Raw genomic sequence first — 63,388 nt, 5'->3', positions numbered from 1 at the left:
TAACAAAAATGTCAGAACACGAATTTGAAATAAATCACAGAAAATAGTGCCAATGGGTATATATGAATGTGTGCGCATCTCTTACATATGTATGTGCTTAAGAGAATGGATATATATGTATATACATACATATACATATATACATACATATATACACAAGGATATGTAGGTAGCACACCTACATTTTAATACACACACATACCCACTTCATTGGGTCTAAACATGCACTAGCAAGTTATTTTAGGGCTTCAACTCTTCAGAAAATCTCATTATGTGAGGAGCGAAGTGGCTCTGCGGGGAGCATTATGGAAATATCTGGGCTTGATTTAATGAGGCTGTTCACATTGGTGGAATATCAACTTAACAGAGAAAAGTCTACCCAGGGCGTCCGAGTTACCAAAATGAAAATTGGCAATTGAGATGATAAGAACGTGGCTTTCTTCTGCGAAATCACTTCAGGTAACAGAGATAACATTAAGTAACATACATTCTATGCACCAAGAACAATGTTTTATGTACCGAGTCTCTTATCCGTCTCTCCTAATGACTTCCCTTAGCGGGTTGTTAGTACTTGACAGCAGGTCTCCGTGCGGGGAACTTTTCTCCAATTCCACATTCAAAGGAGGTCCATCAGAGAGCATGATTGGCAATTTTCGTCATAATCTGCACATTATTAGCATCAAAATTGACGTGGCAGTTAACACTGGTGGGTTTTGATGTGCCTTTCTTCAAGTTCAAGGAAACCCCTCCAGTAGCCGGGGTTGGCAGAATGGGTCTCAGCAACCCATCCGTGGCTTTGCAGAGGCGAAAGCGCAATAGACATGCGTGAGAAAGATGCCAAGAACCATTTTACCCGAGCAAAAGGAAAACGAGGAGGGGAAGGAGTGAGGGGAATCGAGTTCGAACTTAGAAAAGTGTCTAAGGAAATGCTTCAGGATAATATATATCTAGAGATTCAAGTATTTCCCAGATCGAGTGGAACCCGGTAGTTGGAAAACTGAGCTGGAAACGCTTCTTCAAACATTACAACGATCTGTCAATCTTACCCCTCCCCATTCTTTCGTTTCTCTTTCCTTTTCTGGCCAGGCTGTGGCACCCTTATTAGCCATTGCTTTTTGCTTAAAATATGCAAGACGCCTGCATCCCACACCAAAAGATCAAAAGAGAGAACAGTGGAGGGCCGAGAGGGGAGGCGAGACCACCACTCCTTCCTGCCTCGGCTTTGCCCTTCCCCGGGCAGGAAAGACCGCCAGGGCCCCCGCCGGCCTTGCTCCCGCACGCGGTAAACCATCTCACGAACATCCGCAGCCGCCCGCGCTCTCCGTCCGCCCTCCTGGCCTTCTCAGACCTCCCTTCCTCCGCTCCCCGCGGACAGGGCCCCTAACAAGCTCAGGCTGAGAGAAAAATTGCCACCTCTCCTCACCCTCGTGTAAAGAAAAGAAAGGATGGAAGAAAAAGAGCAGCCGCAGGAACCTCGGGGGCGACTTGCCCTTCCGCACAAAGCACTAGCGCACAGCATTCCCCCCTCTCTTTGTTGTGGCTCTCCGTTGCTTCTGGCCACGTGGTTCAGGAGGGCTTACAGCCAGGACCCCAAACCTCTGAGGACCAGTTTGAGGGCGAGGGGATTGTCTTCGGGAAGACCAAGAGCTCCGGACAGAGGCGGGAAACGGGGCATGGGCGGTGGGAAACACTTAGAGGAAAAGATGCTGCTGGGTAGCCAATACAAAAATAGAAATCATTTAGGGGCACACCGCCGGGTTTTTTGCGCGGCTCTTTCCCCCAATTCGGTCGGGGCAAGTTCCCTTCGGCCTCCCGCGCCGGGGCGCCCCCTGGCGGCAGCTTTGGCAGCGGGCAGCGCGCAGAGGGCACGTAGGCGCGCGGAGGGCGCGGGGGCGCTCAGGGGACCCCCGGGCACGGCCCCCTGGCGGCGGCGACGTAGTTATCTGGTGAGCGGTGCCTCGTCCCTCTGGTCCGGCGGGCTCACGGCGGTCTTGCTAAGCACGGCGGCTGAGTAGGGCAGGAAGCCGCTCTCGGAGCGAGGAGCCGCGGCGCTGCAACCGAAGTCCGAGCCGCCGGCGGCCCCCGCGCCGCCGCCGCCGCCACCCCCGCCGCCGCCGCCGCCGCCACCCCGGGAGCCCAGGGCCGCCGCGGCTGCTGCTGCGGCCGCCGCGGCGGATTGACTGCTGTGGCAACTGAGGCACGAGCAGGGCGCGGAGCCGCCGCTGGGGGGCGCCCCGGCCGCCGCGGCCGAGGAGGCCGCAGCCGCCGCAGCTGCTGCAGCCGCGGCGGCCGAGGCCGCGCTGTTGAGCCCCGCGGCGGCCGCGGGCGTCTGGTAGAGGCCCGGGTGGCGGAAGCTGCACAGCAGCTCCGGCCGGGAGTAGGGGTGCGAGAGGGCACGGAAGGTGTCCAGCGGGCGGATGGAAGTGGCGAAGGGCGACGAGGCCGCGGCCGCTGCGCCGGAGGCCGCAGCCGCCGCGGCCGCAGCCGTGACACCCACGTGCGGGTAATAGTGTAGCGGCACGTGCGAGTGGAAGGGGTAGGGCAGGCTTCCGGTGGCGGCCGCGTGCGTCATCATGTAGGTGTAGAAGCTGGGGTCGGCCGGGTGCGGCCACGACATAGCCAGGCGCTGCCGCTTGTCCTTCATGCGCCGGTTCTGGAACCACACCTGAAGGGAGAGCCGCACCGCGGCCCGAGTTAGGGAGTGCCCTGAGGCCTCAGCCCCCTCCCTGGGCCTCTGCACCCTTCTCGGACCTCCGAAAGGCCTGACCTACTCCCCTTCCACCCGACCCAGTTTGGAGACCCCCTATTCTCCCAGCTGGCAGTGAGGGAGGCAGTGGGAACAGGAGTGGGCACACCTTCCTCAGCAAAAATAATCTGCCCTGTGTCCGACTCCTGCGGCTCCTGTTCCCTTACTCTCCGCTGCGTTTTACGGTTCCCAACGCAACCTTCCCTCTCCTTCCCGCCACACACTGGTGCCCAGCCTTGCTGAGCACCGGTCTCTCAATCCCAGGATTTGCACGGATTCTAGGCCACCGTTGAAGAGGGGCTACCGCGGCAGCTTTTCTAAAAGGTCGCCGCTCGAGGTCTTGAGTCCTCTGAGCTGCAAGGGCCTGCCCCAAGGGCACGGGTACGATTTTGATACTGAAGGGATGATTTTTGTTGGAATCGTTTGCCTCAAGTGAGTGGCGGGAACAACATCCTCTTAAACTGGGAAAGGGACTGTTATACCCCTCCCAAGACAGTCTAATGAAGACATCACTCGTCACAACTCTAAATTAAAGAAAGCCCGATCAAACCAAAGGGAGACTTCCACAACCTCCCTTATCCGTTGGAGCTTCCTCTTTGCTTTTTCTAGAGTGTGAGATCCTCCGCCAAGCGTTCGCCAAATCGCCCAACCTCCCAGCTATCGCTCCCAGGTTAATAAAATTAGTCACTTAGAGATATATAAGTAAGGACAATTTCGTTGTAGTCTCCCTTCCCCAGGAGGTTGCTTTTTTCCTGCTGCCCAGGAGAAAAAATGTTTAGGAAACTACTTTCTGAACCCAATCGATTTTTAAAATACAGTATTCCTTCCTCCATGTTGTAACGATTTATGTGGAAAATAAATCTCCAAGATCAAGAGCAGATGAAAAGTTTCACCTAGGGTTCGTGCCAGAGGAACAAAGACCAGCCGGCTTTGCCGCCGAGGGGAAAGTGGGGCCATGGACATGGGCTAGGGGCACCTGGGCAGGCGGCTGGGCAAAATTGAACAGAGGCCAGTGCTTCCGGCATCAGCTCCGCCATTCCCCGGGCTTCCCAGGTCAGCCAGGCCGGCCAACCCTTCGGATGCGGCAGCTGAGAAACAAATATACCAATTCCGTTGGTGACTCTACCCCGCAGATTTTCAGGCCCTCAGCTAAATGTGGCCACCCAGGAAAGAGAAAGGAGAAACAAAAACCAACCCAGACACCCCCCCACCCCCCGGGAGTCTAGAAAAGGCGCGTGCTGGAATCGATACCTTGATGGTGGTTTCGGGCAGGTTGAGCGCAGCGGCCAGCTCACACCGGCGGGGCCGCGACACATAGTTCTCCCTGTAGAACTCTTTCTCCAGGCGGGCGATCTGTTCGCGGGTGAACGCCGTGCGGTAGCGCCGCACCTGATCCGCGCCAGAGCCGGAGCCGCCCAGCGACGCGCCCCCGCCGCCGCCGCCGCCGCCGCTGCCGCTGCCGCCGCCTCCATGCAGGCTGCCAAGGCCGGAGCCCGACGCAGACGTCGTGGTGCCCGCGGCGGAGCCGCTCTCCGAGTACCCTGGCAAACAAACGGCCGACAGCGCGAGAGTCACTGTAGGGCCGAGATCTCCGCGCTGGAGCTGAGCGCGGATGGGGGAAGCCGGGAGAGAAAGGCAAGAAGCTGCCTGAATTGATGGGGTCTGTCATGCTTACAAATTGTTGCCTTGAATGGAATCAATAAAGTTTGGGGAACCCTTCTTAACCAAATAATAGGAACTCAATTAGGAAGTTTCTTTTTTTCTTAATAATTAGAAATTTTCAACTCAGGAGGAAGAGTGGCCAAGGGAAAATGCCTACATCTAGGCGTAGTTTGGTAAACTCTAGGTTTACCTTGGTCAGGAGATGGCAGGGCAGGTTTCTGTAGGGTTTCCAACCATTCTTTGATGGTCTTTTGGGTTTGGTTAAAAATATTTTTAGAATTCAAAAGACAGCAGCAGCTCAAACCGGAACCATTAGGGGGTGGACTCTACTTTTCAACTCTTTCTCCCGCTGACCCAAGCGGGTCTCCCAGAGGCGCCCGGCGAGGCTCCCTCCGACTTACTCAGGATGCCCCCTCCACTCGGCCTTGGGGAATCAGGGGCAAGGGGGGTTCAGAGCAGCTACCCGGGGCACCCTTCCCTTAGCGCGACTCAGCGGTTTGCTAGAGGTCGGCCAGCTCGCATGGGCTTTTAGACCAGCCCGAAGGAACATTTTCACAGACTCGGGCGAAGGCGGGCGGGCGGGCCTGGAACCTCCCAGGCCTGCGCCTCGCTGGGAGGCTCAAGGAGCAGAGCAGGAGGGCAAGGTTCCCAGCATGCGTCCCGCCCCCGCTCGAGCCCGCTGGGTGCAGCTTGCCTGCGGAGGGTCGGTTAGGGGCAAAGGCAGTAGGACCGACCAGCAGGGGCCGCGGAAGAACTGGGAGGATAGGACTAGAGAGCGCGGCAAGGGCGGCGCGGTTACCTTTGCCATTGTTTTCCTTGAGCGGCGCGGCAGCAAGGCCGCCAGGGGAGCGCAGCGCCGAGCAGCCCACCTCCACGTCGCTGCTCATGTCCGCCTCGGCGGCCGCCTCTGAATAATGACCCGGCTTTTTACGGCCTTCGGCGGCGGACGAGATTTCGGAGGAGACGGTGCTTTCGCTGCCCGGGTGCTGCAGGTTGAACAAAGTGTCTATTTCGAATTTGCCCTTGGCAGGGAGGTCTCCCAGAGCGCCGTGCAGGGGGGCGGACGGCAGGCGCGGGCTGAGGCGAGCCGGGTGCTGCGAATTTTCCAGGGCCTCGAGCACAGCATTGCCAGCCGAATCGGATAAATTGGAGAACCGCTTGCCGGTCGTGGGGCTGTGCAGCCCCCTCTCCATCAGAATCATCTCTTTTCTTATTCTTTCCATCATCTCAGCTTTCTAAAAAATGTCACAGTGGCCCGGCTGTCCCGTCCTAATGATGGGCTGTGCCTAGGGCTAATTCTCATTCAGCCCCAGCGAGCGCCTCTAAATATTATTATCTCTTTTGGAGGGAGGCGGAAAAATTGTGGGATGCCAGAGCGAGGGAATGACTGGTCAAAATGACCCATACATCCTTCCGAGCCCGAGATGTCATTCATCAAAAAGTAGCGCTCGCTCGTCATTAAGGTACGAATGACGCCGTTCGAATAATCATTTATTGTAACAGGTTTATAAGCAAATAAATACACGCTCCTGTCAGTGGGTAATGAAGGCAGCTTCGGAGCAGACAAATAGATCCAGGTAGGAGGCGAGAAGAGACAAGAAGTGAGGAGGAAGGCTCCGGTCCTTTGCCCGCTCAGAGCCGGTTCTGTTCGCCCGGGGGTTTGGCCTCGGGGGTGAAATTGACAGTCTGATTAATAGAGCGCGCCGCGGCACATTTCCCCCTTCATTTAGGGGCATCATTACGCTCTCAGTTTGCTGGGTTGCCCCTTAGGTCCTAATCATGCAGCGCCTTCCTCATTTTTCCTCGGACACAGATACGTGTTAAATAATAGATAATGCTTTGATTTTCCAGAGTAGATCGTCGGGAAGGTTTTTTTTTTTTTTTTTTTTTTTTTTTTTTTTTTTTTAACATTTACAAGCGGGAGGGGGTAAGGGAGGGGACAAGAGGGAGGATGTAGAAGAGTTGCGTAAGGAGAAGACCTTGCGCTCCTGTCTGGATTACTTATCTTTCGAATTTTAGAATCAAATATGTATTTTATTTAACAAATAGGATGCCTAATTTTCTCTCTCCCCACTGCTTCGCCTCAGCGTGGCTGTTCTCCTCCCACCCAGCTGAGAGAGAGAGAGAGAGAGACTGAGAGAGAGACAGAGAAAGGGAAAGGAAATATCATAGAGTTTTGAAAGCACTTTAGTGCTACGTGGCTGGGGAGGTGCGTTGGGCCCGCGCCTCCAAACGGAAATCATTAGGTCCTCTCTGATTTTTTAACACCGTTTGCAGAGTGAGTACTGAACTTGAAGTCCTGGGTTTTTTACTTTTATAACCCTGCTGATGGATAGGCTTCTCGCCTACGCATTTTCCCTGGGGGAAATGAACTCGGCTGGACGATTTCATAGTAGAATTCGACAGCTAACTTTAAACACAGTCGCGATTTACAACGCCATATGGGCCGCCCCAGATCCACTTTTTGCGTTGCCAACTTTCCCCCTCCCTCCTCAAATCGAATTATTTGTGGCAAAGTTGCCGAATTTCTAGGTCAAAGGAGGAAAGAAGGGACTTAGCCTCCTTCCCCTACCATCCCGCTATCCTTCCTTCTCCACTGCTCTTTCTTCTCTCCTTCCTCTCCTCCCCCAACCAGGCCTCTTACCTGTGGCCCTGAGTATTCCCGGTGCTGAGCCTGGGCGCGGAGAGTCGCGGACCAGCCTTGCTGCTGCTTCTTGCGGCCTGAGCTTGGCGGCTGAGCCTCTTGGCGATAACTTTGATGGTCATAATGACGCCGGTGGCAACCATTTTAACGAAGATCAATCTTCACTCAAGGCCGTTGCACATCTCCTCCTGCGCTTGCGCCCCACCCTGTCCGGACCCCCAATGCGTGCGGGTCTGCCAGCCAGCAGCAAAAGAGGAGAATCCGCGGCCACAGGCGGGAACGAGAAGATAGGGACAGGACACAGAGGTCGCCTGCAAGCTTCCGAAGCGGCCGAGAGACCCTGGCAATCTGGGCGCCCGGCGCGGGTCTTGCATCCTCGCCTCGGCGCCAATTCAGACCCCAACCCAGCCCCCCTTCTTCCTCCGTGCCGCCACACCCAGCACATTGGGGTGTGTTAGGGGCAAACCCAGAATCTCTTTGCCCATCTCTCCGTTGGCGCTTTCCTTTTAACCTTGAACCCGTTGGGGGCGCGTCAGGAATGTAAGGGGAGACGAGGTGTTAAATATATTTATATACATTTATACACATAGTCAATGCCAAAAGTTTCTCTCCTGTTCCCCTCGGCGCCAACTTACTTCAACAACGCGAGCTTTGCTTAGAAAATCAATTCCACCTCTTTAGGTAATAAACGGAATTCTCCCCCAAGGTGAGAAATGGAAAGCTGGATAGGCATGCGGTGGCTACAGAGTTGGGGGGTGGGGGGCGCGGAGCGGGCGTTGGGAACCCAGAACATGACTTGACTTAGCGTCCGCCTCCCACCCTATCCTCGAGGCCACATGACTCCGAGCACTATGACCCCTCCTCGAGCCGGCTTTCTGGCCATTAACGCGGTCAAAGATTAGTCTTGTGGACACCCCCCACCTCTCCCTCCTTGCTCCACAGTCCAGGCCCCCAGTTCTGCCACCTCTGGTAGGGTGCTCCTGGCAAAAAGAAGTCTCTGTCCCAGGAACCTGGGAAGGGTACCCTCTCCCTAGTCCCACTTGCTTAGGGAAATGAATGGGACATTTCGGTCCAGGCTTGGGTCCTTGGGTGGCCAAGGCCCCGGTGGGGGTGGGGGGTGGGGGTGTGATCTGCGGAGGCGCGACCCGGGCGGAAGTCGCAGATGCCTTTATTGCTGTCGTTTGGCGCCCCCGTCTGTTTTATTCGCGGTTTCGGCAGCTGCGAGCTGCTTTCAATCGCAGAAGCCGCCGCTGGGGGCTGGGGTGCGGACGGCAACCCCTTCCTCCTTCGCTCAAGGCTTCTTCCCTTCCTCTGGGACCTCACGCCTCTGGTCCCAAAGCCTTCGCCAAACCGGACCTCAGGCTGTTGAAAAGGTAAAACACCGTTTCTAGGCGACACCTTCATTCATTAGTGGGTTTGAAAACTATTTTGCACCTTTTAAATAAAAGTAATATTTCATATTCTAGCACGTTTATTATAAAAGGTACACTGGAGACCATGTCAGAGAAACTATTCACAGTAAAAGACACATAATTTTCCCCTAAACCGTGTTTAGCAATGTTTCACGGGAGACAGTGAGCACTCCGTTACAATATTTAATGTTCCTTAATTTATTTAGATTCCATACCTACTAGTATAGTAATATTGGGCAATTTATTTATAGCTTTTACACTAAAATTACACGTGCTTTTTACATATATTATCTCCTCTAAAGTTCACAGCAACTCTCCAGATCCACTCTATTACCCTTTTACTGAGATGAGAAACTTTCCACACAGAGAGGTTGAAGGACTTGCTGATTTAAACTTTTCTCTGATAATATCCAAGTTATATATCCAAGTTTAAAAGCTTTGGGGCAGCATTTTTGGTTGATTTTTTTTCATTTTACATATTTCTTCTTTAAATACAGGCCCACCTCAAAAACACTGAGCGTGTATAGAGGGTAGTGAGAAGATTAACATTTGTTGATGTTTGTTAATGAAATGCCCAAACCTTGGACCTCTCTCCAGATTGCAGGGGTTGAAACTGAGAACGGGCCTCTCAAGTGTTCCTAGTTTTTAGACGTGGAGTCCGGGCTATATCAAGGCCTCCTACCTACTACCAAGGTACAGGACTCACTCAATAAAACAAGACAGGAATCCAACCCATGCCCCCGTGGTTTGGCAAGAATTTGTAAGGTGCATTGGGGGCGGGGTGGAGGGGGGAGAGGAGGGCCTGGGAAGGGCTTTCTCCAAATGGACTGGAAAAGCACTTTTTGGTGGAAAGGAGGAATTACATGAAAGAGGTCTAATTTTTGTGTGTGTGTTAGGCTTCCAGACTAAATATTTGTTTCTTGAGCAGCAGCAGGTCCTCCGAGGTGAAGTGGTAAACACTTTTGGCCTTCGACTGAAGGTAATAAAAATTTGTCCAGGCTTCCCGAAGGGAGGGCGCCGGTAAAATCGGAGTTGTAACGGGAGCCCCGCGTCCGCCCGGCCCTGGCTTCGGTCTTCCGCACGGTAGGCTCCCGGCCAAGAGGGCCCAAAACTCGCGGGCCCGCATCGGGACGCAAGCTCGTTCGGGGACTGGGACCGCCTGGGTGTGGTGGGACCTCAGAACCGCTAAAGCCTGGGCTTCGAACCACTGGTACATTTTCTTTTGGGTAAATGCAGTCCCCACGGCTTAAGGCTTGGAGGTTTCGGTTTATAAGGGAAGGAACCTCGGCTTCGGCGACTCCAGGCCAGACTCCTTACTGGCAACTTTTTGCTGCCATCCCTCGGCAGGTCGTCCTCACGTTGTCTCTTATAGGTCTCTCTGGCTGCTTCTGGTTGTCCTCTTCCCGCTACAATTGCGCACCCTACCAGGGATGACCAGGGAGTGGAGGCAGGGTACTTTCTCCCTGGACTCTGGGGCTGGCCGCCTGAAGCTTGTGCGCCCTCGGACGCGACAGGAAAACTTGCAGGGACATCTAGCGCCAGGCCTGAGGAACTGCGAGCTGCCCGGCCGGGAAACTAAGCCTGACCACTTGCCCCTCCCCCTCCCTCCCTGCGCGTCCCCCTCCCACCTTCGTAGTTAGGCATTTCCCTAACCTTCATCCCTTCTCCCTGCTGGTGACCACACGTGGATTCCTCATAGAGACCGCGGGCTCTGCGTAATGGACACACACACACACACACATACACACACACACACACACACACACACACACACACACACACAGAGACGATGGGGAGAAAGAGAGTGAAACATTTATTTTCTTTCATCTCCAAAGGCCCACAGAGTGAGCACTTACAGGACTTTAGTTAACAATGACATTGCTAGAGAAGCGTATCCTGAGAACAATCCCACACCTTGAGATACAGGACAAAGCAGCAGAAGATTGCAGTCCCAGCTTTTGTATTGTGAAAAAAAGCAGCAAGTCACCAGTATCCTCGAGCTCTGGGCCCACCCTCCAATGCCCTCTTCTCCGGGAGATTAGTGTTTCTCTAAGAGGGAAGACTCTTGCTGTGTTTAATTTTTGCCAGGGCTGAAGGTGTTCTCTTCATCCCAAACAAGGGCCCACTACCCTGTGGGAGGCAGACCTGGGTTCATCAAATAGCGCTTCAGGTTTAGAGAGCATTCTGTTGTCGCTGTTGCAGACAATTTACATTTACTATAGACTAATTGTATTGTCAAATTCAAATGGAATACATCTCAGACATAGAAAGTGCCCAAACTGAGGATTCCACTGTCTGGCTTTTGCTAGAAACCCCTTTCTTTACCCTAGATTTGTTGTTTAAAAAAAAAAAAAAAAAAAATATATATATATATATATATATATATATATATATATATATATATATCTCCAACCCAACCCAAATGAAGCTGGGTATTGCCTACAGAGAGAAAATTCACTTCAAAGTTGGCAGGGTACAGACTTGGTTGAGAGTTCTCCAGCCAGTTCCGCTGGATTTAAGACTTTATTTTGGAATTAAGACTTTATTTCTACACTGAATTGTTGGCTTCTTACGAGTTAATTAGGAAGGTGTCCTGCCTTTCCCGGTGTGACCATCAAGGAAAACACTTTCAAAGGAATTTCCAGCACCCCGCTCTGATGGGACTTGGTAATTGTTATCCTACCCTAATGGTCAGGATTATGTGGTTAATTGAGCTCACTGCTGTCTTGGCTAGCAGAGGAACTTATGTTCATCAATAAATCTAAATCGCAGCCTTCACCCACCCATTCCCCAACCCAGGACAAGGACATGATTTGAAAGATCGTTTACAAGGAGGACAAGGGAGGATGTAACTTTCAGAACATTATTAATTACCAAAAAGGGTGCCTATGGAAAGAGAGGAGAGAGAAAAGCAAGTGATGGGAAAGGAAGGCAGAGCTGACCTCTCTCTCCCTCTCTCCCTCTCCCTGCTGCTCCCTTCCCTCAGTGGGACCTTGGGCAATGAAGCGGTTCTCACTCAAATCAGGAAATGTGACAAAACTGGTTTCACTGAGTAACACATCAGTGTTTGGAGACATTTCTGTCTGGTGACAAAGGATTTTCATTTAACAAAGATTATGCCTGTTGTTAAAGCCCCAACATGATGCACCTCCACACATACACAGGGTTCAGTCTGTGCTCCTGGCCAGTAAAGAAAATTATTCCCATTAGGTTTAAACCTAAGATCAACTCGGACACAAGGGTACACAAGCTAAATGAAATGTTTCCGCAAATTCAGCCTCAAAATTCCTCTACTACCTACCACCCCTGGCTTGTAACCTATGTGTCTTATTAGTTCATAAACACAGCAGCCCTGACTTTGCTTGGTACTCAACCACAGCCCTGTGATCCAATAGTAGCAGCTGCCCTGGGGTGCTGGGTCCAGTCTGAACCTCTTTCCTAAGGGGAATCCCAGTAGGGTCCAGTCTGAACCTCTTTCCTAAGGGGAACTGGCTCCCCCAGTGCCGCGACTTCGAAGGCTGTACTGGAAACAGGTTCAGCGGCAGGGTAGCAAGAGCCAAAGCTCCTTGTTGTTCAAAACCTCCGTCATCCCTGAACATCCACTAGGATGGGCAGAGAAACCCCAAATCCTGTGAAAGTCCCCCAGGGCAATTGGAGGCAGGGCCATCATTGAGAAGCCTCTTTCAATTAGAGCATTAATGTCTTTCAAAAAGAGCATGAATTGGGACTTTACTCCCAGTCCTGCACAATTTAATTTGCTGCATGGAAAATCAAACCAAAATTGAAGGGCTGTCTCAAATCAGCAAAACTTGACAAATTCTTCCTTCCTAGCTTAATTTCATTTTCTTCATTTTTTTGGCGTATAATCGGCTAATAAAGTGTATCAGATAGAATATGGCATAGAGGTCCCGGTGTGCAAAATCACAGGGATATTTAGTTTTAAAAGACTGAAAGTTCATTGGTGCCGGTTATGTCTTAGAAATTATTTCAACAAATTTGCTTTTTGAGGTCACAGGGGAAAAAAAAAACTTTTAAAGATGCCTGTATTTTCTCTCTCTGAGAAAAAGCAAGGAAGACAAAGGAAAAATAAGTGTTTCGGGGCAGCATTCCATGACTGGTTTGGTACCAAAATTGTTGGGTAAAGACGACCCAGCCAAACTCTTTCAAAAAGTCCGCAACTCTGTCACCTGGCCCCGCTGGTGTTTTAAAAACGCCAATTCAGCTTCCGTTACTAACTTTTGCCTCCTTGTTTCGAGTAACCAAAATTGCTCTCACCAGCAAACTTCTATTCCCTATGACTTTCTAAAAAGGCTCAGCCCCCTCTGACTCAAATTTGATCATGAACACATCTAGGACTTCAAAAAGGTCAAATTCCCCTGCTTTTCCTTTCCAGCGCCCCTCTCATAACTTTCCCCTTTATTTGAGCCTTTTATGGTTACTGCGTTTTGCGTGTCAACACTCCCAACACCAGCAGCCCACCCTGCAATGCCAGGCCAGGCCCAGGAGGGCCTCTTTGGCGTTTTTACTTGCCCCATCCAGTCATGTCTTGGGTCCAGGAATGGCAGGGCTGGGTGACAAGCTGGCTTCACCAATCAAGGCTCAGGGGAACAATTTTCTTGGAGATGGGCTGACCTGGGGAGTTGATACTACAGAACCAAATGGGCTCACTCTGAGGGCTCCTGAACCCCACCCAGCACCTTCAACTCCTCAAATGAAACGTTGATCCTAAGGTGTAGCCTTAAGTCTACAGCCGGACACATACCAGCTCCCCATTAATGGCTAAGATGGGGGGGGGGGGTGCAGTGCTGGGGCTCTGTGTCTGAGAAATGGCACGAAGGGATGAATCCGGTCAGGGCTGTGATGCTTGTCACAGGAGCCCACTTTATCCCGGGAGACCAGACCCAGTCGCTCTGGCTGCTCCTATCGGGAGCCCCAACTTTGCTCGCGGGGGGAAAAAAACTCCTTCCTAATTTGCCCCTCTCAGTTCTCTGCAGTTGGCAGCTTGGAAAAGAAAGCGAAACAAAGGTCCCTGGGAAAGTGAAGTTTTCAATTAATTGGTGTGAGTAATGGGCGGGGGCGGGTGGTGGCTGCAAAATGCAAGAGGCAGTTGGGCTGCAGGGGAGGCGCAGAAGTTTCGTGGCGGGCAGCAGAGTGGCTTTCTCCAAGAGCTTTCCACAGGGTCTTGCTGCTGGCCAGGGGAATCTGAGCAAGGGCCGGGGAGCCCAGTTCGGGAGGCGACTCCCGGCAGGCCTGAGTGTAGAGGCGAATAGTGTGGACCAGGCATCCGTCCTTTTCTCCCTGGGGCAGATCGTCACGTTCGCCGCGTCAAGGCCGAGTCTTTTCGTCCGCTTGACTTACTTGTAAGTCTCTGTCCCGGCACCAAGGGCGCTTCGTGGGCATTTTCCTGGTGGACGGTGTGTGTGTGTGTGTGTGTGTGTGTGTGTGTGTGTAGGGAGGGTCTGCTCCAATTGGTCTTAATTCGGAGGATCCTTTATGAGAACATGCGTGAAATGCCTTTGCCCGGTAGCAATGCTTAACGTAGGGAAAATTAGCTCCCTCGGGTTTGGGGTCTAGGTCAGCTAATCCAAGGGATTAAGCAACAGGGTCAAAAATCAGGCTGTTTTCACATCATTCTGACCATCTCTGTCCTTCGCCTTCGTTTGGTTGTACGGCTCGGGGATCCGAGGAGAGGTGGCAAAAACAGCCGTGGCCGAAACAAGCGGCAGGCCTCGGCGCCCTTCTCAGTCGCAGACAGGGCCTAGGATGGGCGGTCGCGCAATCAGCTCGTGGGGGTTGGCTTCGGCGCAAACGCCAGGGTCCAGAGGAGGGCGGGAAGGGGCGGTGGGCTGCGCTAGGGGCTGGGAAGGGGTAGGGGCCGGGGTGGGTGGGTCCAGCGGGGCCCCGGCCTGGAGCCAGACTCTCCCGCGCCCCCACCCCCACGTGGCCCCGCGCAGCCAATGGCGCGGCCCCGAGCGGGAGCCCTCGGGGAGGGAGGAGGCCCCCCGACCGGCCCCGGCCCCCTCCCAACCTGAACTTCGTTTTTATAAACGTCCCGCGATGAGCTAACCTGTTGGAGGGCGGGCGGGCGGGAGGCGGGAGGCTCGCAGAGGGAGAGAGGGCGAGAGGAAGAGGGCGGGAGCCAGAGAACGAGAGAGAAAGGGGAGGAAGCGCGCCGCGCCATGGTGTCCTGCGCGGGGCCGGGGCCGGGGCCGGGGCCGGGCCGGGCCGGGCCATGAGCCGCGCCGGGAGCTGGGACATGGACGGGCTGCGGGCGGACGGCGGGGCCGCCGGGGCGGCCCCAGCCTCCTCCTCCTCCTCCTCCGTGGCGGCGGCGGCGGCCCCCGGCCAGTGTCGCGGCTTCCTCTCGGCGCCAGTGTTCGCCGGGACACACTCCGGGCGTGCGGCGGCGGCAGCGGCGGCGGCGGCGGCAGCGGCGGCGGCGGCCTCGGGCTTCGCATACCCGGGGACCTCGGAGCGTGCGGGCTCCGCCTCGTCGTCGTCATCTTCGGCTGTGGTCGCAGCGCGTCCAGAGGCTCCCTCCGCCAAAGAGTGTCCCGCGCCCGGCGCGGCCGCTGCAGCGCCTCCGGGCGCCCCAGCTCTGGGCTACGGCTACCACTTCGGCAACGGCTACTACAGTTGCCGCATGTCGCACGGCGTGGGCTTACAGCAAAACGCTCTCAAGTCGTCGCCGCACGCCTCGCTGGGAGGCTTCCCGGTGGAGAAGTACATGGACGTGTCGGGCCTGGCAAGCAGCAGCGTACCGGCCAACGAGGTGCCCGCAAGAGCCAAGGAGGTGTCCTTCTACCAGGGCTACACGAGTCCCTACCAGCACGTGCCTGGCTACATCGACATGGTGTCCACCTTCGGTTCCGGGGAGCCTCGGCACGAGGCGTACATCTCCATGGAGGGCTACCAGTCCTGGACGCTGGCCAACGGGTGGAACAGCCAGGTGTACTGTGCCAAGGACCAGACACAGGGCTCCCATTTTTGGAAATCCTCCTTTCCAGGTAGGGGCGACGGGGGAAAGGGGTGGCCGGGAGGGAGGGAGGGAGGGGAGGGAAGAGGGAGAGAGAGAGCGCGAGAACGAAAAGAAAGCGCTAGTAGTGTATGCCCCTACTTGGGAGCTGCGCTAGTCCTCCTGGCCGGCCAGGGTTAACCTATGGAACAGTTCGTCCAGTTTGCCTGAAATCTGTACATTTCTCCTTTGATTTCAACTTTCTCACAACCCTTTTCTTCTGCCTGCGGGTACAAGCCTGTTTTTCTCCCACAGTTGAAGGTCTTTGCGTGCCCTTTGCCCAGGCCTTGGCCCCTCCTCCCCAAAGAAGTGTCAGTGTTGGGCCCCACTTTTGAAGCACACGTCTGCCCCAGGGTGACCACTAAGCTTCTAAGAGCTCACAACCTCCAAACACAGGAACACAAGAAATCAAAGCTTGAACAACAACAACAACAAACTGGATTTTTAAAAGACTGTTTGTATGTATGCCACAGGCATTTGCAGAAACTGTCCTTGTAACTGTCCACAATAACCATGCCATAAAATTGAAGGCTTGTTAAGATGCTGGTTTGAGAAACCATGATGATCCATCAGCATCAAATGGCCTTCACTTTGAAGTGTAAATAATCTTTCTTTAATAATGTGTAAATAATATGTCTGTGTAAACAATAATAAAATGCAAACAGCCTGGTTTTCTTTATTCTCCATACCCCTTCCGAATGTACACACACAGTCCCCAGTGGTGCCCCCAGAAACCCTGGTCTAATTTTTTTCGTGCTTTTTTTTTTTTTTTTTTTTTAAATACCAGGGGATGTGGCTCTAAATCAGCCAGACATGTGTGTCTACCGTCGGGGGAGGAAGAAGAGGGTGCCCTACACCAAACTGCAGCTCAAAGAACTGGAGAACGAGTATGCCATTAACAAGTTCATTAACAAGGACAAGCGGCGGCGGATCTCAGCCGCCACGAACCTATCCGAGAGACAAGTGACCATTTGGTTTCAGAACCGAAGAGTGAAAGACAAGAAAATCGTCTCCAAGCTCAAAGACACTGTCTCCTGATGTGGACCAGATTGGTCAAAGAGAATTTAAATGCTTTCAGTTGTCTCCAAAAGACCTTCGGAAAGACTTGAATATGTATTTAATTCCTCCCACCTCCCTGCCAATCATGGCAAATTTTGTGAATTGTTTTTCTCTCTTCCCCTATCAGGCTCTAAAACCTTTTGCTACCCCAACCTGACTTTGTAGTTCTGTTTCTTACTTGCTTATTATTGATTTTGTTCTTGTCTAGGTTTATTTTTTATGATGTTTTTAATGTTCTGTTTCTCCCTCCAGGCCAGTATAAAGGACTTGAAGTACTTTTGAATAATACCCCCCCCCAAAGAATTTCAGAAGTGCCATTATGATTTTAGGGTTTTATTCTCTTAAATTACTTCAAATGCCTGTTTCCAGCACTGATTATCTTCATAATCTATTAGGGCAGAACGATTTGCAGTCATTCATATCCTGTGATTGGGCAATTTAATCATTAGCTCTCAGCAGTCACCCTGAGGCAAGTGGAAACAGCTCTGGGCAGGCAGCGCTCTAAGGTCACTGGGAAAGTCTAAAAACAGGCGGCTGGAGGTACTCTGATGGCTTTAAAAGCAGCTACCTTATTAAATAGGGTTTGTATCGATATTGAAATGAAGACAATCTTCCCTACTTCAGATCTTTCATTTGCTGTTGTACTTCTATGTGTTTAGTATATGTCGTCGATTTGTGCTTTTATAATCTTTAATTTGAAAATAATTTGTCCTCATGGATGCCTTCATTTCCCCAGCTCTGAATGCAGATATTTAAATGGCTGCAAATGTGAGAGTAATCCATGGATGGTATAAATGCACACCTTCTCCTTGACCCTGGGTCTGTGGGACTAGAACTGAAGTGATCTCCTCAGTCCCCTGAAAGAGAATGAATCAATGTGGCCAAGGGTGGGAACTTTTGTCCAGAACCCAATGAAGAACTTGACTGTCTGAACAAATGTATTGAGCCCCTCGTGGAATTTTAAAACATCTAACAAATATGAAAATGTGGAGCTCTAAAGTTCAAGGTGGAAAAAAAAATGATGTGATGATAAATAACTACTTTTTAAAGTGCTGCATATTTATACAACCAAGAGATATTTTTGTAGATGAAATGTCTGTGAGCTGGGATATGTGTGCAGTGCTTCAGGCATTTAAAAATGATTTTTTTTATTCCTAGGGAGATGCAAATAAACAGAACTCTCTTGTTTCTTCGTCTTTTATATATTTTCTTTTTCCAAGCTTGTGTTACCTCTTGTGTTCTTATTTATTATAAAATCTTGTTGTCCTCAACATTATGATGTTCGCTATAGATGAAGGAAACTCAATAACAGTTCTACTCTGAAACTCCACTCCATTTCCGCCACCCCTCTCCACCCTTTTCCCTGTGGCTTTAACATAAGTAGTGATGTCTTTAAATGAGAATATAATTTGCGGTGTCTGAAATGGTATTTTTTACCGGACAAAAAAAAAAAAATCTCCAATAAAATTTTACTTCTCTTTCAATATTATCACTTTATTCAACTAGTTTTATTTTTTTAATCAATATGTATGTTTGTGTCTGGGTGTAGGAAATTGTGCTCACTTGAAGGTGTTCTTCCTAGAAAGGCTGTTATAAATATCTACTCTTGGAAGATCCTGAAATTAGACACATCCATATTTGGCAATTGAAAAAGAAACATTTCAGGCTGATCCCTTATCGCCCTTTCCGAGCAGCCTCCAAACAGCGTTTGAGGACTGAAAACCATAATTATACGCCCTAAACCTCTAGACGCAATTTTTAGGCCCAATGAACTTGCTTTTTTGAGGCCTTTTTGCCACTCAAGGAAATGGCCGCTGAGGAGCTGCGTGCCTCGTGTTGTTAGCGCCTAGGCACAATCAGTTTAGTGGTTGCTAACTTTTTGGTATGTAAGTTAAATACGCATGTTTAAAACCTCACACAATATGTAAACTCTTATGGCGGGGGGGCTCCCTTATGGATCCGCTAGAGAAAACGCAGAGACCCAAGGTCCGGAGCTACTTTCGTTTTCTCTGGCCCGGCTTGATTTCTTTCATATCTTGCATCGATGGTTGGCTGTGGGCGGCCAACTTCGTTTTAACTGGCAGAGATAGAGAGACACAGAGGGAGACAGAGGCAAACAGAGAGAGAACGGACTACGACTCAAATTCTGGAGAAGTAACCCTGAACATAACTAACCCTGGACATAACTACCCCGACCTTCCACTTTAAGGAAGAGTTTCTAATTAGCATGTTGCTTTCCTCGCAAGATGTGCTTTCATCTGAAGCAGGCCTGTTTTCCCTTCTTTTCCAACGTCGTTTTCCCTCCTTTTTGGTAAATTCCAGACTCCAGGGCCGCACTCCATTTCTCAGGTCCATTTCTGAGGTTTCCTGTCGGATGCGGGGATTGCCTGGAGGTTTTCCTTTCATCCGTAGTTTGCTGGTCAGTTTACTCTGCCTAGGAGAAATGGGGAGGTTTGCTGAAGATTAAAACTGCTCAAATGCTCTCCGGTGGAATTTGAATTGATGGCTAAATCAATAACAGATGAAGACGTTGCTATTTATATGCATTCCTTTTATATTCCGAATTGAGGAGGGAGGAGAGGAGCCGGTAGGTGGCCCGAGCGCTGGTAGGGAGGCCCACGGGGAGCAAAGGCGAAGGGAGCTTGGGAGAGAGGCCTTTCTTCGGGCGGAGACCGAGAGGCCGCAGGGAGGACGCGTCTGAAACCTAGCAGGTTTGGAGTGCCGCTGGTGGAGACTCCAGGCCCGCGCGTCTACGCGTGATCCAGGAGGCGATGGAGGCTTTTGCAGTCGGGACGCACCGCCAGACAAAGGGGCGGCCGCGACACTTCCCCGTGTCTGGCAGCCTGCCGGGTGCCTCTGACTCCGCTGTCCCCGCCAGCCTTGCTGCCACGATCTCCGGCTTTCCGAGACGCTTGGCGGAGCCTGGCAGCGGGCCGTGACCGCACGGGCTGGCGACCCCAGGCCGGCTGTGCCGCCCTTCACTGTTGATCTTGACCGTGCGGCGGCGCCTCGCCAGGCGTGGAGCTCGCTCGCCATCTCCTGGGCGGTCGGCGGCATTGGCAGAACTCGCGGTTTAGCTCCGCGGCCAAATCCTCTCCCATTCTCCAGCTCACCAGCCAAGCCTCCTGCCCTTCCCACCAACACCTCCACCCCGCCCCCGCCCCCCGCCCCGCCCCGCCGCGCAGTCCTCAGCTCCAAGCTCTTAGCTCCCAGCGTACAACTTTGCCTGCTGGACCTCGGAAATTACAAACCCAGGAGATAAGGTGGGGCAGATGAACACCATTCTGAGCCAAAGAGAAATGGAGGGAATCTAATTGTTCTAGTCTTTCATTGCTCACTTAGTGCCTTTATGTCTTTAGTCCCCAGGGGTAAACCGCTGCTGTGCGGCTGCCTAAGGGTCCGGAGAAGACACCCTTGGACTTGGAAATACCGGAGCATCGCTGCATGCTGAGACGGGAGGAGATGAGACTCCAGGGATCCCTGGAGCTGGAGCTTTTGGGCCTGGGGAGTCTGTAGCTCCTGGAAAACAGGGAGAGTTTCCCAAAACGAGAGCCTGGATCCCTTAAGCCCCTAAGAACTGAGGTTGCAGCTTATGCCTACACCTCCCCCACGCCCCCACCCCCAAGGACGGGGAGTGGAGTTTTTTTCCCTCTGTTTCTGAGCTGGTAAGGAAACTCTGACAGAACCCTGGGGAGTCTCGGACATCCCCATCCTCACCCCATACCCCCGCCCTAGAGCGGGAGGAAGAGACCGACTGCGTTCCCCAGAGCCGCCCAATTGGTCGCCATAACTCACAATAAAGTCTCAGCGCGGTGGTCAGCCTTGCCCTCCGGCGGCGCCTGTGTGGTCTCCGTGCCGGAGCTGGCGGTCTAACCAATTCCAGCTTGGCTCGGGGACCGCGAGGCGGGCTGCAGGTTGGGGTGGCCGCCAGTCACGCGGCCGCTGGGTTTCTTGGGACCGAGGCAGGGGAGGAGGACCCATAGCCCTCTGGCCAAGCTAAACCGGAGGGCCTGCGGAGGGGGCTGCCACATTGCCCCCGACGAGGGAGCGCCGCCCCTCCTGCTCAGGCCCCTGTTCGCCAGAACTCCGAACCCGCCAGCGGCCTTGGAGGCGCTGAGCGGAGCAACGCCGCTAGCCTGCTGCCTGGGCGAGCCGTGCTGTTCCCCGCCGAGTGACTCTGGCTCTTCTGTCCTTCCACACCAAGTCCGGGGAGCTCGTTCTGCTCTGCCCGCTGCAGAGGAGTTGAACAGCTTGGAGTTCTGGTTGGCAGGACGTAGTCGCCAAGGTGACTCCTGGCAATAAAAGGAATGTAGCCTTTGGCCACGATTGGCCAATGCAGCTGCCCCTTCCTGGGCCAGCATTCTCCACGGACCGGGATGGCCGCAAATTTCCTGGGAGCAGAGGACTTGGCCATAGAGAAGCGCACCAGAATTGGTTTGAAACCACCTTCCTGGGCACCAAACTTGGGCAGAGTTTGTGATGCATTTCTCCTCCATCAGCAAACCTTTGGAGCATGCCGGGTTCAGGCCGTGTGTGGGTCCTCGATGCAACATGACCAGTGCAGAATCCTCTCCAGAGGGACAGGGGCAGGAAGGAATCGGCCTAGGAGTAACATAGCTCAGGCCTAGGGACAGAGCTCGTGGTCCCACCAGACAGTGGACTCTCTAGACAAGCCTAGCCAGAGGTGCACAACGCTAGAAAAGGCCTTAGCTGCAACTTAAAGCTTGTGGAAGCAAGCCTGGTCTAGGTAGCCAGTGGGAAGGGGGAGTGCAAAGCCAATCAAGACCAAGAAGGATCCCAAGGGACATTGGGGCAAAGGCACCCAATGTTCCCCGCTCCTGAAGCTGAGCCCGGAAACTCACAGTGGTTTCACCTTCGTTCCACGTTCCTTGGTTCTTCTGCCTAGCAGCCTCCTCCTTCTCCATCGAATATTGCGGGAGTTATCATAATACCCTGAAGGGGGGGAAAACGGGTCGGGGGATGTAGGCGGTGCTGAAATGACCGGCTTTGAAGAACCTGCAGGCAAAGTTTCGTCCAATCGTCTGAGCCTGTCCTCTTATTCCCGGTTGTAACTAAATACTGCTGCGAGCGCAGCCGAAGCCCTTTGTTGGAGATGTGTGAGCGCAGTCTCTACAGAGCGGGCTATGTGGGCTCGCTTCTGAATCTGCAGTCGCCTGACTCCTTCTACTTCTCCAACCTGCGGCCGAATGGCGGCCAGTTGGCCGCGCTCCCCCCCATCTCATACCCGCGAGGGGCGCTGCCCTGGGCCACCACGCCCGCGTCCTGCGCCCCAGCGCAGCCTGCCGGTGCCACCGCTTTCGGCAGCTTCTCGCAGCCCTACCTGGCCGGTTCCGGGCCGCTTGGTCTACAGCCCCTGGGCGCCAAGGATGGACCCGAAGAGCAGGCCAAGTTTTATACGCCCGATGTGGCCGCTGGGCCGGAGGACCGTGGCCGTGTGCGGCCGCCCTTCGTCCCCGACTCTAGCCTGGCCCCCGCGGCCGCTGCTCTCAAAGCGGCCAAGTACGACTACGCGGGTGTGGGCCGTGCGGCAGCGGGCTCTGCAGCCCTGCTCGAGGGGACCCCCTGCGCTGCCGGCTTCAAGGACGACACCAAGGGCCCGCTCAACTTGAACATGACAGTGCAGGCGGCGGGCGTCGCCTCTTGCCTGCGACCTTCGCTGCCCGACGGTAAACGGTGGCCATGCTCCCTGGGCCAGTCTGGGCTGGGCTGGGAGGTGGGGTGCAGGGGAGAGTGTGCAGAGGGAGGGAGCCGCTGGGGGCGGGCAGACAACTGGGAGCAGCCGGCAGGGCTGACTTGGGTTGGGGCTGTGTTGCAGGCCTGCCGTGGGGGGCGGCCCCAGGGAGGACCCGCAAGAAGCGGAAACCCTACACCAAGCAGCAGATTGCGGAGCTGGAGAACGAATTCCTCCTCAACGAATTCATCAACCGCCAGAAGCGCAAGGAATTGTCCAACAGGCTGAACCTCAGCGACCAGCAGGTCAAAATCTGGTTCCAGAACCGGCGTATGAAAAAGAAGCGCGTGGTCCTGCGCGAGCAGGCGCTGGCGCTATACTAGCCCCCCGCGTGGCCGCGGCTGGCCAGGCCTGCCCTTTTAAGCCGAGGCCTGGCGTGGAGGAAGAACTGGGACTAGGGGCTTTTCCTTCCGCTCCTTCTCCGCTGGTCCCAAGTACCCTCCCACTCAGTCTACAGCCCAGGAGCCCTGGCCAGTTGGGCCTCCACGCTTTCCGATCTCTGGGAGGGGCCTGCAGAAGTTGCAGCACAACCTTGGCCTTGAGGCTTCCCAAGTGGGGGCCTGGGGTCACCTGTCCTAGCTCTTGTCCGGGGCATTTACACGGGGGCTCACTCTAGCACCCTTGTACTTGGAATTCTGCTTCCACCTAGACTCCCTTTCCTCTCCTCCCCAGTTCTTTTTGAATTTAGCAGGCACCTCACTAGAGCACAGAGTGGAATTGAATTTAGGAAGGCCTCCGGGAAGGAGTAGAAAGGGCTGCAGGCCCAATTCTGTCTCTTTGCCCCCAAAGCCGCTTGTGGCAAAGCCAGAATCGTGGCTCTGGAGTGAGGAAAGGGTGCCGCCCCTCTCCTGTCTGCCCTGGCTGCTTGCAGAGGACAAAAGCTACCCTAGACCTTCAGACTTGGGGAGGAAAGGCAAGGGGAAGAAGGCTGGGGTGGCTGGACAAACTCATGGACACCTCCGACTTTGGGCTGGGCTGACCCTTACAGCTGGGCAGAATGGGGTGGATACTTCCTTCCCATGGATTCGAGCAGGGAGGCTGAGGCTCCACCACAAACTGAAATCTCTAGACTGTACTGGTAAAACTCCCCTACGTCTCCTATCTCCTCATACACGCCTAGGCCAGAGCCCTGCACTCTGTAACTGGACTGAGCTCTGGTGAGGACAGCTGCTAGTCTGCTTTGAGGCTGGAGTGCACTAAGAGGTGGGGAAAATATCCAGGGGGAGGAGAAGGGAGTGAGCAAGGATAAGGGTGTCCTACGTTCCAACTGTAAATATGGCTGTCCTGTCGAGGTGGGTAAGGGTGCGGACATGTCTTTCTTGAATTAGGATAATTAGGCAGAGGTGAGAGGCCCTCCAGTAGTCAGGGGGTGAAGGAGGAGGCCCTTCAAATCCTCAGCCCCTGGTCGCTGCTCTAGACCAAGTAGAGAGAAGTTCCCCTCTCTCACCCTCTTCACCACCAGACAACCCCACTGGGGGCCTTTCTGTGCCTCAGCGCTATGCCCTTCCTGAGCCCATGCCTGGCCTGCCTCCATGGAGCCTGTAAGGCCCTGGGCCCTGCTGGGCTTGCTTTGTTGCAGCTGGGGTTCCTGAATGCCAGGTAGAGGTGTTTTGCATGTGCTGGGGTGTCCTGTCTTAACCTCACTGAAACTGAGCACCCCCCTCCAGCTCCTTCTATCATCCCCTACCTCTTTTCCCTCTCCTTCTGAGAAGTAGCGCCCCCCAACTTCAACTGAGATGTATGACAGCCAAAGAGTTGATTCCTTCCCAAAGTCGGATGACTTGTTTTTAGTGGGGGACTAGGCCCTAGATGGGGAGTGGGCACCCCACATAGCCCCAAGCCTCAGCCCAACTGACCTCAGTTGATGTTTTGACTAATTGCATTTTCTCTGCTATCTAATAGTTGTTGTGCATGTTTTATGTTGTTCTGATTTTGTCAAAAAAAAAAAACCCACAATAGCTTGTACATATCAGATACATAGAAATGTTTTGAATGGAAATAAATATCCAAGTCCCAGCCAAGTTGTCAAGGGACTGATGTCAATTTTTCTAAACAATTCAGATTCCCTCCTAATGATTTTAGGCCACCAAATTCGTTTTTCTTTTCTGGTTGTGGTTTCACTGCGGGTGTTGACTGTTCATTAAATGAGAAAATGGCTTCCAAGTCGGTCAGAAAATGGTGCATAAAAGCCCATGAACAAAATGTGTATGAAACATCCAAGTGGGAGGAAAGGGGACTGTAGGCAGATCTGAGCTTGTCTCCAACCTTAAGGGAACTCTCAGCTTGTTGCACACCAGGGCTTCTGTATTTTGCCTTAATTCCCCAATTTTGAAGCTTGCTGTTATGGGGATGGGGTGCCTGCCGAAATAGGAGGCTCCTCAGATCTCAATACAAAAGATCTCTCCTTGCCATGTTTTGGTCAGGCTTCTTTCAAACAGGCTATGCCCTGTGGAAATACTCCATGCTGGCACCTTTGCCTGGAGCCCAGCATGGTCCCTTGGGAAATGTGGCCTCGGCACCCTTATAGCCTTAGGAGCCTCCAGCTGAGGCTGGGAAAGCTGCCATCCTCTTGCAGACCCCAACTCCCAGCCAGCTCTGAGACGGAAACTAGAGAACTGTTAGCTTTTAGCAAGTGGAAGAATTAGCAAGAACCACTAAATCTCTAAGACCAAGTGTTCATGGGTTCCAAGTCCCCTTTCCTGAAGCCAGTTGGATGTGTATGTTAAAAATATTTTTAAAGTAGCTCCTTTAAGAAAAACACAATGGTGGGGGGCGGGGGGCGGGTAGGAAGCCAGAGGCTCCTGAGGCCCTGTCTTTAGAAATGTTTTCCCACCTGATGGGGCTCAGGGAGGTGGTGGTACCGGGAGCTGGATCTCTCTCCCAGAACAAGGGAACAAAGGCGGAGGCCACACTCAGACCTCTCAGACCTCAGGTCCGGAAAGCTGGGTAAAGGACTAGGAAATCAGACTTAGATGCAGACCCTACAGTAACACAGAGAGACAGTTTCTTTCCCATGTATACCATTAAATCACCATGTTCTTTCTCTTTAGCCTGGGATGTGGGGTGGGAGCTGAAATTCATGGAGACCACTCCCCAAAGAGATCGAAAGGATTCTAAGTGTAAAATCTTGACTGTTGGTTGGGGCTTCAGCAGTGTTTTTTCAAATCTATCCCTTTTACTGACCCGCACAAATACAAAGGCAGTGGTGTCCTCTCTCCTTTCCTAGCCGAAGTCCTATCAGGGATTTGGAACCACGACGAAATTCGTAAGAAACAAACGCCGAGAGAAATGATGCTGAAATCTGAGTGCTCAACATTCCCTCGCACAAAGACAAATGCGTCCTCCGAAATGCGGCAGTCCAGGCAGGCCTCTTGATCAAGAAACAGGGTTTTAAACGAGAAAAAATGGCTTCGTCTGGCATTCAATCGGCTGCGAGCTCAGAGGGCCGACCGGGGGACTCTTAAGGCCTGGGGGCTCTTCCCGAGGGAGGCGGGCTGGGGAGGCTTCCGGGAGGCCGGCGGGTGGAGGAGAAATTCAGAACCGTTGTAAATATTCATGTCTGCGGGGGTGGGGGGGAGGGTGCCTCTTCACCCCGCCTCTCCCAGCTGCATTCACCACCACCCCCCCTTCGCGGGTGGGGGGGGCAGAGCGCCTGTCCGATCGTCCTTGGACAAAGGTGATCTCCCCACATTTTTGTTCTCCGGTCATTTGACTTAGGGAGTCCATTCCAAAGGTTCTGCTGGGAAGGGACTGGCTCTGGGTGTTTTCCCCCCGCGTTTCTCCTCTTCTTTCGTTTCCTAAAAGAGCATAAATAATTAAAGTTTGGCAGGGAGGAAAAGCTTTCTTGCAGAACTGTAGTGGCAATAAATGAAATGACTCAGAATCCCTTCCCCAGTCAGCTTTTACGAGGGCTGCCAGACAGTGTCTGTTCACGTTCTCCAGATACCAGGGGCGCCCTGACAAAGTTAAGGTCAAGTTAGTGTCTTATCTTGGGTGGCTCAAAATTACCGCATCGCGTCTGGGCGCTGCGCGGAAAGCTACCACTCGCGGAGCAGCTGGATGTGCCGGGAGGGTCGGATGCGCTCTCTGTGCTTCGAGTGGGGCCGCGCAGGCAAGGACAAGGCCACAACGCCGGAGTCTTCATGGTAGGTTCTCGCGGGACGCGCGGGTCGGGAGGCTGCGGTTTTCCTTAGGTTTCGGGGTGAGGATCGAGGAGGGAGCTAGGGCAAAAGGCCGCAGCGGGCCGGGCGGAAAATGAAAGCCCAAGGTTGGGTGTGGGGGCGGGGGTCCGCGCTAACGCGCAGAGAGGGGTCCGCTGCCCCTTCCCCTGTGCACCCGCGCGCCGCTGCAGATGGCGCACCCTCCCCCGCCAAAGCGCGGCTCCAGCCGGAGCCGCCATCGCCATGTCGTTGAACTTGAATGGTTCCGTCCTCCCCATTTCCCTCTTTGGCGGTCAGCAGGCTCCGCTTTGGGGGCAGCAGGCTGCCTGCGCCCCACCCCGTACGAAGAGAAGGTGCGAGAATTTTCCGCACTCCCAGACCCATAAAGACTCGGCTGCTGGGGGTGGGGGTGGGGGGCGCAGCCGCTGCCCTGGGTCCTGAGCGGCCGCAGGGCCAGTGTGCAGTGTCCGGGGAGCCATTTTAGGAGAGAGATCCAGGGGCGTCGACCACGAACGAGCCCGAAAGGGAGAGGCTTGGGCGGGTGATGGAGATAGGAAGCAGATAAGTGTGCTGGCGGTCTGGACTGAGGAGAAAGGGGCGAGCGGGAATCTGGGCGAGGGTGCCAGCTGGGAGGAAGGTGCACAAAACGATGGGTAGTTTGGGGGGCTGGGGGAGCCTCCTTGCCCTCCAGTCGCCACCGACCTGTTTGCGCAGCGTTCCGAGGAAAGCAGAGGTGGGAGGGGGGCGGAGGAAGAAGAGTGGGAGGGAGAAAAGGAGGGAGGAGAAAGAGGAAGAGGGGGGGGACAACGGCCAGAAAATAGATATGAGCTCCGATCACCCGCCTTTTCTCTGTCTGTCGGCATGGTGGGCAGAGCTCACCACACGGGCACTGCGGCAGCCGGGGCCAGGGAGGGAACCAGCTTCTCAGCCTGCGTCGCCTGCCCTGAGCGTAGGGTTGAGGCCCAGAACCCAGTTCTGGGATTGCCTGGGCAGAGGAATCTTGGGTACAGGGGCAACTTCTTGCCCTCGGTTCTGGGATTTGGGTTTGGGGAGCTTCTTTCTGAGACACTGATTCTTTCCTTTGGAGAGCGCTGGCTCTCCCAGAGGCCGGAGTCCAGGCCTCGCCCGGCCCCACGGGCTAGGAAAGAGGGACACAGCGGCAGCGGAGGAAAGTGAGGCCTTGGGGCAAATGGATGGGGGGCCCTGGGGGTCAAGTGGTACAGGGAGGCTCAAGCAAGGAGGAAAGAGCTGCTGAGAGCACTCCCTCCTCCCAGAGCCACCGGACCACCTGGAGGAGCCCCTCAGTGATCATGCCGGCCCCAGGGCACCGCAGGAGCCTGGGGGAGACTCGGCGGCGTGGACGCGTAGGCCTTGGAGGGGCTCCGAAGCAAAGAAGGGGCTGGATGTGAGGCGGGCTGGTCCCAGTCCAGGTCAAAAAGCAGAGAGGGTGAGGAGGGTGGAGGCGCCAGTGGTTTGTCTCCGGTTGGTAGGGAGTGGGAGGCCAGGCACCTTTAGAGTAGGACTCCAGATCCTTTTGTTCACCAGACCCCCCACCTTCTAGAGGGGCATGGGGCGTCTCCGCTGGCTGAACTTCCTCCTTGCTTTAGCATTGGGAGAGAAAAGGCAGAGAGGCGACAGGGAGAGCACAGAGGTGGTGACACACAGCTAGGGGAAAGGAAGAGAGAGGATCAGGGGACAGAGAAAGGAAAGGAAACGAGGAAAGTAAGAGGAAGGAAGAAGGCAAGAGGATCGAGAGTCAGATGCTCTGCTGACTGAGCCAGCCAGACACCCCAAGGAGGCAAGAGGAAACAAGAGAAGGGAGTGGGAGAAGAGAAGACAGGAGAGAGAGATGTGAGAAAACTGAAGGGAGACGAAGGAAGGAGAAAAGAGAGACAGGAACACAGAGAGGAGGAGAGGGGGCTAAAGATCCGAGTGGGCACCGAGGCCCTGGCCTGGGTGAGCGCCTGGTAGGGTTTTGGCGTGGGTTTTTTTCTGAGGCTGGCACTCGCGTTCCCGGGGTCAGGAATGGAGAGAGCCAAGTTATTCCGCGATAAACGCGCAGGGCTGAGAAATATGTAAATCAGGGCTCCTCGAGCCACGAGAGTGGCGCAATTACGCCCCTTGAGCAAGAAGCAACAAGCTCCTGGCGGGCAAGCTGCAGAGGGTGGCGGCGTCGCGGGGGAGGGAACGGCTGCAGGAAGAGGTGTGGGGGGTGGGAACCTCACAACCTCACACCTAGTCCCCTGTGCCCTGGGCTGGGGCTCCCCCCTCCGCTCTCCGCTTCTTTCCCTTCCCCCTTCCTCCGCCTTCCTCCCCCTCCCTCCTCCTCCCCTCCGGCTTCGGTCCGCGTACTTAAAGCGGCGCGGGCGGGCGGGCGCGGGCGGGCGGCCCAGCCGGGCGGTGGCAGATGCACCCAGCAGTGGCAGCCGCCGGCGGCGCACAGGTGACCGGCCTGCGGCGCAGCCTGGTCAGGGGGCGCCCGGAGAGTGCCGGCTGGAGAGAGAGACCGATCCGCCCCCAGCGCGCGCGTGTCTCGGCGCCAGGAGCCGTCCCGGGGCGTGTTGGCGAGAGCTGATATAGATATAAGGACATTTCTCTCCATGGCGTCACGTGACATAATTACCACCAGAATCAATCAAGATGAATTGCACGTCAGCGCCCGGTGGGGATTTTTGCTTAGTTGATCCTGGCCCAAGCCTCTTGTGCAATCGATGGCTCAGGTTGGCGGCGCGGGGAGCGGCCCGGGGCTCGCCGGCGCGCACGCCGCGGAGCCATGAACGACTTTGACGAGTGCGGCCCGAGCGCAGCCAGCATGTACCTGCCGGGCTGCGCCTACTATGTGGCCCCGTCGGACTTCGCCAGCAAGCCGTCGTTCCTATCGCAACCGTCGTCCTGCCAGATGACTTTCCCCTACTCTTCCAACCTGGCGCCGCACGTCCAGCCCGTGCGCGAAGTGGCCTTCCGCGACTACGGCCTGGAGCGCGCCAAGTGGCCGTACCGCGGCGGCGGCGGCGGCGGCGCGGGGGGCGGCGGCGGCGGGGGCGGCCCCGGCGGGGGCGGCAGCGGCGGCGCCGGGGGCTACGCTCCCTACTACGCGGCAGCCGCGGCTGCGGCGGCGGCGGCGGCGGCGGCTGAGGAGGCGGCCATGCAGCGCGAGCTGCTCCCTCCCGCGGGCCGCCGGCCGGACGTGCTCTTCAAGGCGCCCGAGCCAGTGTGCGCCGCGCCCGGGCCGCCACACGGCCCCGCGGGCGCCGCCTCCAACTTCTACAGCGCTGTGGGCCGCAACGGCATCCTGCCGCAGGGTTTCGACCAGTTCTACGAGGCTGCTCCCGGGCCCCCGTTCGCCGGGCCGCAGCCCCCTCCGCCTCCTGCGCCGCCACAGCCCGAGGGCGCTGCCGACAAGGGCGACCCCAAGACGGGGGCCGGTGGCGGCGGGGGAAGTCCCTGCGCCAAGGCGACCCCCGGCTCGGAGCCCAAGGGGGCGGCAGAAGGAGGCGGCGGCGACGGCGAGGGGCCCCCGGGGGAGGCGGGGGCTGAAAAGAGTAGCGGCACAGGTAGGCACCCGGTGCGGGGTGGGCTGCTGGGCCGGGGGGCCGCGGGCGCGGGGGGGCGGCGGGGGCCTCCCTCTGCTTGCGCCGTTTTATGTGCTGCTTTATAAGCGTTCGAAGGGGTTTATACATCCTATAAGATTTCCCGGGCCGTTGTAAAGTGTGTTTACGATAGGAAACCAATTTAGGTGGGCTTAAGGTAGACTTCGAGGGGACATTAATCGCTACAGAGAGCTTTTCCCCAGTTTGGGGGGGTGGGGTGGTGCTAGAGACCATGGAGTGAGGGAGGGGAGATTTCAAGCCACTTGGTGAGTGTGGACACTGGAGCCTCCTGCTTCTAAGGGGGGTGGGGTGGGGAGATCCTTGAACTGGACTTTATCCAAGCCTCTGGCTGACGCGCGCTGCTGGCTGGAGTCGGAGCAGATGCCCCGGCGCGCTCGTGTTTCTCTCCCTTAGGGTTCCAACTCAGAGCCTGCCTTGCCCTCTGCTTCTCCGCCTCTGTGCCAGTGTGTGTGTGTGTGTGTGTGTGTGTGTGTGTGTGTGTGTGTCCGGGCGTGTACACACGTCCACGCCCGCACTCTCCTGTGCCCGCCCATATATCATCCCCCACGACGCAAGCAGGGTCTTTCAGCTGCGGCAGGGGACGTCCCCAACGGGCCGAGGCCTGGCCCTCGCTTGGGCCTGGGCCGCAGGGCGGGTGGGGGTGGGCAGTCAGCGGTCTCTCTCACCTCTTGGTTTCTTTGCCTTGCAGTGGCCCCCCAGCGGTCCCGGAAAAAGCGCTGTCCCTACACCAAGTACCAGATCCGCGAACTGGAACGCGAGTTTTTCTTTAACGTGTACATAAACAAAGAGAAAAGACTCCAACTCTCTCGGATGCTCAACCTCACTGACCGGCAAGTCAAAATCTGGTTCCAGAATCGAAGAATGAAAGAAAAGAAACTGAACAGAGACCGTCTGCAGTATTTCACTGGAAACCCCTTATTTTGAGAGCTCCAGGAAGCACCCCTCTCCCCGAGCCCCACTCACCCACCCTCCTCCCCAGCAACCTGCCCTCGGCAGGCCCAATGTCCTTGGGTTTAATGACGCCTCTTCTCTGTGGAACTCCACGATTCCTTCCCACGGTCAACTCGGGACCTCCCAGCGACCACTGCTGCCTGCGGACGAGGCCGGGGACTTGGCCGAATGGATCCTAATAAGGGGAAAATGGTAAATGCAAACGTCCCTTTACAATTTTACCGCCAATGTGCTGTTGTTCTCCCTCCCTCACTCTGAGTCCCCGTGGGGACGCTGTGGGATCTGTAGAGAGTTTAGGCCGCTGGGTTGGTTGGAAGGCACTTGTTTTTGTTCTGAGTTTAAGGGACCCGACCTTCCCCCTTGGTGAATGCAGATTATTTAAACTCTGGGAAATGTACCTTTGGTCTGTCGTATCCAGGCATAAGTCACTGTGTTTTGTGTGAATAAATGGTTTCTAGTAAAATGGAGGTTACAGCTTCAACACACTATATGATTTTTTCCTCTTTAAAGAAGTTTATTGTCTGATTAGGGTATTTTAGTAGCCAGAACCTTCTCCCATATGCAACTGAAAATCAAGTGAAATGCTTTTTGATCCTGCTGAAATAAGAGTAGCTCTCTCTCACCTTCTCTAGGTTACACTCATTTTAAAATTCACTTTAGAGATGAATTTCTGAATCGAGGGTGGGACCCAGCCATGGTGGTGCTCCTTCCTCCAGGCAATGAGGCTGGGAGAGCAGGACCTCGGAAGGACGTCTCCTCCCCCCTATTTCCCAGCTTAGTGAACTTGGAATTTCTGGAAAGGCAAAAACCATTTAAAAAAAACTTGTTAGACAATCCAAATTCACTTTTAACAAGCTGTCAAGGAGCCAGGGTCCCCCCCAAAAGAAACCAAGATTAGAAACCTTCATTGAAAAAAAAAATAATTTGCCAAAAGGAAGTTACCAATGGTGGAGAGGGCTTGGGGTCCTTGCTAGTGTCACAGCGGGCCTGCAGGAGAGGAGGTAAGACCCCTCCCTGCAATAGGGCCTGAGGCTGCAGACCCACTCCTCACTGCATTTATCGCTTCAAGTTAAAGAATGTGGTGGGGGCTGAACAGCACTTTATGTTGCAGGGCCAGGCCAGGCTGTTTACAAAACCTTGAACTGTCTAGACAACACCATAAAAGCCAAAGTTCTAAACAGCTTAATTGGGTTATATTATACACCTTCTGGTGGGCCCAAAAGAGATTTCCGCAATGTGCAATAAACTGTAGGAGTGAGAAAAGCATCTCTTTCTCTGAAAAAAGTAAAGTGAATCTTATGACTCTTAACCTCTCCTAAGCCCAAAGTCAAAAACAAAACAAAACAAAACCATAAGGTGTACAGGACCCCATGCATCTTCAGAGGAGGTATGCATTTCCAAATGCAAAATTTTTTTAATTGCCAAAGTTTGGGGGGGGGGAGGAAAAACATAAGTGCATAAGTGTATGCCTTTGAACTTCCAAAATGTCAAGGTCATCACCTTTAACCTTTCTGAATAATTAGGCGCCTTAAGGTTCTTCTGTGATATTCAGCCGCCACCCACTCTCACACACACACATGCTTACACATATCCAGACCCCCACATACATTTATGACCACACAGAATCATAACAGGGGCTCACCATAAATCTAAGCAAATTCCTAATTTCAGGATCAATAACCTTAATTTCCCTTCAAACATTTGTGTAATTCGATAGCAATTGACTTCTTTTTTAAATACTGGTTAGATTAAAATGTCTACCAGCATGCTTTTTACACAGCTGGTATATACTGAGGTGGGTTTTTTCTGGGGGGGGGGGGGAGGGTGTCATAGATAGCAGTCCCCTTTGCTGTAATGAAGAACCATGACTTTAAAAGCAGGCGTCTGAAAGAGGAAGCTCTAGTCAGATTTACACCTTCGCTATATTTGGGGGAGGGGGAACTGTTGCCCCGTCAGATAAATTATTGTACTTTATGGAACAAAACTAAAAATATTTGTGCTGTTTTCCAAAGTGCCCCCTCAACCTTTGGTGAAAATTGCAAGAGAAACAAAGCCTACAATTGAATAATTTCGTTCGGAAGGGGATTCCTTTGTGTGGATTTCTGGACGTCCGTTAAAATGTCAGTGCCCTAGTAGTATGATCGTTGCAGGATCTTAAAACTGGTTTATTTCTCTCTCTCTCCGTCTGTCTTTTTTTTTTTTTTTTTTAACTGCGTCTAAATGTAGCAAGCTTGTGTGTCCACCCTCTTAGGTAAGCCCAACCGAGAGATACCGTTTCCCGTTTGCATGGCCTTGGAGAGCCACACGGGGGCGTGCTCACGTTCCAGAAGCCGCGTTTGGCGGAATAGGCCGCGGTACCGTATCTTTCCAATACTGGATTCTAATAGGCAATCTCAGCCCGTTAGAAACCGGCGGCCCGTAAGGTATTTGTTTGCTGTTTGTTTGTTCTCAGCAGCCACGAGGTGTGGGAAGTTGTATAAAGATAGAGAAAAGGGAGCTACCCGGATTCCTGAAATAGACAATCACCTAATCGTTGTCTTCCTAAAGATAAGGCTGTCGCAAAGAATACCGTAGTATAACCTGGTGGTGTCGAGGAGAGATTTTTTAGAAGACAAATATGTGCATTTCGAAATAAGCCATGCCACTGCGAGTTAATTAAATTAGAGAAAATCCATTTTCTTGTTGGTTTGAGTATGAAGAAGGATACAGGGTAGGACCAACTCCTCCCCAAAACAGCATCCGCCTGGTACGCTCTCCGACCGCCTGAGATGATTAAAAGGCTTTTGTTTAAGACAGATGAGGGCGCCGGCAACTTAGCTGAGTGTGGTCTCAGAGAAAATGAGCCATGAGCGGCGTTGGGACTGAGGGGGTCGTTCTGGGCGAGGGAGTGCCCCCCAATCGAGCCGTGCCTGGCGCCCGGTGATGGGAGGCTCTGGCAGAACTATGAGTTGGGGCGACAGGGTCAAGCTGGGCTTGGTGGCTGCGGGTAGCGGCAGACCATCCCGGGGAAACATTTACACGACAAGGTGGCAGAGAAGGGGGTTGCATTTGAAGCAAACGAGCTTTGCCTTTGACAGAATCCTGGACATTCTTCCCAGCTGCCTGCTGGCCTTGAGCACGGAGTTTGATTTTGGCACCAGCTCTTGGAAGCGGTTTTCTTGCTGCGTGTCCTCCTTGTGCCCCATCCCCCTTTTGCAAAGCCCCTGACTTTGGGGAGGGCCTCTGTCACCATCCTTGTCCAAAAGGGAGGTTCCAGAAGGGACGGCTGCAGGACCTGGGCCGTTCTAAGGGAAGGTGGCTATGCCTTCTTTCCCGAAGTTCATTGTGAAGCGCCTCCATCCCCCAGAATTAGTGCTGGCCTCTTCGGCTCCGCTGTCTCTGTCTCCTTTCTCCAGACCCTAGACCAAAGGCCCTGGGTCCACCCCTGGGAGCCGGCATCGGCTTCAGTGGAGGCTGGGGCGCCACGAGCCCCCAAGTGAGGCATCAGCCAGAGGCATAGGTGTTCCCCGCGGGCACCCCTGACTCCTGTCTGTCTGACCGCGGGTCGCTATCGTGAAGCGACATTTCTCGGAGCCTGACCTGGGCCTCAGTCCAGGTGGGGCGAGAACTCTCCTCCCCAAATGTCGTTGTGTTCCTCTTTAGGCAGCTGCAGCGGGGGTGCACGTGGCCTTTCGGGGGCGGGGGTCTCTTGGCCTTGGCTGGCAGCCTTCCTCAGACAACGGGTACTCGGCAGTCCGCAGTTCCCTTCCTACCAGCAGCGCCCTACATGGGCCTGAAAAAGGACAGAGGATTGGACCAGGACTTAGGGGGGCTGCAGACCCAACCCCTCCTGACTGTTCAGAGCCGGTGGCGCTCGTGGAGTGTGGCCGTGTATCTTGAGTCACCGAGGTCTCAGATCCTGAAGTGGAGGGAAAATGAGCCAAGTAGGAGTCTTTTGTGTCTGTAACGGAAAGAGGCTCCCCAGCGGCCAGCCCTTTTGCACAATCTCCACACACTCTTCATTGAGGTGGTGGTGGCTTCCACAGCCTCCCCACTTGCCCCCCTGATTGCTTTTCACGTTGCCTGGGAGGTGCACAGTGCAACCCGGAGGGGCTCCCTGGGGAAGAAGCCTTTAAAATTTGTCCCCATCCGCTCTGCCCCCAAAGAGTGACACAGCCCTGAGGCCACTCAGGGCCCAAATTCAGGGTGAACCTAGGAGTCCCCAGGTCTACTCAGGCCCAGGGTCACTGCTCTTCTTCCTGGTGACAGAGGAGCGCAGATGCAAGCCACTTCTTGATTACAAATGCTAATTTCTTGCTAAAGCGACCCTATTAATTTTTCTCTGGGAAGAGCTGTGCCAGGGAGAAGGATGTCTCCGCACAAATATGGATATTCATCTCCTTTATAGTGCGATATTGATTTATTATTAATGGTAACTGCTCCAACTGATCTAAAGATGATCGAAAACAGCAGCTATGGACCTACATTAAATACTCGTAAGCAAAATACAGGCTGGCCCCGAAAGCCACTGCCTTTTCATTCCATTTGCTCCATGTTAGTTAGCCTTAGAGTCTTAGCCAGATGTTCCATCCTCCCAGGTCCAGATCATCCTCCTGTATTATTTCTATTTTGCTCAATTTTTATGATAAAATCGCCCTGAAACACTGGAGTCTCTGGCCTCAAAGAACTGGTCTGAAGGCAGATATTTGAGAAAGAATAAAATAGAATTGTGTGACAATAGATTCAAAATTATATCTGATACACGTTTTCTGTGAATGAAGAGGACCTATTTAAAGCTTCCAGTGTGGGGGTGACTTAGAGCCCCAAGCCACTGAGAGTTGAAACAGAAAGGCCCCCAAATTCGGAAGGCAGATCTTGTTTGTTTTGGCTCACCGCTAGACCTACCCGCTCCGCAAGGAATTGCTGGGTTTTCGCCTAATGTTTTCTTCGTGTATAAATAAAGATTATGAAAGGGCATTTGATGGGCATAAAATTCCCGATTAGATTAAACAGTCTTGTCTCACGAGTGGGATAGGGAGAATTGGACATCTGAGTTCCAGGCAGCACCCCTGGCTGAGATGCAAAGGGACGACAGTCCTGGAGCGCCAGGCTGGCGTCAGGGTGCCTGCCGAGAGTGTGTGCAGCGGGCACTTTGTCCAGCCTTGGGCACGCTTAACCGTGGCCGGGATCATGATCTCCACCTTGTGATAAAACCATTTGGGGGGTGATGGTCAGCGGCTGTTAGCTTTGAACAGGACTGTAGCAGGCTAGAGTGAAAAGTTGGATTTTTTTTTTTCTCCTGCTTTCCTCACCGCCACCTCCCCATCCTCAAGCTTAAAATCAGCCACCCCTGCGGAAAGGTAATGTTTAAACCCCGGGCTTCGCCAGCCGGCATCCCGCAGCCGGAGCAGTTAGAGGCGCCAGGCTTTTAACCTGACAATGATGTTGTATTTGAACAGCTGCGTAAAGGTTTAAAAGGTCTGTCTCATTGCCACCGTGGAGTTTTTTAAAAGGGGTTATTGTTTGGGCGAGGGCACTTAGAGGGGACAGGCAAAGTGGTCCCAAGGCCGAAAATAATGTTCAGCGCCTGTTTCCACCAGGCCAGGGGAGATTCCTTTTGGGGAGGGGGGACAAAGGGTTTATTGGAAAAGGTTTTTGTGAAGGAGTGAGCAGGCTCCTAGTTCCCCAAGAATGCTGAGACGCGTTAATGAGCATCGGGCTCCAAAGAAATGTTCTGCTGAGGCGGAAACCCAATTTGCCCACAAGTTCAGTCTCTGGGCCTGAAATCCAAGGCCAGCCCGCACAAGGCGAGTGTGGAGAGAAGAAAACACAGACGCCTTCCCGGACCGAGAGAAACTGGTTCCCAATCAGGGTTTCTGGGGCCCTTTTCCTCTCTCAGATGCTGGGAAGGGGATCTGGGAAGCCCGAGGACGGCTCCTGTGCCCTGGCCCGGCCCCTCGCCTAGGGCAAGCCTTTGGAAATCAAGGTTAAAGCTCCCCGCTGCTGCCCCGAGGCCAGGGCTTCCGAAGGGCGGCTCACCCGCCTGCAACCAGAGAACAAGAAAGGAAGTTGTTGGAGAAGTTTCTCATAAAACTCTGAGTTTCCATGGTGGTGATGGTGGTTGTTCTTTAATGAGCTCGACCACAACCCCAGACCAAATCCTCTTTATAGAACTTTCCGTCACCAAAGGAAACAGAGGACTAAGGTTCTCCCACCTCCTTTTTTTCTCCCTCCCCTTACCCAAGCAAACCGGTGTCAAATAATTTTAGGAATTGTCCAAAACTATAAAACTCAACTTCTGACAAAAGTATAGCTTTTAATATTTGACGATTTGTGTTAAAACAAAAATTGACCTTCTTGGTTAGTAGCGAAGGGGAAAAATCAATAGTATAATTTTCAATAATTCATAAAGCGAACGCCATTATGCTAAATCTTAACTATTAATCTTATCCTTTACAAAGTCTCGATTGATTTGTTAATAAAATATCTTCCCGTGTGTGGCAACAGCGGGTATAACTCTTTAAAAACCTTCAGAAGCAAGAAAATTACCAAGTAGCCCAAGAATGTAGATGAGAATTTTATTGATCGCCCTGATTCTTCTTAATATGTATTAATAAATTCCACAACCTTTTGTACCTTGCACTTGTCAGAAACCAATGCTTTTACAAAATCCATAAAAGGAAAACATATTTTTCTTTGCAGAAGAACCAAATGACACCTTTGCATCTCTCTCTGTCTGCTACTCGGCCCAGTCAGTTTTCTAAAACTTCTGGAGTCTGTGGGCGAGAGTTTTCCCCTTTCCTTGCAAAAAATTCTTTTCTTTCTCCCTCCCTTCCTTCCTCTTTGCTCATTATTATCAGGGTGTGTAGGGAGGGAAACCTCGGTTTCGTTCTCCCGCCGGGAACCGGAGGGACGCTTTCCAGGATAGCCCGCTGCTGGCGAGGGATTGTCTCCGGGCTGAAAGCTCCCAGCCGCCCGGCCGCAGAGGTCGGGGTGTGGTTCCTCCGACTGCCGAAGGCTCCAAGGCTCGGATAGCCCACTGGGGCGCGGAGGGGCCGGGAGCCCGCATCTCCCTCGGGCCGGAGGAGGGAATGGACAGCGCCAGAGCCGGCCGGTCCTCGGGGCTCCGGGCTGGCCAGCTGCTTGGCCTCTTAGCCCTCGCGGCTCTTCTCGCCTCCGCTCCCCACCATAACTTGGCCGCGTCTTTGCGTGAGAGATCTTTACTGTGGCTCCCTGGGGTGGGGTGTCGCAGAGCCCGGGGAATCCGACTCACCTTCCCAGGCTGCCCGGGAGAAATTGAACCAGCCGGGCACCCACCCCCCGCCCGTGCCCCGGCTCTGGGGCGCGTTCTGCCTGGGTGTGTGCGGGGAATGCTTCTGTGAGCTGGCGCCACGGCACTGCGGCTTCCCTCCCCGCGCGTGTCCTCCCGGAGGCCCCTCTGGCCGAGACTTTCCTTCCGCCAGCGGGGCCCGGCGGCCGGAGCGGGGGGACGCGAGTGGGGCTGGCCGGCCGAACGAGCCTCGGGGAGGCTGGCGGGCGACGGAGAGCGCTGGGCCGGTTGTCTCCAGCGCGCACTATCACGGGCGCGTAGTAGATGTCGCTGTTGTCCGTGCTTACGCGGCCGGCCGGCCGGGCTCTGGAGCACGTGACCTGCGAGGAGGCTGCGGCTCAAGGCCATTTTCAAATCTCATTGGCTTGGTTGTCATGTGGTCGGCAGAGGCATCCACAATTACACGGGGAATGTTTTCCTAGAGATGTCAGCCTACAAAGGACACAATCTCTCTTCTTCAAATTCCTCCCCAAAATGTCCTTTCCCAACAGCTCTCCTGCTGCTAATACTTTTTTAGTAGATTCCTTGATCAGTGCCTGCAGGAGTGACAGTTTTTATTCGAGCAGCGCCAGCATGTACATGCCACCACCTAGCGCAGACATGGGGACCTATGGAATGCAAACCTGTGGACTGCTCCCGTCTCTGGCCAAAAGAGAAGTGAACCACCAAAATATGGGTATGAATGTGCATCCTTATATACCTCAAGTAGACAGTTGGACAGACCCGAACAGATCTTGTCGAATAGAGCAACCTGTTACACAGCAAGTCCCCACTTGCTCCTTCACCACCAACATTAAGGAAGAATCCAATTGCTGCATGTATTCTGATAAGCGCAACAAACTCATTTCTGCTGAGGTCCCTTCGTACCAGAGGCTGGTCCCTGAGTCCTGTCCCGTTGAGAACCCTGAGGTTCCTGTCCCTGGATATTTTAGACTGAGTCAGACCTACGCCACCGGGAAAACCCAAGAGTACAATAACAGCCCCGAAGGCAGCTCCACAGTCATGCTCCAGCTCAACCCTCGCGGCGCGGCCAAGCCGCAGCTCTCGGCCGCCCAGCTGCAGATGGAAAAGAAGATGAACGAGCCTGTGAGCGGCCAGGAGCCCACCAAAGTCTCCCAGGTGGAGAGCCCCGAGGCCAAGGGCGGCCTTCCGGAAGAAAGGAGCTGCCTGGCTGAGGTCTCCGTGTCCAGTCCCGAAGTACAGGAGAAGGAAAGCAAAGGTCGGTATGAGCAAGTTGCCACCCCAGCGGGGCGTGCAGCCCGGGAACCCGGCAGAGAGGGAGCGCCTGGGTGCCCAGCGTCGAGCCGGGGCAGCTGAGGCGGGGCCCGACTGGCAGGTGCTGCTCCTCCTGGCTTTTAGAGGGGCAGTCTCAGTGTCGAGAAGGTCCCAGCTTCTCCCCGGCTGCCCTGGCCCTCCTGGCTAGTCCTGGCCCCACGCTGATGGCGCCTGGGCAGAGGAAGGGCTTGCCGGGTTTATTTTTCCTGAGCTAGACCTGAAATGCAACAAAAGAGGGCAAATGAGACCTGCGGCGGCTCGTAAACACGGCCCCAGAACCTCCTTTCTCCCGCTCAGATTTGCAGTCCCAGCTTTGCCTTTCACCCAATGATGATTTTAAGGTGGTCCAAGGCACCGTGTTCGTGTTCAAGTGTGTGCACCCCGCATCCTGCGAGCTTGGGGGCGGCAATGGGAACGAGATGACTGGGCTGATTGGCGCTTGGGCTGGGGAACAGGGCTCCCTACCTCTGCGGGGCTGGGTAACCTTGGCTTTGTCTGGGGAAAGTGCCGCAAGCTTTGCAATCCATTTGCAAAGGGGGCAAAGGCTGAAGGGAGGAGAATGGAATCTGCATGGGCTAGGGCAAAGAGCCAGGGGCTCTGGCTTTTGGAGGAGGAACCCTGCCTCAGAGCCTCTCCCCCAGTGTCCAGAGGTGGGCCACACTAAGAAGCTCGGGGAATGCTTTTGTGTGGAGACAAGAAGGTATGAGAATTCAAGAAATTCTGGGGAGTACCTCAATGCCCAGGCAGGTCGGAGAAGGTGCACTCAGTTCCTTGGTTATCTTTTGAAAGAGAAGGGCAACTATAAACCTGGTTGTGGGGCTCCCCGCCTGCGCAGGAGAAGTGGGGAAGAAGTGGCAGCCTTGGGGATGTGAGGCAGCAGTGGGGTTGGCAGTCTTGTTCAGGCTGTGGTTTGTTTCTTCCACTCCAGCCCTGTTGTGAGCTGACCACTTAGAACGTTGCTGGGGAGATCCTGAAAGTTTACTATTGTACTAATGTTTTGTGCAGGTCAGAAAGTTGAGAGAGAAAAAGAGAGAGGGAGAGAGAGACAACCCTAGCATCGAGGGCGAGAGTACCCTCCATCGCGTCATTGTGGGCATTTAAACTAATCTGGCATCAATTACAAATCCCTTCCAGGGCCCACCTCATAAGAGGAATGTTTAATACCAGCATTTCCCAAAGCGGCCTGGCTGCCAGCGGGGTCATGGCCAAGGGTACATTTGAACAGGCTGAGAGAGAAAAAAAAAAAATCTTGATTTTTTTTTCTTCTTCTCCCTTTAATTTTGTTAGAGGAAATCAAGTCTGATACTCCAACCAGCAATTGGCTCACTGCAAAGAGTGGCAGAAAGAAGAGGTGCCCTTACACTAAGCACCAAACGCTGGAATTAGAAAAAGAGTTCTTGTTCAATATGTACCTCACCCGCGAGCGCCGCCTAGAGATCAGTAAGAGCGTTAACCTCACCGACAGGCAGGTCAAGATTTGGTTTCAAAACCGCCGAATGAAACTCAAGAAGATGAGCCGAGAGAACCGGATCCGAGAACTGACCGCCAACCTCACCTTCTCTTAGGTCCCAGGCCCGTCGGAGGCCAGGATCGGAGAGGGGGCACCGCGTTCCAGGGCCGAGTGCTGGAGGACTGGGAAGGCGGAAACAAAACCTTCATTGCTCTTTGTTTTTTGTTTTGTTTTGTTTTGTTTCCTGCTAGAATGTGACTTTGGGGTCATTCTGTTCGTGCTGCAAGTGATCTGTAATCCCTATGAGTATATATATTAAAAAAAACTAGCACGTGTAATTTATTTTTTTTTTCATCGTAATGCAGGGTAACTATTACTGCGCATTTTCATTTGGGTCTTAACTTATTGGAACTGTACAGCCTCCATCGGTCCATTCATCCATCCAGCAATGTGACTTTTTCATGTTTTTCCTAACACAAAAGGTCTGTGTGTGTGGTTAGTCCATGATCTCATGGCGTTTTGAATACATCCAGTACTTTAAAGTACTTAAATTACATATATATTTAAAAAAGATTACGAAAACCCACAAGCTTTGGGGGGAGGGGGACTAAAAAAGCACATTACAATGTATCTTTTCACAAATGAACTTAGCAATTGTCCTTGGTGAGATGGAATATTGACGACTTATGCCTTGTAGCCTTCCCTTGTGGTGCATCTGTGGTTTGGTAGAAGTACAACAGCAACCTGTCCTTTCTGTGCATGTTCTGGTCGCATGTATAATGCAATAAACTCTGGAAACGAGTTCGCTCCCTCTGCTTTCTGAAACGGATATATGTTTCGGTGGAAATGAAAGCCTTTGGTGAGATTATCTTCCTGTTAAACTGCTTGTTTGGGGGCGGTCGGGAGGGGGGTGGTGATAGAGGGCAGGGGGAGGAAGATAGGAGAGGCTGGAGGAGGCCTAGGGCGCTAAAATTTGGCAGTGGCTGGGGGAATGATAATCCAGCCTGGGTGTGCTGGCTTCATAGCTGGGAAGAAGGGGAGTCTTCTCCCCGCCTCTCCCACCCTCCCCCCCCCCACCTCCCCAAGGTAGTAACAGAATTGAATTCTAGATGGGTGTGAGTTCCCCTCTAACCACAGCCTGGTAGGTAACCCTGTGCCCACGCTGCTTTTTTCTTCACAGCACCTCATTTGTATGTTTTCCTGTCTTTGGTTTTGGTTGTGTTATTTTTTAATACTTTTAGTGGGGTCTTGGCGATTTCTGGCTGGGACGCCATCGTCAGGGGCTAGGTTGAAAGCGGTCTTGCCCACCTGGAAGCCGCCGGGCCTCCATTACAAGAACAAGGACAACCAGCAGCTAGCATTGCATCGGATCCAGTTCTGCTCCCCCTTCCCTCACCCCCACCCCTATCCCAAGCGCAAGACAAGCCAGGCCACAGCGAAGCCGAGGATGGGTGAGTTTTCCCATCCCACTTTGCCCTGGTTTCCTTGTGGAAGGATTTTATGTTCAGTCATTACCTTTTAGGGTCCCACACGAAATTTTCTTAAAGGAGGAAATTTTTTCCCCCAGGTAATGCTCTCTCTATTTAATTACAAAATGCTGGTTGGAGCCACTGTCTCTGGGAGGCAAGAAAACGTACAAAAGGTGACTGAAAGAGAATTTGCAAATGAACATGACTTCCCATGAAGTCCAATGTTCCAGCTGCCGACACAGCTTGGAAAACTCCAGCCAGCCTTCAGCGAGAGAGTCCAGACTTATCTAGTGCTGCCTGGGAGAAGGGAGAAGAGCTGACAGAGAATTCGTTTCCCCAGGTTGTGCTGTGGTTGCAAAAGCTCTCCACCAGCTTCAAGCAGCCTCACAAAACACGGCCTTTTCACTTTTTCTTTTTTCTCCATAAAACTATCTATTGAGGGGCTCTAGGCCTTACAGTTCTCATCCAGGGAGTCAATGGGAGGCTCCGTATTTATTCAGGATTGTAAACCTCCTCCTGAAAACCAAGAACCTTCCCCAGTTCCAAGACAGAACCCTTTAGGGGAGCCATTTCCTAGGGGTGGGAGAGAGAAGGCTCGGAGTCAATGCCAGGTTGGGAACACTGGGATAGATTTGCCCAGACTTCCATTGGTTGGGCAGGAGAAGGAGGGCAATTTTAACTTATCCGTTTCCTCCCTGCAATGTGGGGAGTGCCATTAGTTGTTGACAGGGGGCCGTGTCTCAGAGGAAAACCCGTGCTACAGGCAAAGGCATCTCTTCTGGAACAAAATCAGAAAGCCATTGGCAAAGGCAATCAATCAGGCCATAAGTAGCCATTTACCCCCTTCCTTTCCGGGGCTCGAGGTGGGCTGGGATCCCTCCAAGGGTGCTCTGAGCAACTTGTAGAGTGAGGAATATATTCTCTGCCGCCTGCTCTGGGGCTGCTTTTGTCTCGGCTCCCAGCGGCGCTTCCGAGGCTTTGTACCATGGATTTGGGAGTGACAATGGGCATTTCCCTCAGATTCAAGGCTGCCCAGCCTTACCTCTGGAGGGGGGGGCGGGTGGGGAAGGAAGAAGAAGAATTCAGAAGACAGTGGCCCAAGGACAACCACAAGAAGCGGTCCTGGCCCGGGGAGATGCGGTTCCCGCTGGCCTCTTCAAGGCAGGGTTGGGGCGGTGGATGGGAGCGGGCCTGCGCTAGCATTTGGGTTCTGCCCTATGCCGTGTTCTCTTCCAGGGCCTTTCCGGCAGCCCCGGAGAAGACAAGGCACCCTGGCCGCCACTGTCTTCGCGGTGCCTACTCGACAGCCTGCCGGCACTTCCGAGGGCACACAGAAGCCCCACCGGTGGCCAGGGAAGCACCCAGTCGGCGGGCCAGGCCGCCCCAGCTCACCCTTCGGGCCGCGGCGTGTGCTCAGCCTCACGTCGGGGGTGTGTGTGGCTGCGCGGGCGTGTGTGAGTGTGGTAGGGGGAGGAGGCCCTCGAGCTGCTCCATCCGTCCGTTTTATTAGGGACACATTAATCTATAATCAAATACACCTCATAAAATTTTTATTGAAAGGCATAATATCATTACAGAGGTCTTCCACCTGTTTTAAACAACACGACAAGCTGTGAGAGAGCGTGTGTGGGTATGTGGAGGGAGGGGCGGGTTTGGGTAGGGAGAGAGGCACAAGGAAAAAACTCCCCTCGGGCGCCAGGGGGCCGCCTCGGAAGGCCGGCCTGGCTTGGGCCTCATCCCGCCCTGCGCTCCCCGGGCTGCTCCGGGCTCTGGCCAAGCGCTCGGTGCGCCCTGGACACGCTGCCGGTGGCTCGAAGTCCAGGCGCTAGGGAGGCAGCGTCTCGGTTCGAACTGCAGGACCGAGGACGGCTAGAGGAGACGAACAAATAGTCCCCAGCGCCTCCTCCGGCCACGGTCGGGCGCAGCGGTTCCAGCCACCGCCCGGCTGTCCGAGCCCGGCCGGACCGAGCCGGGCGCACGGACCGGGCTCATGCGCTCTAATTGCGGCGTTTATGTTGATGATGATATATATATATATATTTTTAAATCACAGCAGCCCCCAGTTTAGCGGACTGATTTACTCCCGGTATTGGTAAATATGATCACGTGGGCCGCGCGACCAATGGTGGAAGCTGCAGCCTGCGAACTAGTCGGCGGCTCGGGCGCCGGCGGGGAGCGGCGCCGCGGCGGGCAGTGTAACCTTGGGTGGGAGCGCACGGCGCCTCAAAATGTCCTCCAGTGGCACCCTCAGCAACTACTACGTGGACTCGCTCATAGGCCATGAGGGCGATGAGGTGTTCGCCGCGCGCTTTGGACCGCCGGGGCCCGGCGCGCAGGGCAGGCCCGCAGGTGTGGCCGACAGCCCGGCCGCCGCTGCCGCCGAGTTTGCCTCGTGTAGTTTTGCCCCCAAATCGGCCGTGTTCTCCGCCTCGTGGTCCGCGGTGCCCGCTCAGCCCCCGGCGGCGGCGGCGATGAGCGGCCTCTACCACCCGTACGTGCCCCCGCCGCCCCTGGCCGCCGCCGCCTCCGAGCCCGGCCGCTACATGCGCTCCTGGATGGAGCCGCTGCCCGGTTTTCCGGGCGGCGCGGGCGGAGGCGGTAGCAGCGGCGGCGGGGGCGGAGGTGGCCCGGGCCCTGGTCCCGGTCCCAGCCCCGGCCCCAGCGGCCCACCCAACGGGCGCCACTACGGGATTAAGCCTGAAACCGGAGCGGCCCCGACCCCTGCCGCCGCCGCCGCCGCCACCTCCACCTCCTCCTCCACTTCCACGTCTTCCTCCTCCAAACGGACTGAGTGCTCCGCGGCCCGGGAGTCCCAGGGGAGCGGCGGCCCCGAGTTCTCCTGCAACTCGTTCCTACGGGACAAGGCAGCAGCTGCGGCTGGGGGAACCGGGCCCGGGGCAGGGATCGGGTCCGGGTCTGGGGCAGGCGGCTCCTCGGAGCCCTCGGCTTGCAGCGACCACCCCAGCCCAGGCTGCCCACTGAAGGAGGAGGAGAAGCAGCATCCGCAGCCGCCGCAGCAGCAACTTGACCCAAGTAAGTGCAAAAGAAATTGCCCCCTGATTTATTGCTGAAACCTGTAAGGTTCGAATGTGCAAAACTGATAGTTTTACTAACCTATAAAAACGTCTAGACGCCTACCCTAGCCTAGGCGAGCAACACGCATCCATAAAAAGCTTCCCATAACCACCTACCCTAGGCGCGCGGTTTGTACGGTAAACAGAGCGCGGGCATTAAGGCTTTTTATGATAATTCCCCCCAAGTTGTGAAAAGCGGCCATCCTTGGTGAAATTAATTTAACGACCTCTCTCCCCCACCCTGTCGTCTCTCCTTGCCTCCCCTCCGCCCTCGATCCCCTTCTCCAAACCCCCCTCTTCGTAGACAACCCTGCAGCAAACTGGATCCACGCTCGCTCCACCCGGAAAAAGCGCTGTCCCTACACCAAATACCAGACGCTAGAGCTGGAGAAGGAATTCCTCTTTAACATGTACCTCACCCGGGACCGGCGCTACGAGGTGGCAAGGATTCTAAACCTCACAGAGAGACAAGTCAAAATCTGGTTCCAGAATCGTAGAATGAAAATGAAAAAGATGAGCAAGGAGAAATGCCCCAAAGGAGACTGACCCGGCGCGCCGCTGGCGGGACCACTCTGCGCTGCAAAAGCAGCGGGTTTTTTTGTTTTTTTGTTTGTTTGTGGGTGCTTGATTTCCAGAAACTCTCCAGCGATTTGGACATTCCCCCCCCCCCCCCCCTTTTTTTTAGGTAGAAGTGACTGTGCGGTTGGTCTCTGTGAGGTATTTGGGGGACTCTGTATTTGCTCGCTTATGTGTTGGAGAAACGAAGTGGCTTTGGGGTTTCGCCTTTTCCCGCTCCCTCCCTTTCCTGACCCGTTGGTTCCATAGGAAATGCTATATTTTGTGAGTGCACGCTGGATTGAAGAGCCCTCTCGTGTAAATGTCCCCTATGTTTCTGAAAAGTGCTGTAGTTTAGCCCCCAGAGCTGCTCAAGCAAGGGCCAAGTGCGCCCCACTTCTGAGAATGAAGGCAGAGCGACAACCGTGGGGGGCCCGCCCAGGTTGCCCACCAGTTAGTGAAGTCCTCTTCCCTCAGAGAGCCCGCGGGCCCTCCGCTGAGACCTGAAATGAGGCCAAGAGAGGAGCCCAGGGCCTCTGGTGGGTCGGGGGTTTATTCTCAGTGCACTGGAGGAGCCGCTCTCTCCTGGGGAGGGCTCACCTCGCGTGGGCGACCGCGGGTGTAGGCCCTCCAGGTTCCTGCCTGAGGACCAGTTGTAAATGTTACCGCTTCCTACCAATAAATGCTGACCTGATCAAATGGAGCCCAGACGCTGGCCCTGAACACTGTGTGCCTGCTTTCTCTTTTTCTCTGCAAAATATCACCCTCACAGGACTTCTCCCCCATCTCTGGGAGGAAGACACTGCTAAAAATCTGGAGCCCTTACACCTGAGAGGTCTGTCTGAGGTGCCTCTGAGTCTCCCTTTGTGTGGGCAGAGGCAGCCAGAGCACAGCCTCTGGGGGGCCCTTGGCTGCTCTGTCTTTCCCCCAGCCTGCTTCCAGCTTCTCAGCGAACTCTGTGCCCTGAGCCCAGTGTCAGCCTCACTGCAGTGCCCAGCAAAGCCCACGGCCTCCCCCCCCCCCAAGCCAGGCACCCTCTCGGGGGAGCTTTGGCACACTGCACCCCACCTCTCCCGCTGCTGATGAAGTACCAGCCATCCACTCTCCTCTCTAAACAAGGGAAAGGCCAACTCTGTACTCGGGAGCAACTCCCCCCAGCTCGTCAGGCTGGCTGGCTCCCGGAGGGCTGAGCCAGTTAGGCTGGGAACTTCCGCCCTACCCTCAAGAGCCCCAAAATGACCTTAGCAGATCTAAATGGTCAAGTCTCTCCTTCTCAGCTATCCCCACCCCTTCTCAACGCCCCCTCCCCCCCAACTCAGTTTCGGTGACTGTTTAGCCCCCAGCTTGGCCCTCAGAGGGCCGCCTTCAGAGACTAAAATGAAGGTCATTGTAAGTGAGGGTTCGGGCCCAGCACAGCCTTTGCAGGCCTGAGGGGCGGCGGCGCCGTGTGGCCTGGGCTGGGTGGAAGGCGGGGGCAATGGCAGAGTTTGGGGGGATCCTGATGAAAGAGGGGACTTGAAGAAAAAGCAGAGGGGGGCTGGGAGGGAAAGCCAAGGCCCAGATCCGGCAGAAGGTGCTGCTTACTCCCGCCCCTGCGGCCAACCCGATACCTAGGGCTCTTTGAAAACAGGAAGAGCCAAGGTGTCATAAAGCCATCGAGCCGGCGAGACGTCTGGAGGTAATGAGTTTACGACAGGCTCGGCGCTTCGCTTTGAAACCATCTCATTTTGATGTTGTGTTTGTGGGAGGAAGGGAGAAATGCAGACAAAACTGGGTCTTAAAATCTGGACAATAAAATATAAACAAGACTGTGTCGGACCAAGAAGGCAGGGGCTTGGGAGCCCCCGGTGAGGTGTGAGCACCTAGGAAATAAAAATGGGGGAGGGTAGGAAGGAGGAGATGATGTAGTTCTGATTTTTAAAATGGGCCTGGTATTAGAATTAGCCTACGGCGGGTGTCTCTTCACAATATTTCACTGTGGTCTCCGTCTAGCTCGTTCTTTTCTTTCTTTCCTTTTTAATTGGCCTGTTATTTGGAGGTGTGAGAGTTCGTGATCTTGAGTCATTTACTCCGGCCGATGGGTCTCCCAGCGGCATGGTTGCAGAGCCAGCAGGGAAAAATGAAGTTACTTACGTGTCCTTTCATAAAAATACTTGGCCCTCCGCTCCAAACTTTGCTGCAAAAGTACTGTTGGAAATTATATCTACTTGCTTATAGAAAATGTAATTCTTACAGCTGAATTAGAAGAAAACATTTTTGAAATTGAGAAAAAGACTAACCTGGAAGGAAACAAGCTGATTAAAGCTTTGCTTTAACAAAAATTCAAGTGGAATGCTTAGTCAATTCCTTTCACTCTGTGACTTTTGATGTAGATTTAAAATCTCATTTATTGTGTATAGAAATTCCAATAAACACAGCCCAACAGGGCCTTTCCAGATAGCCGCTTAGATATTCCGCAGAAAGCTTTTAAATTGGTTTCTATTTCTGCCTCTCCTGCCCCCAGATTGCCCAGCGATATGGGCCTGAAGGATTAAAATTAGGAAGTTAAAGTAGCAAATATTCAGGTTTTAATGCTAAGAGTAACAGCTTTAAAAGAAAATAATAAAATGAGCTTGGGTCATTTCTTCGTTTTCGAAGTGCTTGGCTCCTCTGACTAAAAACAAAAACAAAACATGTTACAGTCAATATTTAGAAAGTTGTAATTTGTTCGGTCTAGCCCGTCCTATAATTGTGGGCGATTACGGAATGGGGACCTACTGTGTCTGGCAAAAGAAGGGCTGGAAGCTTTTGAAAAAGACTATTGGAAGCTCTCGGGAGTACAAATATCTTTGGCGTTCAGAAACCCCAGCTTGTTGCACTTGACTTGTTGACAATCAAAGGGATGAAGCATTATTAGTGTCAGCGATCCAAGCCCCAGTCAAACTAAAGAACAAGATTAGAACTGCTTTGAGTCGAATAAAGGGAAGTTAAACTCGGTCAGTTGGAGGCGGCATTTTGCCACTAGAGGGCGCTGTTGCTCCACTTTGTGATCTCGTAAAGCTGGCGTTGCGGCGGCGGATGGTTTTGATTTAATATATTTACAATCTTATTTTTAATTCCAAATTAGGATAAACTTAAGCAAAAATAAGCAATGTACACTATTAAGTTCTCCAGCCGTGTTTTTGTTAGGTATAAAATTTTGGATTAGTCAGGATTTCAGAAAATTTGGACTACGGCACGGCTGAAACTATAAAATGTTATGGTTAAGTTAATGCATTCTATCAAAACAAACGTGTAGAAGCATAGATCTTTATTTACAAAGTTAATCGTGCCCTTTTCCCATTCAGATTATGAATAGAATGCTTGGGGGGGGCGGTGAAACTGTTTTGTCCTAAGAGGAAATGTTAGTTTGTAATGTTATCTTAATTAGGCCAGAACATGTAGAAATGAATTTCGTAGTGCTTGTGTTTCTTTTTCGCCCCCCACCCCGAAATCACACAGTTCTGGAAGGTGCCTTGTATAATTGACATCTGGGCTCGTTCTTCTTTTTCCCCATTCTATTCCAAAACCCACTCACTGGTCCAGAGTTTTAATACGCATACACACACATGCCAAACACTGAAGTTAAAAAAAAAAAATTACAAAGTTGGTTCCAGGGCTTTATTGAGAATAATTCTCTTTTAACTGGGTATTTGCAAGATTGGAGTACAAGTCGTTAACTATCAGAATCTATTTGTTCGCCTTCGGATCTCAAGGAAGTTTTACCTGGCGATATCCAGCAGAAAACACCCCCCCCCCCACTCCCCGTCCCCAGTCTCCTCCACTCCATGCTAATTTAAAAAATAAAGTATGCCCTTATCATCTGGAAATTCATTAACAATCCGTTTACCTTAACCATTTCCAGGCATTCCCAGTAGAAACAATTGAATGAGTATTACATACTATCTTGTTATGCCTTTCCATCTCGACTTCATTTTCTCCATTTGCAAAATATGATTCAGTCCTTTTGCAAAATATGATTCAGTCCACAAGGACTGACCTCAGGATCGCACTCCCAGACTGGACCAACCCACGAGTAGGGGGTAGTTGAAACGACTCGCCTGCTGCGCTTTTGGGGGCCGTCTTGGGTTTTTAGACATTTGTATTTGGCGTGAAAAGCCGGCGTGCTGTTTTAGTTTTAGCCGGAGGGTCCTCGGTGGACTCGGGGCGTGTTTCCGAGGAGGTCGGTTCCCAAGGCTGGTGTGGGCCTGGTGCCCTCACAACAATGGGTTAACCGTAAGGGAAAGGGGTTCGTCCGTCACCCAAAGAACCCACGGAAAAGGCCGAGCAGGCGAGGGAAAACTCACTCAGCATAGACTCATTACATTTATTGGACATTAAAACGGGAGTAGAGAGGGGGAAAAAAGAGATGTGGAGGTCAGAAGATAGTTGGTGGTGTAACGCCAAGCGGCTTTAGATTGAGCTTCTAAAATCAGGAATATTTTGCCGATTCACACTGGACTTGCCCACATGACTCGGGACGGTTCTCTTCCTCACCGCTCACAAGCTAGGATGAGCCTTCTCTTTCCTTGCTTTTGGAAAAGTTAGTAACTTTTTAAGCTGAGTCTAGCGCCCGCTCTCAGCAGAAAGTTCACAGGCTTGGCAGATGGGCTAGAATCGTTAGCAGACGATGGGCGCCGCCTTCAGCTGCCTGGAACCGGCGCGATCCGAAAGCCGGCCCGGAGGTTCGATGGGGGGAGGGGGGGAGGCACTTGCAGGCTTCGGCCCCCCGTGCTCCGCCCGGGGCCACTGCCCGCCCTGGTCCGCTCCGTGCCGGGGCTGGGACCCCGGAGCCGCGCGTCCTGCTCGAGGAAACACCACCCACCCCAGCGTGAGTTCTCCTTCCCGCCTCGGAACATTTCTGTCCGCTTTTCTATTTACTCCCTCAGCAATGCTAATGCCTGCTCCCCCCCCCCGCCCCCACATTCTTCAGCTTCCCCCCTGAGCCTACTGCTGACGTCTATCAAGGGTGAAATGATGGAAACTATATTCATGGGCATGATTTCCATTAAATATCAATTAACCTGGGAGCCTCAGCCAGGCGTGCAGTGCGTCAAGGGTAAATGTACATCTCATTTCCACAAGGCCTGCTCGCCTGGAAAAGAAGGGACTAGATTCGCTTTGATAATGCCAGGTTTTGGGGTCACACTTGTGGCCTTTAATCAAACCACTTAGGACCCAACCCAACTGTACGCGGTCCGGCCTGTCTACACCGTTTGCCCTTGTTCCGTGGGCTGCGCCCGCGTGTCCTGAGGTGCAAAAGCCACGGCCAACCTCTGGGGGGCTGCTCTAGGGGCCAAGGGAGGGAGTCATTTGCTCCTATAGCCTCTTGGGAGTGGCCTCCCTGCCTCCCCCAAGTGTAAGGTTCTCTCGCGCCCCCGCCTCGCCGGCCGCGGGCCGCTTTCCCCAGGCCCAGGGGGGCAAGACGAGCCCTTGGCAGTGCGGCTTTATGGGCCCCCTTTAAGGCCGGCGGAGGCATCTCCCGGCCAGCGTGAGACGTCCCGTCGGGAGCGACGGTGTCGCCTCCGCGCGGATCCCTCCGCGCGGTTATCTCGCCCCATCTTCTCCTCACAGTGGCGTGGTGCGAAAATGCCTCGCCGGGGCGCACCGGGGCGGCAGCCTCGGCGCCGGCGGCGAGAGCGGTGGGAGGGGGCCGCGGGGGGGCCGAGGTGAGAGGTGGCGGCGGGTAGAGGGTGTTTTTTTCTCTTCCCTCCAGAGCGGGGGTTTGTAAACCGAAGCCAAAGAGTGTCCCCGTGGGCCGGGCGCACTTTTTTTTTTCTTGTCCCGGTGCGCTCAGGGCCGCCTGGTGCCTGAGAGGAAACAGTGGAGGCAGCGGGGCAGGTCACCCGGGGCGTCGGCGATTATATTGTGGCCCAGCCGGCGCGCGCCGGGAAAGGCCGGGCGGGCGTGAGCGCGGGGGCTGGGCGAGGCCCCGCGACCCGCGAGGGAGGCGGTGCGAGGCCGAGTCGGCGGGCGCGAGAGCCGGGCATGAACGCCCAGTAGCCAAGTGCCCGCGGCTGCCGGGCCTCAGAGGCGACGCGCGCGCAGGCGGGCGGGTGGCAGCAGCAACGTAGCCCGGCGGCCCCGGCGGCGGGAACAGCCGCCCCAGAGGCCCCCGCGGCAGTGCGGCCGCGCTGAGGCGCGCTCCCTGCCAGCTCCGCACCGCCCGCCCGGGGCCGCCCTACCTCGGCCCCTGGCCGCCGCCGCCGCCGCCCCGATGAGCTCTTACTTCGTGAACCCGCTGTACTCCAAGTACAAGGCGGCGGCCGCGGCGGCGGCGGCGGCGGCCGCGGCGGGCGAGGCCATCAATCCCACTTACTACGACTGTCACTTCGCGCCTGAGGTCGGCAGCCGCCACGCCGCCGCCGCCGCCGCCGCCCTGCAGCTCTATGGCAACAGCGCCGCCGGCTTCCCGCACGCGCCCCCGCAGGCGCACGCGCACCCGCACCCGCATCCGTCACCGCCGCCCGCCGGGCCGGGTTGCGGTGGTGGGGGCGGCCCGGGCCCCGGCCAGGACTACTTCCACCCCGGCGGGGGCAGCCCGGCCGCAGCCTACCAGGCCGCCCCCCCTCCTCCTCCGCATCCTCCGCCTCCGCCTCCCCCCTGCGGCGGGATTGCCTGTCACGGGGAGCCCGCGAAGTTTTACGGATACGATAACTTACAGAGACAGCCGATTTTTACGACCCAGCAAGAGGCCGAGCTGGTACAATATCCTGACTGTAAATCGTCCAGTGGTAATATTGGCGAGGACCCAGACCACTTAAATCAGAGCTCGTCTCCTTCTCAAATGTTTCCCTGGATGAGACCACAAGGTTGGGATGCATTTTTTTTTTTTTAATGCGGGGAGAGGGGGAGAAATCTGCTTTCATCTCACGTTCTAGCTTTAAAAACTACCTTTTCCTCTCTCTCTCCTTTTCCTTCTTGTGTAGCTATAGTGGCTCTTATTCATAAAGTAATACTGTTTTTTTCCCCTTAAAGTAGAAACCGCGTAAAGATGATGGGGACAGTAATTGTGAAGATCTTCCCTCTGTTGCTCTTGCCTGCATATCCTATATATATCAGAGCTAAAAAGACTTGTGTATGTTTCATCCTTTAGACCTGTTCCAGAAAGCTCCAGCAACCTGCAGAGGCACCATTTCATTTCTAAAAGGTTTATTTTCCTTTTTTTTTTTTTTTTGGTTTGTTTATTTTAATCAGCAGCTCCTGGTAGACGAAGAGGAAGACAAACCTACAGTCGTTTCCAAACCCTAGAGCTGGAAAAAGAATTCCTTTTTAACCCTTATCTGACCAGGAAGAGAAGAATTGAGGTCTCCCACGCCCTAGCCCTCACGGAGAGACAGGTAAAAATCTGGTTCCAGAACAGGAGAATGAAATGGAAAAAAGAGAACAACAAGGACAAATTCCCAGTTTCCCGACAGGAGGCAAAGGATGGAGAAACCAAAAAAGAAACCCAAGAGCTGGAGGAAGACAGAGCCGAAGGCCTGACAAATTAACTTCTACCTTTAAATTTTTACCACAGACTATTAAAACTAATGATCAACACATGCTGTTGGACACCATCTATTTTCTTTGTTGGAAAGAACTTTACCTGTATTTCAAGCTACCTTCATGTCACTGCTCTTGAGGTTTCTGCGCTTTGAGAGGGGCTTGGGTGTTAAAAAAAAAAAAGTTTCTAGTATCGAATACAAGCAGCCCTTGAGCTGTCCTATGTAAGGGTAATTTGATACTGACCTTGTTGCTATATTTTTATAATGGTAGTTTTTAATGTCTGAGCTGGTGATTCGCCTCAACAACATAAACTTCCTAATGATTAGCACTAAATAATTGAATATAAAATGCTTTATTAATCAAACAAGTGCACTTGAACACTTAAAATCATTTCTTTATGGTGAGTAAATTAAAAGAGATCTATTAATTTTTTTAAGAATTATGCCTGCAGAATATTTACTTTATGTTATTTGATTAAAACATATTTATGTTTTATTTCTGCTTTTATAATGAATGGTTCGGGTGCCTTTTGTTTACTCCTTAAAGGTTTCTTTGGGTATTTTGTAAATGTAGTATCTCTGGGAAAAGTCTGGGCCAAATATTGAAAAAGCACATGTTAGCTGAAGAGTGTAATGTGTAGTTCGGCTCCGCAGCTTCCTTAAACTTGGGGAAAACGTTGGGCCAATGAGAAAAGTTTCAGGAAAGTGTCAAAGTTGACATTTGATAATTTTTCATAGTGTATACAAATTATGGCAATTTAATCATCTAGAGTGAACGAATACTTGAAAAGCCAATTATAACATTTTCACTCATTAATTTTTCACTCTGGCTAGTCGCCTTGTGGAATGCCCCTCATTTCTCAACTTGCTTTCGTTTTGAACTGCGCTTGGCATCGCCTGAAATCGCTAGGTCTCTGTGTTGTGGCCGCTGCTGTGATTCCGTTTCTCTGAATAGGTGCCATATTTATTTGTATTCCCTTCGCTCTGTTTGCACGCCCATTTTGAGCCAACTTGTGTGCGTCTCAGATGTCGGTTGGTACGTCCTCTGCTGTTCTCCAGGATGGCCTCACCTATTGAAACAAGCCCCGAGAGCAAATGCAGAAAAATCTTGAGTGTAAACAACCGCTCCAGAACATAGCTAGCTCCTTAATAAAGAAATGAATCTTTTTCTAGAGCTAGTGTCTTTGAGCGCCGCACATAACCCTTTCCCCGAGTCAGGAAATACCTCCTGGGCTCACTAGAAGCTGTAAAGCTTCTGTTTGATTTAAAAAAAAAAAAAAAAAAGTAGTGGGGATTACAGGCACTGCGCTGCTATAAAGATAAATAAATGAATGCAGGGGATGGGGTCTCTTTTTCATTCCAAACAGGGCTGGCAAGGCTATCCTAGCTTCCTCTTGCTGTAAATAACCTTGCCAAGGTACTGTGAAAGCTTTGAACTTCGCAAAGGATTCAGAGTTGTGGGCCCAGTGGGGGAAGACCCAGAGTCCAGGTTACACCACAGCTTATTCCGCTGAGCCTGTGCTGATGCTGGGGTTTGGGATGTGTTATTAACAAGATATCCATTTTCCATTGGAGGCTTCTCCTGCAGCTGCCATTTTATGAGGGAAGAGGAGGGGGAAGAGGGGTAGTGGAGAAGAGAAATTCAAGTATACCAGTATTTCTGCCCCCCAAACGGACAGCACCTCACCAGATAGATATTGAAGAGCTCTTTGCTTTTTCTAGATGTTTTTATTTTTAAGGAGGTACATTTTGATTTCCAAAGTGGTTTTTATTGCACAGGTGAAAAAAAAAAACAACCCGGAATCTGTTTTGGGCCTGAATCAGCCCCTCAGGCATTGGGGGGCTATTTGCCTGCCACTTCAAGGACCAGGGAAATGTCGGCATGGGTGGGGCCAGAAGTGAGCCACCACCTAGCTTTCTATCCAGGGAAGAGGCCGTAGCTATGGCATTCGCTGACCTGAGCCAGAAAAGACAGTTTTAAGTCACGGGCGGCCTGCGGCTTAAGAAACATTTGCACAAGAGGAGACAGCTGCAAATGTCCATGCTGGATTTGGAAACGTTCTGCTCTGTGTGCTGCCTGAGACTCTGCTGTTGGCTTCTACAGAGCAAGGGTGCCAAGCGCCTGAAAGCGTGGCTAGAGAACAGCCTGTGGGGTGGGGGTGGGGGGGCGGTGGCGGTGGCGGTGGTGGGGGTGGTGGTAGCAGCGGCAGTGGTGGTGGCAAGCTGGCTAGAGCTTCTGGCTGGCTAAGCTCCGGTTGCCCTCCATTTAGGGGATTCCTCTGTTAGCAAAATTTGCGGTCTCCTGCTCAAGAATATTCCCCAAATACCAGTTTTAGAGTCACTGATTTGGGGCAAGACTCAGGTAGGAGACCTGGTACGTGAATGGATGTGGAAATGAAGAAATGAAGGGGAAGTAGTAATGTCCTCATTTCCTCTGTATTCTGTGTTGCTCTGGAAGTGTTGTACCTTCTTGTCCCATTGGCCCCAAATCCACAGTAAAATTGTAGCTCTTGTACAGAAAAAAACTCTGTTGCAGTAATTGGTGCATTAGAGAGTATTTGTACATACACAAATTTGGTATTCTGGGGGTATATATTTGGTGTATTTGTACATAAACATGGATTACATATTGCAGAAAGTATTGGTCATAAATGTAGGTATATATGTTTCTTTTTGTAGCTGGGAAAATCATAGACCTGCTTCCAAATAAAGAGTTTGAGGAATTACACATCTGTCTCTCTGTCTTCCTCTCTCTCTCTCTCCCCCACACACACCCCACTGTCTTTCTTACAGTGGCTAGAAATCCCCCCATCATGGTATTTCATGCAGCCGAGCACAGAAGATACTCTTCTAATTGGCTCAAATCTGTAAACATCCGAGGGGTGCGGCAAAAAGCGAGCAAACATTTTTGCTGCAGAAATTTGCATAAACCTTCAGAGAATCCTTTGCAAACCCAGACGATGCTTTTCAGCCCTGGATTGCTTAGAGTCTGCTTAGAGAGGTCTGTAAACCGTTCAGAGAAAAGGACCCTCCAATGTTAACACTGAATGAAAGAACCAAGCCTTCGAAATGATTTAGGTTCTCTGTTTTTGAGAACCAGGAACACACAAAAGAGGGTGTGGGTCTCAATGGTTTCTAGAGAAAAGTCAGTTCAGGGACTGCCATTTTGTGAGGTTCCACAAAGCCCAGCACACCCGCTTACCTCTGCGCAGGAGAAAAAGTACAAATATGGCTGCCTATTCAACAATGCAATGTCTTTTTCCCATCCCTCCTTCCCCAAGCTGAAAAGGAGGGTCACAAAGCTCCGCTTTTATTTGGGTAGGAGGAAACTGACAATTGAGATTATTTCTTAGAATATTTTAGAAGTGAGCAATCTCTGTTCAGTTCCACATGTACAGACCAGTATAAAGTGTTCTAGCTTAGAAAGGGCCCCCAAAACTTGCCCCACGTATTTTTACACTTTTCTTACACATTTTCTTTTGTAATTAAAAACACTGTTTTATTATTCTTCAGTGCAGAAGGTGTTGCTGTTTCACATCCAAGCTTGTGTCCTCTGCTTCCCTGGTGTTTGCTGAATGTTCCGGCATCTGGGGGGTAGACAGGGGAATACAGAGAACATTTTAATGGACTTTGGCTACTGCTATGGTTCCCTCCAGCAAAACTAGAGCACACTGTTTCTAGAAGGAATATGACTTTTGCTGGCAGATGGCAACAGAATTCCTTTAATAAAAAACATCCAAGGTCATCGGAACCTTTTCAAGGGATACAAATGGCCTGCTCCAGAGGGTGCTATGTATTTCCTGCTTAAGTCTACGTCCACTCAGGTACTTACTGGGTGTGAGGATGTTAATAGCAGAGAACCTACACATACACATCCAATGCAAATATTTATAAATGCATTACTAGAAGTTCAAAGACAGTGTCCTTGAAAGCTTGGAGGGATGGGTTACCTCTTTCACACAGGTTCTGAAGCCTGGATGGCCATGCCTATGAATGCATTAATGATGAGGAGAATGCTGGGGACCTCAAGGACATTTACTTTCAGCTGGTGTTCTCTGCAGCAGCTCCTATCAGAAGTGCAAAAGGAATGTGATTCCTGCCTTTGAAGAAAAAAGACTATTTTTTCCCCCAAGGTTGAAATGGGGATCAGCTCTTTTCCCGAACAAATGGAACCCCTCTCCTCTTCAGTGTTGCATTGCGCAGGCTTTCCAATGGTCAAACGTTTTGGGGACAAGGCAAGAGGGGGAAATTAAATTGCACAGAAATAAGAAGTGCACTTAGGGGAGACACAGCAAGGGGTTTCATAGGGGATCCAGAAAGACTGCTTCTCCTTTAACCCGGTACTGTCCAGGAGGATATTTCTGCCAAGATAAATTGCCAAGCATTGGGAGTTCAGACTGTTATCTTGGAGAACCTGACAAGCAACCTAAAACCATCACCAGGATTTGAGCTGGTTGGTACCTCTCCTACCCCCAGAAACCCAAAGAAATGGGAGGGACCCCAATTTATGTTGGAGAGGGAAAAGGGACGGCGGGCTTTCTTGGCCTGCAGAGCCCAGGTTTTCTGCGCAAGATCACTGGGGGGGCTGGCTTGCCTGCAGATAGATGAGAGGGGCAAAAACCGAAAGTGCTTGGCTGCCGCTCCGGAGCGGGCCTTTCTGCGAGGGGAGGGGAGGAGAAGCCAAGTGACCCGCGCAAGGAGAGTCAGAGGGGGGTGACTGCCAGGATCAACTCCCCGAGCGCCTGGGCAGTACACCGCATTCATTTCCCCCTCTAACACAACGCCCTATTCAGCAGAGGTTTCGAGGCAAATCAAAAAAGAGCAAAAGAAATACTTCCTAGAAGAGGTGAGAGTCAGGACCCATGGAGGCAAGAGACGCAGAGACAACAGAGGGGAGCAGAGAGGAAGAAAGAGGAGAGGAGGAAGGAAGGAAAAGGAGGAGGAAGAGAGAGAACAGAAGAGAGCGGGGAGAGAAAGAGGAAAAAACATGGCGCTTGCGAGCTGTATGTGCAAAATCCGCAAGGAATTGCAGCAAATTCCTTTTTGTTTGAAGAAAATTTACAACTTGGTAATAGACCTTTTTATGACCTATTTGCGGTCGTCATTGGCTGCGGCTGGTCATGTGCAGGCGCCGCTCGCCTTCACGGCCTTTTTCCTGATTTCCCAGGCGAATTTCCCCCCGCATTCTGCCTTCCTGGAGCCTCACCCCCTCTTTTTCTAACCTTTGTCTCTGCAGAGGTGGGATCCAGTCGCCGGCTGCGGGATTGCGGGGTCCGCGGCGGCCTCCGCTCCCGCCCGGCGCCCAACGTGGCCCCACCGCCGCTTCGCTCGGGCCGCGCCGCTGCCGCCTCCGGAGCCGGTGGGGAGCCCGGCGGGCGGGAGAGCCCGGAAATAGCCCTGGGCTTGGAGGCCCCCGCCGGCGCCGACAACGCTCGCCGGGAGCGGCCGGCCTGCTCCGGGTGACTGCAGCCGCGCGGTTCCGACGCGACTCCTTCCCCAACACGAGCGGATCCCTGCCGCCCCGAGTGCGCGAAGCCCGGCAGCGCCCAATGGATTACTGCAGCCGCCCTGGCCGACCGCCGCCTCCTGCTCGGCAGCCTCCGGGTAAGAGTCGCCCCTCCCCGCGCCCCTGCACTGCCACCGAGGAGCTCCAGGCGCCCACCCCCTTGGGCAGCCCAGTGAGCCTGCCCCGACTCCCTATACTTCTCCGGGACCTTGGGGTGACTGCGCCCCCGGCTCCCTCTTCACTCCATCTCTGAGCAGGCATCCCCTGGGGCCCCGGATGGGGTCCAGCTGAGCTCAGAAGTCGAAGGGAAGCCCCATTTCCTCTCGAGCTTCCGAGAGGTGGAGAGCAGCAGATAGGACCCCACTGCCTGGATGGAGAGCTCCTCAATCCCCACCCTGGGAAGAATAGGTAGATGGTTCCTGGATGGCTTAGCTTTGCTGTGGATCATTTGAAGGCATTCTATAGTATACAGCAGTGTTTTGCGGCTTGTCTGTGGTCAAAGGTATCTGGGAGGCTAACAGGTGTTTTTTGAGGGTTGGGGCTTGGGGTGGGGGTGGGGTGGATTCTGTATACCCAAGATGTGTTTGGTTTGTTAATCTAGGCTTTGGTGAGTGATGCTGGCTGATTTCTAGGCTTTATTGAGCTTTATGTATGAGATGGAATTTTAAATATTTTAAACCGTTTCTCTAGTTTTTAGAGAATTTTTGTAACAAGTCGAGAACGTTTCCCCCCATATCTAATAATCTGTTAGGTGAAATTGGATTATTTTATATCGCAAAATGTATACATGTTTTGGGAGGTAATAGTATCAGAAAAGCTGGTGCAGGTCTTGGGTAAAAAGCAATAGATATTTAAGAAATGCAAACCATGTCTAAGTTCAAATATCGCGTGTCTTTCTTATTTGCCAGAAGAGGAAAAGAGTAGATATTTTGCTTTCTAAATGCACTGTCTTGGTGTTTTGCCTACAAATAAACGTTGTATAGCAACATTTTACCCTCTACTTCAAAATTACTGAACTGAAACATTATCTATGCATCAAAAGAAAATCCTTTGCAGAAAAAAAGAATGCTTTTATCCCACCCATTTTGAACAGTACTTAAGGATGCAGTTCTCAAAATCCTCTTGACTCTTCCCTCATGAACACCTTGCGAAATATTAAAACCTGTGGACAGTCTGCCGCATTGCGCATGGGATGGACCTGCGCACCGCTGAATATCTTCCCCAAAGCACCCAGCGGCGAGTCCTAGTAGTCCAGATATTCCTTTGTAATCGTTTTGACCATAAATATTTCTAAACAATAAATGACATCTTTGTAGAAAGGTATTTTTAGCAATTCACGATGGAATCACGCTGGTTTCAAAATGGAGGGCCACTATTTGTGGCCAGTTGACGTCTGAGGGATTGTGGTGGATCACTATGATCTCACAAATAAGAAACTGAATGATATTTTTTATTTGGAATGTCTGCATTTTGTAACTATTTCACCACTACGGTACAATGGCTGTCGAGATCATTGTTTCATATTGGTAAAAAGCATTGCCTATTGAAAAGCAGGCCCCTGGTCAGGAACGTAGGCCTGTCCCCTGGCCTAGGGAGCCCCCTAGGTGGGCTGGGACAAGTGTGGGGGTGGGGAGGAGTTGTGGCTGTGATGGCCAAGCCCTAGTGTTCACTTTTCCCTGGGTTCGGTGGCTGAGTGCGCCCAAGTAACTAAGAACTTAGGCGGGCTGGGCTGCAGGTCCTTTTAAGAAGCAGAGGGTGAGGTCATGGGCAGATATGGAGGACTGAAGGGTTCTTTGTAACTCCTGTGGTAGCATTAAGAGTTTATTGGAACTAAGTGGTCGGTTGCATTTAAGAGAGTAAATAATCTGCAAATCACATTTGAACTCGGGCCAGAAGGAGACCAGTTAACGCTTTTGCTACTGCTGGAAATGCCCCCATTGTTCCGGATAACCCAAAAAATTAAACCCAATTTTTAAAAATTAAATAAGAAACACTTGGATTGTAAGAGCTCACAAGCCGGGAAGTGTAACTCCCAGCGTATTCAGTGGGAACCTCCATCCGTTTATAGTTCAGGCAGTCGGTGGCATGTCCGGGCCTTGGTGTTTACCGGTCAGGCTGTGAGCTGGGCTTGCACTCTTCACGGGGACCAGCGAAAAGAACGAAGCTCGCTCTTATAAATGTGGCCAAGTACCAGGGCTAAAAACTAAACGTATTTTCTTATCAGATGCTCCTCCAAACAAGTATATTTCGCCAGAATTCTTTCTGAACTAGAAAAGCAGGGGAAAATCGGAACAAAGACAGTATTTCACTCTGGGCAGGCAGGCAGCTGTTAGAGGTATTTACGGCCTTGCCGCAGTGCGGCCGCGGGGCAGGGCACGCGAGGGCACCGGAAGCTAGGGAGAAGCCACCAAGAACTCGGAATTCCGATGTAAGTCCAATTTGGGGCCACTTTTTCCGGAATTGGTGTGAACAGATACCCTCTTTCTAGGAAATGGTCCCTTAGACTTGATGGCTGTGCCGAATGAGGGATAAGTTGTGCTTTCTGACCATAGGGAGTGATTCCCCCCCCCCCCCCGCCCCGCCTTGATTAACGACTCAAGAGAAGCCGTGCAGTAGATGTGAAATTGCTAATCCAAATGACAACCTTGAGAGTGTTCGTTGACAACATGGCGATTTTGTTGGTTTGGCGGAACAGAGCTTGCAAATCAGAAAGGACCGTTGGGGGTTTTAATACAGGTTTTGCTGAAGAAAAAAAAAAAAAGGAAGGAAGAAAGAAAAAGTACGTTTTCTGCCTCTCTCAGACGGGGTGTCCAAGCTGCTCTGCAGGTAAGCACGCAAGGAGTGCGCGGTGGCACACACCGCAAAGCGCTGCGCACGCTGCGCTTACCGTTCAGGGCTCTAAGCGCCTGCCACGCACGCTCGTTTGGCGTGTGGCGCATGTGCAGTGAAATAGCCCAGCCCGGGGATCCAACCATAAGGCGCAGATGGGGGGAGGGGTTGAGCGGACTCAGAGCAGGAAGATATAACCTGATCTCGCCACTCCTCCCTCCCTCAGAATTCGCTACTCATCTTGCCTTTATTCCTGCCTTCATTCTAAATATAGCCAACCATGTTGTCGTTGATTACGTTATTTTCAAGCATCTTGACTCACCACCCCATCCCAGTTTAAGTCTGTACTTTAGAAACAGCCTGCAAATAGGAACTAGTGGCCAAAGGGAAGCCAAATCTTTCAAGGTGTTAAAAGAACACACACACACACACACACACACACACACACACACACACACACACACACACACACTTTTAACACTTAAAAGAAGATTTATATGTGTGATCCTCGGGGAAGTGTATAGATTTTTTTCCAGCCTGGTGCCTCTGCTTGGGAAAAGGCCTTTCCTCCTGGCGTCTACTCAAACCGCCAAACTTCGGGCCAGTCCTTCAGGCGGACCATTCCCGGATTTTGTTACTCTAGAGCAGCACGTTTGAGGGCTCTGAGGGGGCCAGTGGCTCAGCATAGAGCGGCCAAATAAATAAATAAACGACAAACCGGAGGGATTTTCCGCCTGGACTCGCCTAATTAATAAGGGATGCACTCTCCTGGGCCACAAGCCGGGACGAGGTTGGGGGTGGGATGGGAGCCATTCTCTGGATCCTTTCGACTTCTGGTCGCCCCCGGGGACACTGAGGGACCAGCTCAGAGCCTTTGGTGCGGAAGACCTCCACCCGCGCGTAGAAGCCTCAGAACGCGGTTTCCCGGGCAGGCTCAGTCCCCCTGCTCGACTGTCGGCGCCTTGTCCAGGAGGAGGCGCTGTAGGACAAGCGTCTCGCCCGCTGCAGCGGCGCCGGAGATGCCCCGGGCGCGGGCGGGGGTAGGGAAAGACATGTGACTCCCCTCCCTCCTCTTCTAATCGCAGGGTGCTTTCTGTCTCGGAGGAGGGTCGGAGGTACGGCACCCACCCCCAGAGGGCCGCTTCCCTGGAGGGGCAGCCGAGGCAGAACTGAGGCCGCGGAGCCTGAAGGTAGTGGTGGCAGGCCACCTCACTTCCTCCGCCTTCCCGGAGGTGGCGCGATTTCTGCGCACTGGGCTAAGAGCAGGAAACCAGGGTCCCGCGGTTGGACAAGCCGCGTTTAACCAGCCCCCTGAGGCTGGGCTGCTGTTCTTGCCACTTTTCCTTACTGTGATCCCTGATACCCAGAACGGACAGCCTTGAAAAGCACTGCGTTCAGCGCCCC

At 53.2% G+C, this 63,388-nt stretch overlaps 8 protein-coding genes across 11 annotated transcripts in view; 6 read left to right on the top strand and 2 right to left on the bottom strand.

Moving 5' to 3' along the window:
• The window catches only part of EVX2 (even-skipped homeobox 2), an 8,399-nt gene extending 2,104 nt beyond the window's left edge, over positions 1 to 6,295 (bottom strand). The window contains exons 1-3 of the mRNA XM_053907515.1: positions 5,208 to 6,295; positions 3,998 to 4,287; positions 1 to 2,665 (exon numbers count right to left, since the gene is read on the bottom strand). The exon at positions 1 to 2,665 is cut by the window's left edge and continues 2,104 nt beyond it. Of these exons, the coding sequence (XP_053763490.1) occupies positions 1,940 to 2,665; positions 3,998 to 4,287; positions 5,208 to 5,634 (1,443 nt within the window). The 5' untranslated portion in view covers positions 5,635 to 6,295 and the 3' untranslated portion in view covers positions 1 to 1,939. The remainder of the gene's footprint in view (positions 2,666 to 3,997; positions 4,288 to 5,207) is intronic.
• Positions 6,296 to 14,696: 8,401 nt separating this feature from the next.
• On the top strand, positions 14,697 to 17,726 carry HOXD13 (homeobox D13). Its single transcript, XM_019460257.2, has 2 exons — positions 14,697 to 15,471; positions 16,267 to 17,726. The coding sequence occupies exons 1-2, from the start codon at positions 14,697 to 14,699 to the stop codon at positions 16,515 to 16,517; spliced, it is 1,026 nt and encodes a 341-aa protein (XP_019315802.1). The 3' UTR covers positions 16,518 to 17,726.
• Positions 17,727 to 20,358: 2,632 nt separating this feature from the next.
• On the top strand, positions 20,359 to 24,306 carry HOXD12 (homeobox D12). The gene is made up of 2 exons (XM_019460347.2): positions 20,359 to 22,225; positions 22,375 to 24,306. The coding sequence occupies exons 1-2, from the start codon at positions 21,652 to 21,654 to the stop codon at positions 22,611 to 22,613; spliced, it is 813 nt and encodes a 270-aa protein (XP_019315892.1). The 5' UTR covers positions 20,359 to 21,651; the 3' UTR covers positions 22,614 to 24,306.
• A 4,580-nt stretch (positions 24,307 to 28,886) lies between these two features.
• HOXD11 (homeobox D11) lies at positions 28,887 to 40,996 on the top strand. Of its 2 annotated transcripts, XR_002083068.2 has the most exons (3): positions 28,887 to 30,004; positions 30,750 to 31,204; positions 40,884 to 40,996. XR_002083068.2 is itself a non-coding variant. In XM_019460318.2 (2 exons), exons 1-2 carry the CDS (start codon positions 29,224 to 29,226, stop codon positions 30,983 to 30,985), a joined length of 1,017 nt encoding a protein of 338 aa, XP_019315863.2. In that variant the 5' UTR covers positions 28,887 to 29,223; the 3' UTR covers positions 30,986 to 33,192. The 2 variants fall into 2 exon arrangements, 1 of the variants encoding a protein (XP_019315863.2); XM_019460318.2 differs by lacking the exon at positions 40,884 to 40,996 and having other exon boundaries at positions 30,750 to 33,192.
• HOXD10 (homeobox D10) lies at positions 38,463 to 41,847 on the top strand. The gene is made up of 2 exons (XM_019460286.2): positions 38,463 to 39,540; positions 40,884 to 41,847. The coding sequence occupies exons 1-2, from the start codon at positions 38,586 to 38,588 to the stop codon at positions 41,159 to 41,161; spliced, it is 1,233 nt and encodes a 410-aa protein (XP_019315831.1). The 5' UTR covers positions 38,463 to 38,585; the 3' UTR covers positions 41,162 to 41,847.
• Positions 41,848 to 43,686: 1,839 nt separating this feature from the next.
• On the top strand, positions 43,687 to 46,867 carry HOXD9 (homeobox D9). Its single transcript, XM_019460299.2, has 2 exons — positions 43,687 to 45,548; positions 45,894 to 46,867. Exons 1-2 carry the CDS (start codon positions 44,744 to 44,746, stop codon positions 46,133 to 46,135), a joined length of 1,047 nt encoding a protein of 348 aa, XP_019315844.2. The 5' UTR covers positions 43,687 to 44,743; the 3' UTR covers positions 46,136 to 46,867.
• A 3,612-nt stretch (positions 46,868 to 50,479) lies between these two features.
• On the top strand, positions 50,480 to 54,823 carry HOXD8 (homeobox D8). 3 transcript variants are annotated; one of them, XM_053907477.1, is made up of 3 exons: positions 50,480 to 50,993; positions 52,827 to 52,974; positions 53,360 to 54,823. In XM_053907477.1, the coding sequence occupies exons 1-3, from the start codon at positions 50,793 to 50,795 to the stop codon at positions 53,653 to 53,655; spliced, it is 645 nt and encodes a 214-aa protein (XP_053763452.1). In that variant the 5' UTR covers positions 50,480 to 50,792; the 3' UTR covers positions 53,656 to 54,823. The 3 variants fall into 3 exon arrangements, with proteins under 3 accessions (XP_053763452.1, XP_053763450.1, XP_019315882.1); XM_053907475.1 differs by lacking the exon at positions 50,480 to 50,993 and having other exon boundaries at positions 51,100 to 52,974; positions 53,363 to 54,823; XM_019460337.2 differs by lacking the exon at positions 50,480 to 50,993 and having other exon boundaries at positions 51,101 to 52,974.
• A 2,120-nt stretch (positions 54,824 to 56,943) lies between these two features.
• Positions 56,944 to 63,038, bottom strand: LOC128776904 (uncharacterized). The gene is made up of 3 exons (XM_053901824.1): positions 62,937 to 63,038; positions 58,872 to 59,363; positions 56,944 to 57,236 (listed from the first exon to the last, which is right to left on the bottom strand). Exons 1-3 carry the CDS (start codon positions 63,036 to 63,038, stop codon positions 57,159 to 57,161), a joined length of 672 nt encoding a protein of 223 aa, XP_053757799.1. The 3' UTR covers positions 56,944 to 57,158.
• Positions 63,039 to 63,388: the final 350 nt, after the last annotated feature.

Source organism: Panthera pardus, unplaced genomic scaffold (genome assembly GCF_024362965.1).
Source record: "Panthera pardus isolate Hobbes unplaced genomic scaffold, ASM2436296v1 HiC_scaffold_10, whole genome shotgun sequence".
Classification (NCBI taxonomy): domain Eukaryota; kingdom Metazoa; phylum Chordata; class Mammalia; order Carnivora; family Felidae; genus Panthera; species Panthera pardus.
Note: the sequence above shows the minus strand (reverse complement) of the source record. Positions and strands in the feature narration are given on the sequence as shown.

Coding starts and splice junctions, on each gene's coding strand:
- HOXD13 (XM_019460257.2), top strand. CDS start 14,697: ATGAGCCGCGCCGGGAGCTGGGACATGGACGGGCTGCGGGCGGACGGC. Junction 15,472..16,266: donor TTGGAAATCCTCCTTTCCAG/GTAGGGGCGACG, acceptor TTTAAATACCAG/GGGATGTGGCTCTAAATCAG.
- HOXD12 (XM_019460347.2), top strand. CDS start 21,652: ATGTGTGAGCGCAGTCTCTACAGAGCGGGCTATGTGGGCTCGCTTCTG. Junction 22,226..22,374: donor GCGACCTTCGCTGCCCGACG/GTAAACGGTGGC, acceptor GCTGTGTTGCAG/GCCTGCCGTGGGGGGCGGCC.
- HOXD11 (XM_019460318.2), top strand. CDS start 29,224: ATGAACGACTTTGACGAGTGCGGCCCGAGCGCAGCCAGCATGTACCTG. Junction 30,005..30,749: donor TGAAAAGAGTAGCGGCACAG/GTAGGCACCCGG, acceptor TTTGCCTTGCAG/TGGCCCCCCAGCGGTCCCGG.
- HOXD10 (XM_019460286.2), top strand. CDS start 38,586: ATGTCGCTGTTGTCCGTGCTTACGCGGCCGGCCGGCCGGGCTCTGGAG. Junction 39,541..40,883: donor ACAGGAGAAGGAAAGCAAAG/GTCGGTATGAGC, acceptor TAATTTTGTTAG/AGGAAATCAAGTCTGATACT.
- HOXD9 (XM_019460299.2), top strand. CDS start 44,744: ATGTCCTCCAGTGGCACCCTCAGCAACTACTACGTGGACTCGCTCATA. Junction 45,549..45,893: donor GCAGCAGCAACTTGACCCAA/GTAAGTGCAAAA, acceptor CCCTCTTCGTAG/ACAACCCTGCAGCAAACTGG.
- HOXD8 (XM_019460337.2), top strand. CDS start 52,380: ATGAGCTCTTACTTCGTGAACCCGCTGTACTCCAAGTACAAGGCGGCG. Junction 52,975..53,359: donor TCCCTGGATGAGACCACAAG/GTTGGGATGCAT, acceptor TATTTTAATCAG/CAGCTCCTGGTAGACGAAGA.
- LOC128776904 (XM_053901824.1), bottom strand. CDS start 63,038: ATGTCTTTCCCTACCCCCGCCCGCGCCCGGGGCATCTCCGGCGCCGCT. Junction 59,364..62,936: donor TCCTGGACAAGGCGCCGACA/GTCGAGCAGGGG, acceptor AGTCACCCCAAG/GTCCCGGAGAAGTATAGGGA. Junction 57,237..58,871: donor CCACCTCTGCAGAGACAAAG/GTTAGAAAAAGA, acceptor TCTACCCCCCAG/ATGCCGGAACATTCAGCAAA.